Source organism: Melanerpes formicivorus, unplaced genomic scaffold (genome assembly GCF_026170545.1).
Source record: "Melanerpes formicivorus ecotype bairdi unplaced genomic scaffold, bMelFor1.0.p_v2 SCAF_45, whole genome shotgun sequence".
In the NCBI taxonomy this organism is placed as follows: Eukaryota; Metazoa; Chordata; class Aves; order Piciformes; family Picidae; genus Melanerpes; species Melanerpes formicivorus.
The window spans coordinates 2,768,602-2,834,781 of record NW_027142397.1 but is presented as its reverse complement, the minus strand read 5'-3'; the positions used below and the strand labels follow the sequence as shown (position 1 = coordinate 2,834,781).

Here is a 66,180-nt window from a genome sequence, read left to right as displayed (position 1 = left end):
GGGACCCTGGGGAGACACAAAGGGGCAGGATGGCAGAGATGTCCCCAACATGGGCACCCTGGAGACACCATGGTCAAGCCAGAGGATGCCACAATCCAGCCCTGGGCCCTTCTGGGCAGGAGAGTGGCAGAGCCCACACGGGTACCTCTTTGCCAACTGGTCCATCTGGTCCCTGCTCCCCCTGCAAAATCGAATTGGGACAGCTTGAGACAGTGGCTGGCACGGTGCCATCCTCGAGGTCCCTGCTGCACGGGCCCCATGCCACCCCTTGTGCCATGCTGCACTCACCGGTGGTCCCGGGTGGCCTGGGGGTCCTGGCTGCCCTGGCATGCCTGGCAGACCTCTCTCGCCCATGGAGCCACGCTCGCCCTTCAGCCCCTGCAGGGAGGAGGGAGGCAGCCAGGAGCATGGGGGACAGCACAGGGTGGGGATGGTGACCCCAAACCCACTCCCTGTGGCACCCCCCCAGCCCCTGCATCCTGCAGCTGGGGCTGGGATGGGGCAGGGGCTGCACTCACCACTCCAGCCATGCCAGCGGGACCTGGCTGCCCTGGGCTGCCCGGGGGTCCCTGGGGGCAGAGAGAGGGGGGTCAGCTCTGGGGGGGTGGTGGGTGATGCCCCCACTCCCTGGAAGTAGACCCCAAGATGGGCACTGTCCTGCTGTGCCACAGGGCACGAATCCAACTTACAATGAGCCCTGGGGGTCCTTGCCGGCCTTGGGGTCCCATGGGTCCAGGGTCACCCTGAGGGAGGCAGCGTGATGAGGGGGGGGCACACCCAGCCTGGGGCCCCTGTGCCCACCCAGCCACCCACTCACCTCTGCTCCTGGACGCCCTGTGCTGCCTGGGGGCCCAGGCTTGCCACAGTCACCCTAAAAGGAGGAAGGGGCGTCATGGAGACCCTGGCCCAGGACCGAGGTCCTTGGGGCTGGCACCGCCAAGCGTCCCTCAGTGCCAGCACCACTCACCTTGGGGCCTGGCAGACCTGGGTGCCCTGTCTTCCCCTTGAAGCCCTGGAGAGACAGAAGAGCTGGGTGGGGGAGTCCCAGCCCCAGCAACAGAGCAAGGCAGGTGACCCCAAGCCCAGCCTGCGCTGGGCACCCCAGCTTGCAGCACTGGGGGGTGGCACACAGAGTGCTGCCTGCAGGGATGTGCAGCAGGCAGAGGTGGCACAGAAGGCTGTCACTTACCGGAGGCCCCATCATCCCTGGTGGCCCAGGGGGGCCAGGGTCACCCTGGAGAGAAAGAGACAGAGGTTGGGGGTGTCCCGGGAGGGCTGCAGGGTGGCCAGCACCCAGGAGAGCTCCAGAGCCTCACCCGCAGCCCAGGTTTGCCATCCTTGCCATCCAGTCCTTCCAAGCCAGCAGGGCCCTGTGGGGACAAGGTGAGGCTGTCACAGCGTGGTTGGCACCAAGGGGCTCTGATCATTCCCCGAGGGACCTGCTCTGGGCACCCCAGAACCATGGGAGCAGGTCCTGTCCCCTCTGTCCCCAAGGGTGGCATGGGACAGGTCTTACCTGGATGCCTGGAGGTCCGGGGGGTCCAGGGGGCCCTGGCATCCCTGAGGGGCCACGCATGCCCTCACTGCCCTGCAAGAGCCACAGCAGGTTATGGGAGCTGCTGGGGCTGGGCACCCCTCTGCCATCCCTCAGAGCAGGGGCCAAACCCAGCAGGGGCCAAAACCAGCAGCCCAAGGGATGCCACCACCAGCCCAAGGGGTGCCACTACCAGTCCAAGGGGTGCCACCACCAGCCCAAGGGATGCCACTACCAGTCCAAGGGATGCCACCAGCAGCCCAAGGGATGCCACACAGTGCCCCATGGCACTCACCTTCTCAGCTGCAGGTCCTGGTGGCCCAGCTGGACCAACCTTCCCTGGGAAGCCTGGGGGTCCCTGCAGAGGACAGGGGTGTGGAGTGAGTGGGGGGCACTGCCATGGGAGAGCCCAGCCCCACTGTGCCACCACCTCCAGACTGGGGCTGCTGTCCCCCCCCTGCTAGACGCTCCCAGCCCTACCCCTGCCTGGCTGCCCAGCCCCGTGGGCACACAGAGCCAGGGCTGGGCATCAGCTCATGCTGGGGCCCCCCTGCCAGCAGCCCTGCTGGCACATACTCACTGGTGGTCCTGGGAAGCCAGGCTGGCCCTGGAAGCCCTGCAGAGAAAGGAGAGCTGAGCCGGACCCCAAGAGCCTCACCCTGCCCCGTGGGGGTGTCCCAGGGCTCCCCCCGGCCCCTCACTCACCTGCTCCCCTTTCTCTCCAGCATTGCCTGGGAGCCCTCGTTCCCCCCTGGGTCCCTGCAGAGAGAGGGGGTGAGGTGGGTGGGGAGCACCCCACTGCACCCCTGGCCATCAGGACCACCCTCCCCTGCCTCCCACAGCCCCCCCAGGAGCCCGAGTGGGGAACCTACCGCTGGTCCCGTGGGGCCGGGGAGCCCGTCCAGGCCGGGGGGGCCCTGTGGAGGGATGAACAGAGTCAGGAGGATGTGGCTGGAAGGAGCCCAGCGCCAGTCCCCGTGGCGGGGGGGCACCTGGCATGGCCCCCAGCCCAGCCTCAGGGACTCACCAGCTCCCCTTTCTCCCCAGGGGGGCCCACGTAGCCTCGCTCACCTTTGATGCCCTGGGGGAGGAAGGAAGGAAGGAGATGAAGGTCCTGAGCAGGAGAGGGGACAGGCAGGGATGTGCTGGGCATGGCCAGGACATGGGGCATGGAGGGGAGGTGGGGGACAGATGGGGCATGAAGAGGGCACCAGTGGGTGGGGCATCTGATGGGCGATGGAAGGGGCACCATGAATGCATGGGGCAGGGATGTGACACTTGGTGCCCACTGGTGCCCTGGCAGTGAGGAGCAGGGAGGGATGTGGGGACACAGGAGGTGGCTGGGGGCTGGCACATGCTGCCCAGCTCCCCACAGTACTCACGGGGAGGCCAGGGGGCCCTGTGGCACCGGGGTAGCCAGGCTGCCCGGGAGGGCCCTGTGCAGGAGGAGAGTGGTGCTGAGCCACCTGCAATGCCCAGCCAGGTGCCCAGAGCCCCCAGGGCACCGGTGTCTCCCCTGTCCCCTCCTCCCACGCCACTCACCGGCTCCCCTTTGGCTCCAGCGAGCCCAGCAGGACCACGATCCCCCTGCAGGCCCTTCGGAGGGAGAAGAGAGGAGTTGCAGGAGGTCTCTTGCAGCCCCTGCCCAGGGCTGTGCCCGCCTGGCAGAGCCTGGAGGCTCAAGGATCCAGGCACGGCCCATGGGATCTGTCACCTCTGCCAGCCCGCACTGCCCAACGCCTCTGGGCACCGAGGAGGGTGCCCTTGGCATCCAGCTGGGCTCCCTGCACCCACGGTGCCAGCCTCATGCACTGGGTTCAGTGCCCAGGAGTGGCTGGGTACACTTACACCGACACAGGTCACTGCTGCCCGTGCCCTCTGTGCCATGGGAAGCTCAGCACTGGGGCTGCTCAGCTCTTGGCACCCCAGCCACTGCCCAGGGCACGCTTCAGACCCTGGCTCCAGCCTAGTGCCCACCCCCCACCCCACCCCCCCCGCCTCCCCCCCCTCCCAGGGCACATCGGGCACGGGTGACACAGCCAGGAGCCCCCAGGCTCTGTGCCCCAGCAGCACCGGGGGGGGTTAGTGGTGGGCACGTGGTGCCAAGGAGGTGGAGGCTGGACAGGACACACTGGCACACCGCAGAGCGACGACCACAGAGCCCCAGAGAGCCCCAGACAGACCGTGGTGTTATGGTGACATTAGAGGACGAGGGGACAGGAGCAGGACACGGCTGGCACGGGCAGGATCCTGCAAGAGCCATTGGCACAGCCCTGTCACCACCTGGTGCTAGGAGCTGGCACGGGTGGGAGCAGGAGGATGGAGATGGAGATGAAGACGGAGATGGAGATGAAGATGCAGATGGTGGTGGAGTCTGGCTGAGCCCAGCCGAGCCAAGGAGCGGGGAAGGAGCTGCCCAGGCAGCACGATCTGCACAGGAGGACCCTCCCAGCCCCCATAAGTGCCCCTGGCACCACCCAGGGCACCCAGCCTGGCAGCTGTGACGAGCTGCGGGCACAGAGCCAGGCAGCAGCTCCCTGGCACGCCAAGAGCAGTCGAGTTGAGCCAGCCTGGTGGTTGTGGCTGTCCCTGGCACACTTGAATCCCCTGGCAGTGAAGGACTCCAGGCTGGGGCACTGGGCACAGCGAGTGCCAGCTCCCCGAGCTCAGGAGGATCATTCCCGACCTGCAGCCCCCCAGCTGTGCCCAGCCCACTCTGCGTGGTGCTGGAGGAGGTGGAAATGGGAGGATGAAGATGGGGTGGAGGTGATGGAGTGGAGCAGCTGGGCTGCGGCTGCTGCTGGTGGGGGGGCACAGGGGCAGGGGGCAGAGCCAAACCAAGCGGCAGCGACAGAGGGCACAGAGCGGAGCCGCGCTGGGTCCTTACGGGCAGTCCGGGCGCGCCGGGCGTTCCAGGAAAGCCTGGAGGGCCCTGAGGGGAGAAACAGGGAGGTCACAGCCTGGCAGCGGCACCCGGGAGCCTGGGCTGAGCCCTCGGAGTGCCGCAGAGCAGCCTGGCACAGCTGGCATCCCGCTCTGTCTCCGGGCCGGCAGCGCCTTCACCTCCATCTCCAGCCTTGCCGTGGCACAGCCGTGCCGTGCCGCTCCTCCTCCTCCTCACCACGGCCCTGGCGCTCTGCCCATCACCTCGGCCTCGGGGCAGGGCGCCAGGTCCCCTTGGCAGCTTGCGGGGGGGGGGGGGCGAGGGGACACGGAGCCCCCCCGGACCATAACGTGATGCCCACGCAGCCTGGCAGCCCCCCAGCCCGGGCAGGGGTACTTACGATGGGCCCGGGTGGCCCTGGGGGTCCTCGCAGTCCAGGTGAGCCCTGGGCAGAGATGGGTTTGGGGTCACCATGGTGGGGGACAAGGAGCTGGTGCCAGTCCAGCTCTGAGGGGCACCGAGGGACCTGGCACAGCCCCCAGGAAGGGCTGGCAGGGGGAGGGATGGGCAGGAGGCACAGGGACAGGGAGGGCACCCACCTGCTCGCCTCTCTCACCAGGGATGCCCGGAGCCCCTGGCAGCCCAGGGTCGCCTGCACAGCCTGGGTCAGGGCTGTCACCCTGTGGGCAATGGGCACACGTCAGGACCCGGTGCCAGCTCTGCCCCCACAGCGCTGCCAAGCCCTGCCAAGCGCTCCCCTGCACTGAAGCAGCCTCTGCTGCCCCGAGCCCCTCTTGCTCCCTCAGTGGGGGTAGGGTGCTGGGTGCTGCCCAGCAGGGACCATGCCTGCAGCACCCTGGGCACCAGGGAGCCACAGCTGGGTGGCAGCTCGGGCCCAGGGGCAGGGAGAGGGTGCCAGGGTGGCACAGTTCACTCACCCGAGCCTCCTCCTCTCTTGGGAACTGGGCAAAGCACTGGAAGAAAACCCAGGAGTCAGGTGGCAGCTGTGCCCGGGAGCCTGCTTGCCCAGAGCGTGCCCAGAGCGTGCCCAGAGCGTGCCCAGCCCAGCCAGTGCCTTGTTTTGCACGAGTGCCACACAAGCTGATGCCACAGGAGCTTCATCTCTGCACTTCCCCCCAGGACCCACCAAGCCCAGAGGGCTCTGGGCACCAGGATGCCCTCCCAGGGGTGGGCAAATACTCACCCGGGCACAGTTCTCGCTGCCAGGGGCTCCTGGCATGCCCCCATCCCCCTTCTCCCCCTTGACACCGCTGGGTGCCTCAAAGGCTGCCTGCAGCTGGGCACAGTCCCCACAGAGGGTCTGGGAAGAAAGAGGGAGTCAGGGGCGCCCGGGGGGGCTCGGGGTCCCCTGGGCACGACCCGTGGCAGGAAGGTGCCAGGCTGTGCCCACACTCTCACCTTCAGCACCTCGATGTTCCTCTCAGCCATGGCTGCCAGCGGCCCCTGGAGGGGATGCAGGAGGGGAGGGGACAGTGAGTGGGCAGGGGGCAGCAGGTTGGGTGGCCACGGGGCTGTGTGCCACTCCCATGGGCACGCTGCTACCCACCAAGTCTCCAGCTGGTCCAGGCAGTCCTGGCAAACCATTGTGCCCTGGCATCCCCTGCAGCCAAGGAGGATGAGAAGACTTCAGCCCCACAGCAGCAGCTGGGCAGGACTGGTGCCCCCTTGCCCACTGCCCAGCTCCCACCACTCACCTGTCGGCCCGGGGCACCGGGGGGACCTGGGGGGCCGGGGGCTCCGGGGGGACCCTGCAACACCCCAACAGACAGATGGAGAGAGGTCGGGGTGGGGGGTGGGGGTGCTGGGGGGGTACAGTGCAATGCAGGCAGCACCCACCTGTGGACCCGGTTGTGGCTGCCAGGTGATGCCAGTCCACAGTCCTGGGGCTCCCTGGGGATCAGAGAAGGGGGAGAGGGGTCAGAGGGGAGGGGAGAAGAGGAGCTGGGGGGGTACTGGTGGGCACTGGTGGTGCTTACTGGCATGCCAGCATAGGTGGGGTCCTGGCGGGGGCCAGCCGGGCAGGCACACTCCCCAGGGTCTCCCTGCAGAGAGAAGGGGGCAGGGCAGGGAGGGTGGCACGAGGGTGGCACGGGGGTACAGCCCAACCCAGACCCCCACTCACCTTCTCCCCCTGGGCACCCTTCTCCCCCTGCGAGGAGGAAAAGCAAAGGTGGGCACCGGCAGAGGGCACTCAGCTGCCCAGCCCGTGCCCCCTGCCCGCGGCTGGGTGAGTGCAGGCGGGCACAGCTTGGCACCCACAGCTTTCCCTGTACCTACCGGCTGCCCGCTGGACCCGGGCGTCCCGGGAAGGCCCTGCTGCCCTGCGGGGCCCTGAGAGGAAGAGGAGGGTGAGGAAGCTCAGCTCTGGGCTCGGCTCACGGCACAGCAGGGGCCGGGAGAGGGTGGAGGTGCCCATCCCGGCGGGCAGGACTCACCGGGGGCCCTGTGGCACTGGCTCCTGGCGGCCCGGGGGGTCCTGTGGCACCTTTGGGTCCCGGAGATCCCTGCAGAGGAAGGACAGCAGGAGTGGGGGGGCAGGGGGGGCAGGGAGGGCTGGGGGATGCTGCCTTACCTTGGCACCTTTCTCTGCTGCCATCCCTGGGGGGCCCTGGCGTCCGGGAGGGCCCTGGGGACAGAGGGGACATTAGCTCCCCCCGGCAGCCCCAGTGTCCCCCCCCCGCCCAGCGTGCCACGGTGACAGCAGTGCCCCCAGGGTGGCCTGGGCAGGACCCTGCTGCCACCCCCCACACTGGGGTCAGGGGCACGATGCCAGGAAGGGGGAGGCTGCCCCATGGCCCTGGGCTGGGCAGCCCAAAGTGGGTGACTTACAGGTGGCCCTGGTGGTCCCCTGCTCCCGGGCTCCCCCTGGCAACAACAGAGTCTGTGAGAGCTGGCAGAGCCACCTGGCACAGCCCAGCATGGCACAGAGCAGCCTGGCATGGCATGGGACAGCCTGGCATGGCACAGCACTGGTGCCCCACACACCCACCTGTGGCCCTGGCTGGCCAATCCCCTGCAGTCCTGGCTCACCCTGAGGAGACAGAGGGGCAGTGAGTGGCCCCAGTGCCCACCCCGTGCCCGGCCCCCTGCAGCCCCACTCACCTGCAGCCCCTTCAGTCCAGGGGGGCCCTGAACCCCGGGCAGTCCTGGCTTCCCCTGCAAGACAGCAGCGTCAGCGCTGTGCCCTCAGCTGGGCACCGGCGGCACTGCGGGCGGGGGGCACTCACGGGTCTGCCCGGCTGGCCGATGCCCGGGGGGCCCTGGTCCCCTTTGGCCCCAGGCGCTCCTGGGATGCCAACCACGGCTGAGACGTCCCCATGAGGAGCAGGACTGGGCACACAGGCATCTCCCTGCAGAGGAGGGGGCACAGGAAAGGAGGGCAGGGTGGGTGAGGAGAGGGTGAGGGGAAGGTGGGGAAGGGGTGAGGGGTGGGTGAGGGGTGGGTGAGGGGAGGGTGAGGAAGGGGTGAGGGGTGGGTGAGGAAGGGGTGAGGGGTGGGTGAGGGGAGGGCGAGGGGAGGGTGAGGGTTGTGGGGAGGGGGTGGGTGACACCAGGGTGACAGGACCTGGGGCCCCACACCAGCGTGGGGGTCTCACCTTCTCTCCTTTGGGACCAGCTGGCCCCCTGATGCCAGGCTCACCCGAGAGCCCTGGGGCACCAGCCATGCCCGGGGTGCCCGGATCCCCAGGGCTGCCTGCATCCCCCTGGCAAAGAGAGGGGACAAGGCTGGCACGGGGCAGGGGGGGCACACAGCACCCCCACCGCCCGGGGTGGGGTTGCAGCCCCCTCTGCCACCCCCAGCCCCTCTCACCTTCTGTCCCTTCTGGCCAGCGGCACCAGGTCTGCCCTGGAGGAACAGAGGCAGGGCTCAGGCCAAAGCACCCCCAAAAAGGGGCACCCCTGAGCGGGGGGCAGCGGGGGGGCACTCACCACTTTGCCCGGGGGGCCACTCAGGCCTCTCTCCCCCGGGGGTCCTGGCACAGCCAGCACTGTCGCTGCCCCTTCGAGTGCCTGTGGCACAGGAGGGCACTGCCCACACGACTCCCCCTGCAGAGAGGACATCCTGGTGGCACTGGGCAGCGGGGCACAGGGGGTGCCCTCCCCATGCAGTGAGCTGCACAGGGCTCAGCCTGGGGTGGGGGGAGGTAGTTGATGGATGGGGCAGGGAGTGGGGTCCGGGGGGGTCCCCAGGGCAGGGCTCACCTTCTCTCCTTTGAGCCCCTGCACCCCTGGGTCACCTTTGGCTCCTGGCAGTCCCTGCACCAAGAAGTTGTGGCAGAGGTGACCCTGCAGCCCCCAGCCCCTGCACCCCTGGGCTCCCAGCACCCCCTCTGGGCTCCCAGCACCACCCCCGAGCCCTTGTACCCCCACCCCGAGCCCCCACACTCACCGGTCTGCCCATGGGTCCTTCCTGGCCACCATCCCCCTGCAAGACACCATGGGCATGGGCATGGGCATGGGCAAGGCATGGGCATGGGCAGGCCCCAGAAGCAGCTGAGGCTGCTCTAACCCCATGGGGCAATGGGGCCATGGCTGCTCCCTTTGGGGGGTGCAGAAAAGAGGGGATGGGCATGGGGGGGGATGGGCGCGGGGTGGGGGGGTTCACTCACCTTCTCCCCCTTGATGCCAGCCAGCCTGGGCAGCTCTGCTTCACCCTGCTGAACCCCACCGTGGTCACACACCCAGCAGCCACACGGCCCGGGGGGTGGCCAGGGTGCCCCTCTGGCGTGGGGGCTGGGGGTAGGGGGGGCTCAGCCCCACAGACTCACCAGCGGCAGCGGAGCTGGGTCGCCCCCCAGCCCCTCGCTGGGTGCCCGCAGCAGCGCCGCCAGGGCGCGGGCATCGCAGGACAGGCAGGAGTCCCCCTGCCAGGGCAAGGTGAGGGCACAGCTCAGGGAGGGGGGCACAGGGGCTGCCCACCAAGAGGGTGGGGGACACGGAGGGGCAGACACCTACCTTCTCCCCTTTCAGCCCCTGGATGCCAGGATCTCCCTGGGAAGGAAGCGCAGGACGTGGGCTGGGTGCTGCCAGCAGGGGCCGGAGGGTGCTTGGCATCCCCGGCAGGGGCCGGAGGGTGCTTGGCATCCCCAGCTCAGCCCCGAGGCACCTACCCTGTCCCCTTTGGGTCCCGCGGGGCCAGGTCTGTCCTGGGGAGGGGGATACACAGAGGCAGCGTTAGGGGCGCCGAGACAAGCCCCCGCCCTGCCCCCCTCCCCGCCAGCCGCCGGGCTCCGACTCACCGAGACCCCGTCCTTGCCAGGCGGTCCGGGCTCCCCCCTGGCTCCCGGCTTGCCGGGCAGCCCGATGGCACCCAGGCTCCCCTCAGAGAGCGTGGGGCACGCCTCACACGGCTCACCCTGCCCATGGGGACAGCGAGACACAGTCCCGGGGCTGGGGGTCCTCAGGGTGGTCCCTGAGACGCCCTGAGCAGCCCCGAGCCCAGGGGATGGGCACCGCGGAGGAGCTGTGCCGGCAAGGGCTGCCGTGCCCGCGGCCATGCCACGGTGAGGCATGGCACAGCCCTTCACCGGGCCAGCCTGCCGCTGCACCCACCTTGTCTCCTTTTGGCCCCAGCATGCCAGGGGGGCCCTGTGGGAAGAAGAGGAGGAATGAAGCAGCTTCGGGGAGGCTTGAGGCCAAGGTTTGCCCTGGCAGTGCCACCCTAGGACCTTCCAGCTCCTGCCACCGACCATGGCATGGAAGGGTGCCAGTCCCAGATGATGTCAGCAGCTCCCCCAACCCCCTCTCCATGCCTGAGCCGGGATCCCAGCGCGGCTCCAGCCAAGGAGCCACGCTCAGGGTACTCACAGGTGTGCCAGGCGATCCGCCAGGTCCTGGCGCTCCTGAGCTGCCCTGCAGCCAGAGATGGCAGAGCCTGAGCCCAGCCCAGCCACAGCCCTCTGCCCACCCCCAGCACTTCTGTGCCCCCCAGCCAAGCCCTGGACCACCCAGTTCGGGCTTGCCCCCAAGCCAGCACCAATTCAGCCCCCGTGGGTCCAGTTCCAGTCGGGCATCCCTGGCACAACCCACTGCAGGCCAGGGGGTGGCACAGACCCCTTTGCCCCCAACTCACCTTTTCCCCCTTTGGACCTGGGGGGCCACCAGGGTCACCCTGCAAGGAGGAGAGGACAGTGTCAGCCCTGCCCAAGTGCCTTGTCTGGCCATAGCCACTGCCTGGCCAGCCAGGGATGCCAGCTGGGCACAGCACCAGGGCACAGCACCAGGGCACAGGGCTCCTCACCGGCTTCCCTGGAAAGCCAATGCCTGGAGCTCCTGGCTTCCCTGGGGGTCCTGGCTCACCAGCCAGCCCCTCAGGACCCACCAGGCCAGGGTCACCCTGCAAGGCAAAAGTGGCTGTCAGTTGGCACTGCCATCGGGTACCCCGGCCCCCATTCACCCCCTAGTGCCCCCCCACCTACCTTCTGGCCCTTGGGGCCCACCACACAGATCTCTCCAGGCCGGCCCTGCCAGGAGGGAGCAGAGTGTGAAGGGTCCATACCATGCACCCCAGCCCCTGCTGCCCAGAGGGTGCCCTAGGGGATGCCCAGGTGCCACCTGGCACTACTCACGTCACGGCCCGGGCGCCCTGGCTTGCCCTGCAGTCCTCCATCGCCCTTCTCACCCTTCTGGCCCTGTGGAACAGGTGAGTGCCACCCACCTCACCTGCCATGCTTCTCAGGTTGGCACTGGCAGGTCCTGGCACCTCTGCTGCCATCCTGGGAGCCGTGAGGCAGTTGTCCCCACTGGGATGCCAGGACCCACAGGTGGGCTGGACTTACCTTCTGCCCATCGGTGCCAGCTGCTCCTGGGAGACCCTGGTGGGTGGGAACAGCAGGGGAAAGTGGGTGCCCATGGGTGTGCCTGAGCAGGTGCCCATGGGTGAACTCATGTAGGAGCCCATGAGTGAGCTTGTTCAGGTGCCCATGGGTGTGCCTGAGCAGGTGCCCATGGGTGGGCTCATGCCAGTGCCCATGGGTGTGCCTGAGCAGGTGCCCATGGGTGGGCTCATGCCAGTGCCCATGGGTGGGCTCATGCAGAGCTCCTGCCCTGCTCACACCACTACACCTTTCAGCCCCCACCCTCACCAGGAACTCTCTCCTCAGGGCCCAGCCCAGGGTACCCACAGGATGAGGGCACCACTGGGTGCCCCCTGGCACATCACTCACCACTTCTCCACGCTGCCCCTTCTCACCCCTCGGCCCCTCGGCGCACTGGGGAGGAAGAGGAGGGAGTGAGGTGAGCAGCAGAGGCAGGGTGGGGGCGACAGGGAGGGCTGGGGAGGGGTCTCACCTCTATGGGACCGCCAGGGTGGGATCTCACACAGTCAGCTCCCTGCAGAAGGGGCAGACAGCTCAGGGGCTCTGCCCACGCTGGGCATGGTCAGGGGTGGGGGTCCATGGGGGGCAGCAGGACCCCCAAGTACTGGGGAGGCCCAGAGGGAGCAGCCCCAGGGCAGGGGAGGACAGGGCACACTCACACGTTGGCCTTTCTCCCCCTTGCCACCCGCGGTGCCAGGCAGCCCACGCTCCCCCTTGCTGCCCTGCGGGAGAGGGGAGGTGACAAGGTGGGGCCACGGGTGCCCCCCGTGCCCATGTGCGTGCCCACAGCCCCCAGGCAAGGGTGCCCTGGGCACAGCTGAGGGGCTGCATGGCCACAGCCCTGCTGCAGCCGGGCTCTGTGTGTCCCTGGGGGGCAGCAAACCTACCTTTGGGCCCGGGGGGCCGAGTGTGACCTGTGGAGAGAGGAGCAAGGTGACCCCCAGCCCCTGCCAGGGGACCCTGCCAGGCAGCGGCAGCAGAGAGCTCCATCCTCATCCTCCCAACAGCCTGAACCCAAGGGCCACCCCGGGAGCTCCATGGGGCACGTGGGGTCCCAAACACCCTCACCCCCCCCTGCCCTCAGCCCCCTGCCTCCAGCCAGAGGCTGCCCTGGGAACAGGGCCACATCTGGAGGGGCTCAGGGACCTTCTTTGCAGCCAGATGTTAGTGGGACCCAGGCCAGGAGGAGCTGCAGGTCCTGGGGGGCTGAGGGTGATGGCAAAGCCGTGGGGGGCACCCCCCTCCCCCCCCCAGCTGGCACCTTGGTGGCTTTTGCCATCCCAAGCTCACAGCTCAGCCTCCCCAGCCCCTCCCAGCCCCACACCCCAGTGCTGCCCAGGGGCACACTCACGTTGGCTGAGGGCATCTGTGCTGAGCAGGGTGGGCACTGCAAGAGAGAGGGTTGGCAGCCTGCACCAGCTGCAGCACTGCCCCTGGCACCCACAACCCCACAGCCACTGCCCCGCTCCCCTGGGCACCCCAAACCCATGGGGCTTGCCCAGCAGCACATCTCCCACCAGCCCTGGGGTGCCCGTGTGGGCACAGGGGGATGCCCAGGGTGGAGGAAGGGAAAGCCAGGAGAGGGTTTGCCCCTGGGCATGTCCTTGGGCAGCTGAGGAGAGCACTGGCCTGGCACCCAGCTGCCCCTGTGGCTTTGTGGCTTGACCACAGCTCCTCCAGGCCAAAGCAGTTCTGCTCCAGCACGTTCCCATGGGACTGAAGCCAGATGAGGCTACCCCAACCCCATGCCCAGCTGCTGGTGCCAGCAGGGCTGAGTACAGCTCCCACCCCGGGGTCCCATCTCCTTGCCCCACACCTCACCCCCTCCCTGGATGTCCCCAGCTGCCTGGGGGGACCCTGTCACCCTGCACAGAGGTGACGTGGAGCAGAGGGTGGGAAGAAGCCCCCCCCAGCCCCCTAGCCAGGCTGCCGGAACCTGTGGGCAGCCAGGGATGCCCAGCAGGATGCCAGCAGGGTGGGGCCAGAGCCCCGCAGGGCTGGGACAGGGGATGCTCCGGAGACGCTTCCCAGCTGCTGGCAGCGCTCCGGCGCCGCTGGGAGGGAACAAAGAGGCTCTTGGCCGCGGCTGGGACGGCTCCAGCGGCAGCCGGGGCTGCGGTGGGGCCTCGGCTCCTGCTCGGGGGAGCAGGGCAGCAGCTTCCGTGGGCGTCCCTGCGGCAGCAGCTTCCGGAGTGCAGCAGGGACAGACCCAGCCCGGGGGGCAGCAGGGGCTCCCAGCACAGCCCTGGCGCCGGTGGGGTGCCAGGCCCGGGGCAGCTGGGCTCCTTCCCCACCTCCTCTCACCTTCTCCCCGCGGTCTCCCTTCAGGCCAGGCCCCCCTGACTTCTTCACTGGTTCCTGTGGAGAGAAGAGCACCCATGGGTGCCAGCTGCCTGTGCACCTCTGGGTTAGCTCTCCTGCTTGTGAGCCCATGGGTGCCACCCCTCCATGCACCCTGGGTTGTCCTGCCTTGGGCACCCATGGGTGAACCAGCCCCAAGCTCAGCCCCGAGCTGGTGCAGATGGGCAGTGGGGTTGCAGGAGCCATCCCCTCCCTCAGTCCTCAGCATCTGGCTGTGCCCAGCTCCCCTCCCTGCCCTTGCTCCCAGCCTGGCACGATGGAAAATGCGAGGCAGAACCTCTCCAGGGGCTGAGGCAAGGTGGCTGCTGGCTTGGCAGCGCCAGGAGCCCATCACAGGGGCCAAGGGCTGCCCACCCCGCGGAGCTGGGAGCATCCTCCTCCAGGAAGGAGACCTTTGGCAGGTCGAGGACCTGTGCCATGCTGCCAGAGGGATGTTGGAGGGGTGCTGGCACTCACCGTGCCCAGGGGCTCCTCCAGGCAGAAGCAGCGAGTGTAGACCCTGCCCTCGGGCTGCGGGGAGATCTCGATGAGGTTGCTGCTCTGCATCAGCTCCGCCTGCCGCCGGGTCTTGGGTGCCTCACTGAGGCACTGCTGGCAGAGAGGGGAGAGAGGCACTGGGGGGGCTGCCTGGGGGCAGCTGGGAGCCCCAGCCCTGCCTGAGCACCCAGGGGTCATTCAGGAGGGATGAATCCTGCACCGTGCCCCACGCTGGCCGTGGGGACAGGCATGGGGAATCCTGGAGCTGCCTGCTTGGAAAAGACCTTTAAGCTCATCAGGTGCTCAGTGAGTAGCTGTGGCACTCTGGACAGGGTCCAGTGGTCCCTGTGGCACTCTAGGACAGGGTCTAGTGGTCACTGTGGCACTCTGGACAGGGTCCAGTGGTCCTTGTGGCACTCTAGGACAGGGTCCAGTGGTCCCTGTGGCACTCTAGGACAGGGTCCAGTGGTCCTTGTGGCACTCTAGGACAGGGTCCAGTGGTCACTGTGGCACTCTGGACAGGGTCCAGTGGCCATGGAGGTGTTGGATGGAGGGTTGTGCTTGATGATCTTTTTCAGCCTTAATGATTCTGTGATTCTGTGACCATGGAGTCCAATCACAACCTAGCATCTCCCTGTGCCCAGCTCATAGACCATGGCCCTCAGCTCCTCTTCCAAAGAGCTTTTGAGCCCTTCCAGGGATGGGGACTGCACCACCTCCCTGGGCAGCCTGTGCCAGTGCCTGGTGACCCTTTGGGTGAAGAAACTTTTCCTGGTACCCAACCCAAACCTCTCCTGCAAAAGGTTCCATTTGGATATCTAAAGAGACCTCCCAGGGCTGCCAGAGACCTGCCCTCTATCCCCAGCCACCACGGCGACCCACAACAGAGCTGTCCTCACTGTGCCTCAGTTTCCCCTCTGGGGAAGGCCCTGACTGTGCAGGGGAATGCCAGGACCCGGGGTAGGGATCTGGGGGGGACTCACCCCACTGGTTGAGATCTCACAGCACCCTTCTTGCCTGGCCAGCTCGGCGTCGCAGTAGATCTGAGCTTGCTGGAGGTCAAACTGCAGCAGGGACAGGGCAGAGGGTCAGGGATGGGCAGGGACAGCTCCTGCTCCACGGAAAGGGACAGGTTCTGCTGCACAGCAGGGACAGGTCCTGCACCACGGAAAGGGACAGGTCCTGCGCTGCAGGAAGGGGACAGGTCCTGCTGCCCAGCAGGGACAGCTCCTGCACCACAGGAAGGGGACAGGTCCTGCTGCACAGCAGGGACAGGTCCTGCACCACAGGAAGGGGACAGGTCCTGCTGCCCAGCAGGGACAGGTCCTGCTCCACGGAAAGGGACAGGTCCTGCTGCACAGCAGGGACAGGTCCTGCACCACAGGAAGGGGACAGGTCCTGCTGCCCAGCAGGGACAGGTCCTGCTCCACGGAAAGGGACAGGTCCTGCTGCACAGCAGGGACAGGTCCTGCTCTGCAGGAAGGGGACAGCTCCTGCACCACAGGAAGGGGTCAGGTCCTGCTGCCCAGCAGGGACAGGTCCTGCTCTGCAGGAAGGGGACAGGTCCTGCTGCCCAGCAGGGACAGCTCCTGCTCTGCAGGAAGGGGACAGGTCCTGCTGCCCAGCAGGGACAGGTCCTGCACCACAGGAAGGGGACAGATCCCCACCCCGCTGGGGCACTCACCCTGACCGGTGTGCCACGCACGGCATCCAGCCCCAGGAAGGTGTTGCCCTCCGGGACCAGCGCCCTCCGAGGTGCCAAGGGCTTGGAGAAGATGGAGGCACAGTCGAGGTGGATGGAGATGGCGTGGCTCTGCAGGGCCACCACCACCTTGTGCCACCGCCCGTCGAAGAGGGACGCCACAGCCTTGCCCGCGAACAGGGCGCTGACGAAGCCGGTGCCCAGCGCCCGGGCCTGGAACTCCAGGCTCTTCTCAGGGCCGTGCACAGCCAGGGAGAGCTGGGCAGAGAGGGGACAGCACCGTGCTTGGGGCCAGCTCGTGGCTGTGCCCTCGCTGCCGGTGCAGCCCCCCCGCCCGGGAGGGTACCTGGGGGTAGCCTTGTCGGTCGGTGACCTGGAAGAGATACCACTGCTCCCCGGTGCTGTTCTTCTTCAGCAGCAAGGTGAAGATGAGGGTGAAGGCAGGGGGCAGCCCGTGGGGAAACACCTGCCTGTGGGGACAGGCATCAGGAGCAGCCAGACCCTGCTCCTGCAGCTCCTCCACCACGGCTGGCAGCTGCAGTGGCCCCAGCGCCCCACCCGCATGGCACCCCCTGGCAGCATCATTCCAACAGCCCCCACGGGACCTGCTGGGGTCTGTCCCACCGCAGATGCCAGCAGGGGGGGATCCGACCTGGAGCTGGAGCTGTTCCTGTCTCAGCTGGACACAGGCTGTGCCTGCAGCACTTATGGCCCAGGTGCTGAGTGTGAGGCAGAGGGCAGAGACATTCTACCCATCCTGGCACAGCTTGGGGAGCTCACCCCAAAAGCTCAGCCCCACATCCCTCCTGGGGATCCATCCTTGGCCAGCTGGATGCACACTTGGTGGAGGGGACCAAGCCCAGCCTGCCCCAGCCACCTCCAACCACTGTCCATCACCTCCAGCTCACACCCTTGGCCCTCATCACCACAGCATCCCTGGGCAGCTGGGAAATGCATCCCTGACCCCACAGGCTCCTTGGGATGGATGTTCCTATCCCACCCACTTCCCACCAGCAGCCTGGTGCCCCTCACCCGGTGGGAAGCATGGCAGCTGGGCTGTTCCCCAGTGGGACTGTGCCCAGCTCACCCACACTCAGCCTCTGGAAAGATTTGCTGCAGGCTCTGCTCTGCTCCCAGCCTCAGCTCCACCACAACAGAGAATTTCCAAGCCACTGCTCTGGAGCTGGACCAAGGCATGGAGAGCTGGCCAGACCCAGTGGTCCCCTCTGCTCTCCAAGGGGCACAGGGTTGCTCATCCTTGCTGGGCACCGAGGAGCAGAGCTGGGTTGGAGGGGCACCCATGGGTGCCCATCTGGTGCTTGTGACCTGGCTGCCAGGACCAACCCCATGCTGAGCATGCCCCAGGGCTGGCTTTGGGCTGCTACAGGCACCCAGCCAAGAGCAACACCAGCCTGGGGCATCTGCCATCTCAGAGCCATCTAAGGACTTGGCTGCCCAGGTCAGGAGCCAAGGCTGGGGCTCTGTCGCCATCCGGAGAGCCCCATGCCCAGTGCAGCTGTGTGCCAGCCCCAGAGCAAGGTGGGGACACAGCAGGGCCGGTGCAAACCACAGCAGCTTCCTCCAGGAACAGCTCCTGAGAGCATGGACCTGCTCCCACCTTGCCACGCTGCAGCATCCCTGCCAGCTCCTGCCCCTTGGGCACAGCCGGGCAGGACGTGCTGGAGACAGCGTGGCCGAGGGCTGGTCTCTGTGTGCCTCCTCCAGCAGAACCCCAGAGCCTCAGCAACCCCAGCAGTGCCTGCTTGGAGCTGTGCAGCATTTTGAGCTTGTCTAGACCCTGGTGAGCTCCTGCCAAGCTGAGGCCAGCAGCCAGAGCGGCCACAGAGCGGCCACAGAGCAGCCACAGAGCCGCGGTTGCGCAAGGGCTGGCCAGGACCCAGCCGAGCTGCTGCAGCTCATCCTTCACTTTCTAGGAGGAAGGTGGTTGGGGCAGCCCCAGCAGCACCTCTGTGGCCCCAGGGGTGACAGGGATCTGCCTGGCTCTCTCCAGTGTGAGTTCAACCACAGAGCCATGGAGCTGTTGAGGTTGGAAGAGACCTTTGAGATCACCAAGCCCAACCTCTCGCCTGGAGCTCACAGCCCCAGCGCTGCTGCTCAGCCACCACCACTGAAACACAGCCCTCAGCACCACAGCCAGTACCTGAAGGGGGCTACAGGAGAGGGACTTTTGGTAAGGACCTGTGGTGACAGGACAAGGGGCAACGGTTTGAAACTAGAGCAGGGGAGATTTGAGTTGGACATTAGGAAGAAGTTCTTTCCCAAGAGGGTGGTGAGGCACTGGAATGGGTTGCCCAGAGGAGTTGTGGATGCCTCATTCCTGGAAGTGTTTAAGGCCAGGCTGGATGAGGCCTTGAGCAACCTGGGCTGGTGGGAGGTGTCCCTGCCCATGGGAGGTGTCCCTGCCCGTGGCAGGGGGGTTGGGACTGGATGAGCTCTAAGGTCCCTTCCAGCTCAAGCCATTCTATGAACCTATCCACCTGGCTTTCAAACACCCCCAGGGATGGTGACTCCACCACCTCCCTGGGCAGCCTCTTCCAGTGCCTGACCACCCTCTCTGGGGAGAAATGTTGTCCTAATGCCCAGCCCAACCCTCCCCTGGCACAACTTGAGGCCATTCCCTCTCGTCCTGCCACTTGTTGCATGTGAGAAGAGACAAAAGGGCAAAGCCTTCTCTGTTAAACACCATGGGGATGGTGTCCAGCAGTGCTTTGGCCCCCAAAGGCCACCCCATGAGCTACCCACACTCACTGAGTGGGCTGGACCAGGGGCACAGCACCCAGCCTCAGCACCACTGGTCCCCTTGGGTTGCGGATTTTCTTAACGGAGGAGATCTGCAGCAGGTCGAAACGTTTGATCAGGTTAAACCCTGCAGGACAGAGCAGAGGAGGTAAGACCCAGCCTGGCATGGGGCTGATGATCTCCAGGCAGGGCACAGAGACCACCTCTGGGGACTTGGGGCTGCATGGGGACCCCCTCTTTCCTCACCTGTGATGTTCTCATACTTGTCCCCAACCAGATCTTCATCCCAGAGCTGTGGGCATGGCTCCCCTGCAAGGCAAATCAGCACCGGGGTGTCCCCAAGGCCATGGGGTGACTGCACAAGCAGGGTTGGACCATGCAGAGCCCCTCAAGCCCTGGGGTGCTGTCTGGAGCTCGTCCCAGCCTCCCTGGCACACTGAGCTGGGCTGGCAGCTGTGGGGCAGCAAGCTCCAGCAGCCCCTGCTCCTTTCCTTGCCAAGAGCCCACCAGGAGAGAGGAAGTTTGGAAGGGAGCAGCGGTGAGCTCAGAGCTGGCCCCAGCCACCTCCAGCAGCGAGGTCACCAGGTGAGAAATGCTTTTCCCATGTGCTGCCTGCTTTGCCTCAAAACAGCCCCGTGGCTGGAAGCAGCAGCAGGAGACTCGGATGGGTGCCACGGACACCCAAGGCGAGGAGGTGAGCCCCAGGGCTGCCTGCTGGCCTTCCTCTCCCAGCCTGGGAGCATCCTCAGGTCTGGTGGTGCTCAGAGACAAGTGTGAGGGCCCAGCCAAGGGCCGGTGAGAGGCTGAGGCACAGGAAATGCCGTGTCAAGTGTCAAGCTGTGCTCCCGGGGATGCTCTTTGGCACCACAACGATCTGTGATTGCTCCAGCAGCATCAATCCACCTCCTCCAGATGTTGGGAAGTGTGAGATCAAGGAGCAAAGAAGGGGGCATGGAAAGAGGAATTTGTTTTGTCTCCATGCACGCCAGCCCTGGAGCAGGGGTGACCCTGGATGGTTCACTCACCTCTTCCCCAGCCCATTCCTGGGGGGCAGCTCACTGCCCACCGCTGCCCAGCTCTACCCAGGAGCCCAGTCCCAGCAGGATGCTTCTCCCCCAGGATGACCACTCGCTCACACAGGGCCAGCAGCAGCACAGGGAGGGGTTCCTCATCCCCAGGACCCTCAGCAGCAGTGGTGGCTGAGGTTCTGGAACCATCCCCCGGGCACAAGTGGGCGCCCTCCCAGCAGGGCAGGGGGTGGACAGTGAGGTACAAATCATCCCTGGGCACAATCTGCTTTGAAGCCTTTCCCACCCCCCACTGCCCACCACCCTAAGGAAAATCCTCTCCCCCCCCAGCCCCCACTTCCCTAATGAAGGGTCAGGAGCCTGGAGGCTGTGCCGTGAAGAGCAGTGGGCATCGGTGCCCACTGTGGGGTCCCACGCACACGGGCAAAGATGAGTAGCCCCTGGGCCCCCCCTCGGCAGGAGCCGTCGCTCCAGCCCCCTGAAGACTGATGCAACCACGGCTTGGCTGCCAGCAGCTCCTCCCCACCAGCCGCCTCCAGCTCCCCCTGAGCTGCGGCCAGCTCCGTGCTGGGACCCACACGCAGCAGCCCCACAGCCACGGGAGACCTCCGCAGGGACCCCCATGGCTCAGTCAGCACCCCCGTGTCCCCAGCTGCCTGGGGGCAGCCCCAAGCTCTCCACCATGGCCAAACCTCTTCTCACCTCGCAGACAGAAGCCAAAACCCTCCTCAGGAGCTCTGAGCATCCTTGGCACCGCCCGGAGCGGTCCTGGCTCCCCCACGGAGCAGCCTCCGCTCCCACCCAGCTCCTGGACGGTGCCACCATCGCTGCCAGCTGGCAGCAAGCATCCGGCGGCCGGAGCAAGGCCAAGCCCCCTGGCTCCGTGAGCACAGCCCGGATGCGGGGCTGGGCTCCTGCGGGGGTGTCCCCGGGCTGGCTCCCCGCGGCCGGGCTCGCTCGGCTCTCCCTGGCCCCCTGCCTGCACGGGATGCTGAGCAAAGCCCCAGAGCCAGGATGGGCAGAACTCAGCAGCAAGATGATGTCCACAGCCACTGCTCTGGCCACCAGCATGCCCCTGCGTGTGGTCCTGGCAAGGTGGGGACGGAGCACGGCTCAGTGTCCCCTGGTCACCTCTGCCCTGTGATCTCTGGGTCTAACTTTGCCCTTCCCTGCCCAGGGACAAGCAAGGAGGGGGCTGCTGCCATGCAGACCCCCAAGCTCTCACTCCCGGTGTCCCTTACCTTCTGCTGCTGGCAGCTTCTTCCCCTCGCAGGCACTGAGGAGCCCCCCAAGTATGAGGGCCCAGAGACCTCTCATGGTGCCCACAGCAGCAGCCTGGGGCCAACACGGCTGCCTGCAAGGGAGAGAGGTCAGGCAGCAGTGGGGCAGACACTGGTGGGCACTGGTCCATGCTGGGACCCTGCCAGCAAAGCCACCGGCATAGAGCTGATGCTCAGCCATGGGTTGGGGTCAGTGTGGTCCCCATCCACTGTTGGATCCCCCCTCTGCTCCACACCCACCCCAAGCACACAGGCAAGCCCCAGCATCCCATCACTGATGGGTTCAGTCCATCCCCAGCACCCAGATTTACTCTGAACCTCCAGAAAGGCAGAGGCTGGGGTGCCCCAGAGCAGAACTGGGGGTGTCCTGCACAGAACCCCCACGAGAGGGTCTCACTCCCTCCTGTTTGACCCCCCCTAGCACTATATGGAGTCCCGGGGTGGCCCAGGCCCTGCAGGGTACCCTGACCTGGCCTCCCCCCTGCCTGTTTCCTGCCACGAAGCAAGGCAGGGCCACAGGCAGGAGCCAGGCATGGTGACAGCGCCGGCAAGCTCCTGTCTGGCATCCCTGCAACCTCCAGCCCCATGCTCCACATCTGGGGACCCCAGTGACCAGCAGCCCTGCCTCTGTCCTGCCAGCCCTTGGAACTTTTGTCTCCCCCAGCCCTTCCCTGCCTGCACCCCAGCTTCTCTGTCCTGAACCTCCCAGTTCCCCTGGCCATGCCCCCAGCACACACCTTGCTCACCCTGTACCCACTCTGCCCCCTCTTCACTCACCCTGCTCCCACCCATGTATCCACACAGCTCTACCTGCACCCATCCTGCTCCCCCCACACCCACTTCTGCCCCCTCTTTATTCACCTCTTCTTCCCCTGCATCCACTCTGCCCTCCCTTCACCAACTTCTGCTCCCCCTGCACCCACCCTGCTCCCCCTACACTCACTTTTGTTCTCCCTGCACCCAACTTTGCTCTTCCTGCACCCACCCTGCTCACCCTCTACCCACTTCTGTTGCCCCTGCACCCATTTCTTCTTCCCCTGCACCCATCTTGCTCCACTCTGCCCTCTCTTCACTCTCCTTGCTACCACCCCTGTGCCCACCCTGCTTTCCCTGCACCCACTTCAGCCCCCTCTTCATCGTCCCCTGCCTCCCCTGTTTCCACCCCTTCCCGCCCGCTTCCCTCCTTCCCTACCCCGCTCCCTTCGCACCGGAGGGTCCCCGCGGCTCCGGGACGCCGTTCCCGTCCCTCCCGCCCCCGGGGGCGGTGATTAATGACGACGAATTCCGGGGAATCCCCCACCCCAGCCCCCTCCCCTGCCCTGTCCCGCAGTCTCTGCCCCGCTCCCGGGACTCACTTATTCGGTGCCCGGTGGGGCTCGGGGCTGCCCGGGGCGGGCCGGGGCTGGGTCCTGTCGGTTCGGGGCGGTGGGAGAGCTGCGGGACACCGGCAGCTCCTCCGCACCGCCTCCGCCGTCTTCCCCGCCTCCCTCCGGGGGGGGAGCCCGAGCCGCCCCCCGGCTGCTGCCCGCCCTCTGCCTCTCCCCAGCCCGGGGTGGGGGCCAAGCCGAGCCCCAGTTTCACCTCCTGGCCCTCCTCCTGCTCTTCCTCCTCTTTCTCCCCCACACCGGGCACCCTCCCACCCTGCTTTCCACCTTCGCTCCACCTCCCCGCTCGGGGCTGGACCCTTCTGGGCAGAAGGGTGGAGTGAAAGGGGACACCCCAAGCCCCGGGATGGGGGGACCCCCATCCCTTTGTCACCATCCCTGCAGAGCAGCTCTTTCTCCTCCCAGGGACCAGAGGCGACCCCCGGGGCTGGAACTGGTGGTGGCATCACAGGTCAGAATGGCCACCAGAAGTGTCCTGCCAGGGATGCTCCTTCACTGGCGTGGCACTGGGAGGTGGCAGCAGCCCCGGGCAGACCCCACGGCAGCAGGGCAGCCAGAGCCCACCACGGAGCAGGAAAGGAGCAGGCTGTGGAACAAGCAGGCAGGGAACTGGCAAATAACTGGCAAGGGGGCAGGCAGGGAATAGGAAGGGAGCAGGCAGGGAACAGTCATGGGAGCAGGTAAGGAACAGGCAGGCAACAGGCAGGGGAGCAGGCAGGGAATAGGAAGGGATCAGGCAAGGAACAGTCATGGAAGCAGGCAAGGAATAGATGTAGGGAACAGGCAAATAACAGGCAGGGAGAAGGCAAGGAACAGGCAGGGAGCAGGCAGGGAATAGACATGGAGCAAGCAGGGAAGGAACCAAGGAGCAGGCAAGGAACAGGCAGGGAACAGGCAGCGATCTGGGGGCTGCGGTTTGGCTCCGGGAGGGACGCAGAGCAGCGGCGGATGTCCCCCAGCTGCCCATCCCTGCATCCCCTCTCTCCGAGGGATGCCCGGCACGGCCCCGCCGAGTCCCTGCTCAGCCTCTTTCCTCCCAAATTGTGACGGATCTGTTTCCTCTGGAGCTCCCCAGGCGGGTGCCGGGGACGTGCGTGTCTCAGTAACTGCGCTCTAATTAACAACTGATATTTATTCAGCCCGCAGTAAACAAGCTGCGGCGGGCAGGGCGAGCGGCTCCGCGCTGCCATTTATTCACCCAACGGCCCCCGAGATGCAGTGAGGGAGCACTCGAGTCTCCTGCGAGTCTCCTGCGAGCCGCCTGCTCGAGTAATTAAGGGTAATTAAAGCAAGTGGCTACGAAACGCAACGAAGCTTTCGTAATTCCTCTTTGTCGGGGCAATTCCTCACCCACCCCGAGCTGTTCCTCATGGCCACCCCGGCAGCACTGAACCCTGGGCATGAGTGGGGTTTGAGCATCTTATGGGCAGGTGGGAAGCTGCCTTCGCCCCCCAGCACTAGGAATAGCCCCATAAACCTAGGTCCACAATCCAGCATAGCCCCACAGCGTAGCCCCATAGCTCATTCTGGACCCACAGCCCAGCCTGGCCCCACAGCATGGCTCCATAACCCAGCCTGGCCCCACAGCATGGCTCCATAACCCAGCCTGGCCCCACAAGCCACCCTGCAGCAGAGCTGGGATGAAAGGAGGCCTCATCCCTGCCTCATCCCTGCTCCACCCCTTCCATGGCTTGTGGGGCTGAGTCATGGAGCTGTGCCTGATTCTGGGGGCCAGAACAGGTCCAACCCACCCATGAGATGCACCAGGACCAGCAGCCCCCACGGCCCTCAACCAGCTGTGAATCAATTTTGGGGGGGGGGTTGCTCCCACCCCTCCTGTAGCTCTTCCCCTGCCTTCATTTCCTTCCTTTGCCCCCCCGGGTAGGTTGTCCCCAGTCCAGTGGCACGAAAGGACCTCGGGAGCAGCGGGATGGCCACGGTGTGGCTCCTGCTTCCCCCTTGCTTTGCCAGTGCCTGGGATCACCGCCTGCAGGGAAAGGAGGCTGGATCCTGCTCCCTCAACCCTCTGCTGAGCGGGGGGAGCAGCTTGTCTCCAGCCCGTTCCGGCATCCCCTGGAGCGCTGCCAAGCTGGGGGATGGAAAACAGGATCCTGCCCACCGACCCAGCACGGAAAAAAGTGGAGGCAAGTCGAGCTTCCAAGAAACTGCCACGGCGGCTGCCAAGAAACACGAGCCGGAGCAGAGCCCAGCAAGTCTTTTTCGGGGCTGGAGGCAATTCTGCTTCCAGCCTCCAGCGTCAGGCTGCGTTACCGCAGGGCTCCCCCCGCCTCCTACCCCCAGCTCAGTCCTTTCCCCCTCCAGTACCATCCCACTGCTGGAGGCTGAGGGTTAGGGCAACGCCAGCCAGACCCCACCAGCGTGACCAGCACCCAGGAGGGAATTCCTGTGGGGAGGATTTTGGTGCCTCAGCATTTATTTCTACCTCGATTCGGGCACAAATCCCCCGGTTCCAGCTCAGCCCCAGCGCCGCCAGCACAGACTCCCCCTCCCTCCCCCCAGAATCACCCCACTGCTGCGGGGTGAGGGTTAGGGCAACGCCAGCCAGACCCCACCAGCATGACCAGCACGCTGGAGGGAATTCCTGTGGGGAGGATTTTGGTGCCTCAGCATTTATTTCTACCCCAATTTGGGCACAGCCACCCCCCTCAGTTCCAGCCTTCACCAGGAAGGAGAAGCCTGCAGGGATTCTTTCCAGCCCGTCGGGGCCCCGTTTGTTCCCGCGCTGTTAAAGCAGCGCTTTTGCCTCTTTGGGGAGGAAATAACTTCTCCAAAGAGTGAAAGGAGAAGGGGGCTGAGCAGCCAGGAGGTTGAGCAGCCAAGGGGCTGAGCTCACTGTCTTCCCCCCTCCTCCCCCCCATCCTCTCCCCGCCACTGCCGTGGACTGCGCAGCCTCAGAGCTGCATCTCCATCATTTCCTCCCCCCCAAACCCAACATTTTTTGGCACGGAGTAGGGGTGCAGCTTGGCTCAGATGGAAGCTGCAGATGGAAAACGGCTCCAGACTTCTCCAACCTTCTCAGACCCTCCCTCTATCCGTCCTCCTCCCCCAGTCACTGTGCTGGGACCTGCAGAATTGGGGGCTGGCTCCCTGCCCCCCACCTCCCTCTGCTGGGACACACCACAAGCCTGTGCCTCTCTCGGCCGGGCTCCGTTCCCTCCCCGCATATGGCGGCTCCATGAGTAATAAAAGCTGCTAATTGCCAACAGATGCCCCAGGAAACCCTGACGCTGCCTCTCACGGCTGCCTTTGGCTGGGAAGGGAGAGGAGGGGAGCTGGAGCTAGCCTCAGGCACCCCCCCGAAGCGTGGGGCGGGGGGATCCCAGTGAGTGGCAGCTCCCAGCAGCTGGAGCAGAGGAATGCATTTGCTGTCAGCAGCAAAATGGCAGTGGGCAAACACCTCTGGGGAAGGACTGGTGCCCTCCGACCCACAGCACCACCCACCTCACACTCTCCATGGGGCTGGGAAGCCACAGATGAGCCCCACTGCAGCCCTTTGCCAAGCTGGGCTCTGCCACCCACCCACAGCCCTGTCCCCCCACAGTGTGGGCAGCCAAAGACCTGGCTCCTTCCCTGGGTCACAGCTCCAACATCTGTTGCACAACTGCAGCTGGCACCGGCCCAGTGCTGGCAAACCTGGGGCAGGAGGAGGCCTGGGGCCTCCTGTCCTCATTTACTGCTTTGTTTGAGGTTGCTTTAATGGGAGGGGGAAATATTTTGCCCCTTTCTCTCACCCCCTTCCTGCTGCAGCCCCCAGTTTGCTTCTCCCTGCACCCCAAGCCTGAACTAATGCTGCAGCAGAGCAAAGAGAAGCTGCCCAGGTCTGGCAGTGCCCCTGACCCCCAGCACCCAGGGGACGTGGGGTGCTTGGGGCTCTACAGACAAGAAGCAAACCAACTGGGCAGCACCCTTTGCCCAGGAGGTCTGGACAGTGCTGGCATCCCTGGAGAGCAGGGGGGCACTGCCAGCCCTACAGATCCCACCAGCTTCATCCCTGTGGGAAAGCTGCCTGCCCAAAATGGGAGTGCTGGAGGGAGCTGTCTGCTCACCCCCAGCTGTGCCCTCACCAAAGTGAGCCCTTGAGGAAGCTTCTGGTGGCTTGTCCCAGTGAGAAGTGGCAGCCATGAACAACCAGGGTGGGTTTCCCACCAGCACAGCAGCCACACAACCCTCCCCATGCCATGGTGGGAGGGTTTTGGTGCCAGGGTCCAGCCAAGCCCCCTGGGCACCTGCCCCATGCTGTGGATCAGCACTCAGCATGGATCTCATCAGTCCCTGAGGTGCTGAGAGCCACCAGGCAGAGATGTCACAGACTGCATCTGGTAGGAAGGGACCCTCGAAGGTCATCTTGCCCACCCCCCCTGCAGTCAGCAGGGACCACCTCCAGCTAGAGCAGGCTGCTCAGAGCCCCATCAAGTTTGACCTCTCCAGGGGTGAGGTCTCCACCACCTCTCTTGCCAACCTGTTCCAGGGCTCCACCACCCTCATTGGCAAGAAATTCCTCCTAACCTCCTCTCCTCCAGTGCTATCCCTGTTCTCCCAACACAGCTCCTGCTCCAGCACGAACCTGGTGGCCACAGCCACTGGCCTCACCATCCTGGAGGCGCCCACAGGGGTGCCACGGGCAGTGCACCCCCTGCCATGCCCAGCTGCAGCGGTGCCAGTGCCGGGGACGCTCGGGCAGCGCGGAGGACCCCACGTTCTGTGCCTCTCCAGCTTGCATGGTAATTGCCTTTGGAAGTTACTAATTTGCTCATAGATTAATTACCATGTAATTTACTGCTCTTGGCTCCCGTGATAAGACTCCCTCATTTGCATGGCAGCCCACGGGCACCGGCTCAGCCCTGGGCAGCAAGGATCCCGCAGGGCTCCAAGCACGGCCAGAGATGGAGCAGGGAGGGGACACACAGAAACATTCCGGTTGGAAAGGACCCTCAGGACCACCGAGCCCAACCATTAACCCTGCTCCACAGAGCTCACCCCTAAACCATGTCCCCCAGGCACCACATCCAAACCACCTTTAAACGCCTCCAAGGGCTGGTGGCTCCACCACCTCCCTGGGCAGCACATCCCAACGGCAGGAATAACTTCTTCCAGATGTCCACTCTAAACCTACCCAGGGCGGGGGGGAAGCAAACAAGCTGGAGGGTCTCCAACAGGTGACAGCCACCCCCTCCTCCCTAAGCAGACCCCCTCCACCCCAGCACCAAGCAGGAAGCCGCAGCCCCACGGCACCACAGAGAGTGAACTTTTATTTCCAACAACGACAGCACCTGCCCCGTGGGGTGGGGACGGTGAGGAGGGCTGGGAAGGGGTTGGCCGAGAGGCCCCTTGGGGTTGGGGTTGGTTGGGTCGTTTGGTTGTTGTTTTTTTGGGGGGTGGGAGGGGAGAGAGAGCAGGGGGGCGAGGGCAGCCCAGCCCCGGGGGGCAGCCGCTCGCGTGCACACGGTGCACGGCGTGAAGAAACATCCCGGTAGAAAAGAAAGAAAATCTGGTGGCCTCCACGGCCGGTCCTGCCCCGGGGGAGGGTGCAGGCGTGGTCGGTGGGTGGGCGAGGAGGTGGGGGTGAGGATGAGGAGGGTGGTGGTGGGGGTGCACGTGTCCCCTCCACACCCGCATCCGGAGGGTGCCAGGGAGGAGAAACCGCGCGGGGTGGGGAGCATGGACCATCCCGTGGGGATGGCTCTGTCTGGCCAGGTAGGGACCCCTCCCCACGCTGCTCCCAGCCCGGCCACCGAGAGGATGAGGGCGGAGCAGACCCAGCGCGGAGGCTTCGCCCTGCGGCGGGGCGAGGGCGGCGGGCGCGGGGCTCACACCTCCGTCTGGAAGTCGCCGTCGGCCGCATCCAGGGCGGTGCAGGGGCTCTCCCAGTCTGCGCAGCGCAGCTCCAGCCGGTCCCGGTGGGCACTGGGGAGGGCGCCCAGCGTCATGGCCTTGAACGTGCTCCACGGCTTGGGTGGTGCGGCCGGAGCCTGCTGCTGCTGCTGCTGCTCCTCGGGGTTGGCCATGTCCTGCCAGGTGAGAGGCAGCTGTGGCTGCGCTGCCTGGTGGCACCCACTGGGAACCAGCCCACACATCTCCAACCATCCAGGGTTCACAGAGCCATAGAATGGTTTGGGTTGGAAGGGATCTTAAAGGTCATTCAGTTCCAACCCCTCTGCTGTGGGCAGGGACACCTCCCACCAGCCCAGGTTGCTCAAAGCCTCATCCAACCTGGCCTTGAACACCTCCAGGGAGGCATCCATGGTTCTAGTGTCTCACCACCCTCACTGGAAAGAATTTCTTCTTAATCTCCAGTCTAAATCTCCCCTCCTCACACTCAGCCTGGAGAAGACTGAGAGGGGATCTGATCAATATTTACAAATATCTGAAGGGTGGCTGTCAAGAAGGGGCCAGGATCGTATCAGTGTTGTCCTGTCATAGGACAAGGGGCAATGGATGCAACATAGAGCACAGCAAGTTCACAGATTGACAGATGGCATCAGGCTGGAAGGGGACCCTCAAAGGTTACCTTGTCCAGCACCCCCTGCAGTCAGCAGGGACACCAACTAGATCAGGCTGCCCAGGGACACTAAGTTTCTCCAGGAACCTCAACCACACCCCTGGGCAACCTCTTCAAGTGTCTCACCACCCTCACTGTGCAGAACTTCCTCCTGATGTCCACCCTAAATCTGCCCTGCTCCACTTTCAAACCGTTGCCTCTTGCCCTATCACCACAAATCCTTCTAAACAGTCCCTCCCCATCCTTCCTGTAGCCTCCTTCAGGTACTGAAATGCAGCTCTAAGGTGTCCCCAGAGCCTTCTCTTCTCCAGGCTGAACAGCCCCACCTCAGCCTGGGCTAGACCAGCCCCTGGGGCACTTACACTGGCCGTGTTCTTCTCCCCACCGCCCGACGAGACGCTCCACCGCTTTTCTCGCTGCGGATGAGAACCAGCACTGAGCCCCAGCACCGCCTCAGGCATCCAGGATCTACCTCCCCCCCGCCCCATCCTTCCTGGGATGCCCTCCTAGTCCATGCAAGGGGAGGTGAAGGATCACAGAGGAACAGATCAGAGCAGGATGGGACACCCCCCGAACCAGGACCTCACCTTGGAGGAGCCGGCAGCCGGGGCCCGGTACCGGTCCAGCGTGTGGAACTTCTGGTTGAGCTCGTGGTAGAGCTCGGAGTGACGCTTCCGTGTGTGCATCACCTTCTGCGGGAGGAGAGCGGAGCCCGCGGCCATTGGCACCCAGAACGGCTCTGCACCCCCTGGCACACACCCACCCCATCTCCCCCCTCGCCCCCTGCCTTCCCAGGGCACCCCCCAGACCTGGGGGAAAAGCGTGCCGGGGAGCAGCAGAACCAGCACCCAACTCGGCGCTTGAGTTTTAATCCCAGCTCGGTTACAGCTGCGCTGGCAGGGAGCTGAAGGGAGCTGGGGATGAGGTGGTTCAGTCACCAGATGGCACCCAACACTGTGATGGGCACTCGTGATAACCAGTGCCGTGGCAGGGCTTACCTCAAAGTCCAGGTCAGAGTATCGCAACCTCTTCCTCTGGCAGGGGACAGGCAGGGACCAGAGCAGGGGGAGGAGATGGAGAAGAAAAGGGAAAGGTCTTTGGAGGTCCAGGATGCAGCAGGGAGCAGGGGCAGCAGGGAGGGTGAAGCTCATGCCAGCCTCAGGCTGTGCCACTTGCAGGGGACAGAGCCCAGCTGCAGACACAGGGTGCCCAGCTGAGCTGCTGGGGTCCAGCAAAGGGTAGAACACTTGGCACCGACTGTGGGGGCACCTCATGCAGCCCTGCACATGCACACATGCTCCTGCATGCTCCTGCATAGCCACCCAGCTCCACCAGTGCGCTTCCCTGTCCCCTGTCACCAGCACAGGCTCCCACTCACCTCCAGGGACCCCACTTTCATGGCAGAGCCGGGCACCGTGCGGGGCATGGTGCGGCTGCGCTCCGACAGCTCCGAGGCCAGGATCTGCCTCACCGTGGGGTGCTGCTTGAACTGCAGGCCGTAGGGAGCCTTCATGGTGGCATAGGGCTGGCTCAGGCTGACATTGACGTGATCCATGGCCACGAAGCCAGGGTAGGCATCGCCCTCGGCAGCTGGGCGCCCCGTCCCGCCGGGCATCCCCTCCTCGGCGCCGGGAGCCAGGGTGGCTTCTTCCCTGGGGAAGGGCTTGAGGCTGCCGGTGCGGCGAGGCAGCATCATGTAGTCGCTCTCCCCGGGGGGGCTCGGGGGCCCGGACCCAGCCGTACTCCAGGGGCCTCAGGCTGCTCTCCGTGCACAGGTAGACAGGACCCGGAGCCTCCATGCCCAGCGGCTGCGCCGGCGGCTCGCCCAAACCTGCCACCACGTTGGGGGTCATCTTGGGCACCTGCACCAGGATGCTGGAGGGAGGGATGTTCCCTGGCAGGCTGGAGAAACCCAGACCGCCTTCTGAGGTGGTGTTGAGCTTGGGGTCTTCGTCCCCATCCAGGGAGATGCGGGACAAGGTGCCCGTGATGGTGGCAGGGTTGCAGGTGTTCACCTCCTTGAACAGCACTGTGGGCGGGGAGAGAGCTCAGGGCTGGCCCCGGCGGTCCGGTCCCGTGGGAGGGCCGCACCGATCCGCTGCGCCGGTGGCACAGCTGTCCCTCCCCGGGGGGAACACGGTGACATCCCTGTCCCCTGTGCGGGGAGCAGGGGAGACCTCACCTGTCTGACACGCCAGGTCAACGTCCTTTTCAAAATCTGTCTATAAAAACACAGAAAGAGGGGGAAGAGAGAGAGAGACAGAGAGACAGAGAGAGGAGAGGAGAGAGAAAGAGAGGGGGGAGGGAGAGAGAGGGAAATGAATGCACCTTGGCCAGAATGGGGAGCAGTGGGATGCGCCAGGGCCGCCCTGCCCCAGCCCTGCCCCAGCCCTGCTCCAGCCCTGCCCCAGCCCTGCCCCGCGGTGCCCCAGCTCTGTCCCAGTCCTGCCCCAGCCCTGCCCCGCGGTGCCCCAGCCCTGCCCCAGCCCTGCCCCACGGTGCCCCAGCCCTGCCCCAGCCCTGCCCCGCGGTGCCCCAGCCCTGCCCCAGCCCTGCCCCAGCCCTGCCCCGCGGTGCCCGCGCCGGCGCTGCCGCACTCACCAGGATCTGCACCTGGCCGTTCTTGCAGGAGTCGGGCGAGTTCTCATTCTCCTCGCTCCTGCACCCCCCCATCTGACACTTCACCACGTCCTGGACCTGCGGGGACAGAGCTGGTCACATTATCCCCCCCTGAGGGCAGGCCAGGGGACGTCTTCCCACCCCGGCACCCTGCTGGGGCCACCCCACCTCTCGGCGCAGGAAGCCGTGGACGGTGATGATGACGAAGCCCTGGACGGAGTTGAAGACGGCGAAGAGGACCTGGAAGAGGATGGAGCGCCGGTCGGTCATGGCGAGCACGGCCGACATCCAGGTCAGCGCCAGCAGGGGCAGGACCACGCAGGAGCTCCACAGCGATGCCCTGGGGCAGGGAGAGAGGGGCCGGGGTCAGCCCGTGGTGCCAGGGTTGCCCGGTGACAGCCCCTCCCCCGAGCATCGCCCCTCACCCCACAAGCGATGCCACGGCTGACTGTAGACACGCAGGGTGGCACGGAGACCCCAGCCAGGCCCCCTGCTCTCCCTTCCCCTCCTCCTCAGTGTCCCCAGGCTGGCACTGGCTGGGTGCTCAGGGCACTGCCTGCCTTAGGGTGAGGGGACCCATGGGCTCCTCCTGTTCCCTTAGTCTAAGTCGTTGGCATTGCCAAGGTGGCCCAGGCAGGGTACAGCCATGTGTGTCCCTGCCCCCCACACGGGCAGTGGGGGTGCTGGGGGGGGACACAGGGTCACTGTCGCTCTCCCACAGCCACAAGAAGAGCAGAAAAGGGATTTCTTTCTTTTTTTAATGGTGACTCTTGGGGCTGCTTCCATTGTAACTAAGCCCTTGGGAGCAGGGACCTCGGTGTGTGGTCATAGCCCAGCCCAGCCAGAGGGCTCAGGTGCCAGGAAGAGGATTCTGGAGGCACCCCCACGGCCAAGATTGGCTCGTGCCCCTCAGCATGGTGCTTCTCACGCCCTCCCCTCTCCCAACACCCCCCCGCCAAGGAAGAGGAACTGAGCCCCCTCAACGCCCCGACCCCAGTGATGAAGTGACCCGCAGGAAGCCGTGCCATGCAGACAGGATGGCCATGGTGGGGGGCACGCACCCCCACCCTGAGCACACAGCCTTCACCCTCGAGACCCCCAGCCCGGATCCTGTTCCCCTTCCCCGGGGGCAACGCCCAGAGCCCTCCCTCCCCATCCCCCATTGGTTCCAAGGCTGTGCTCGGGGCGGGGGGGTGGCGCAGCGGGCACTAACATGGCACTGCTGGCGGTGGCGGAGGTCATGGCCGCGCTGGACACCACGCCGCACTTGGTGCATTTCAGCAGCAGGTTGCCACAGGGAGGGGGCTTGGAGCTAAGCAGCCCAACGACCCCCCCAGGGTGCCCCGCGGCCAGGACCGGGCCACGCGGGGGTGCGGGCGAGGGGGAGCAAGGCAGTGGGATGCAGGGGGGGAGATGGTAAAGGCGGGGGGGGGGGGGAATCGGACAGATGGATGGATGGATGGATGGATGGATGGATGGATGGATGGATGGATGGATGGATGGACAGACAGACACAGGCAAAAAGCAGATGGGAGAAGGAAGAGAAAGAGAAATAAAGAGCAGGGTTAGTCGGGGGGGCAGCAGTTGTTAATGATGAGCCAAATGGCGGCGGGATGGGGCGGGCAGGGCTCAGCCCCCTCCTCTGGCAGTAGGCACGGGGGGAGGAGGGCGTCCGCAGCGCGCCGTTTCTCCCTTCCACGGGGGAAGGTGTGGGGGTAACTGCTCCCCCCTCCCCCTCCCAGTCCTCCACCGAGGGGCTGTGGTTGCCCAAGGCTTGGCCCTTGTGCCCACTGGTGAGATGAGGTCTGCCCCGCTCCTCAGCCCGCTCCCGGGGGAGAACCCATGCCGTGCCCCACAGCAGGGCAGGGTGCTGCGTGCCAGCCCCAGGGACAGCCCCGCAGGGCACAGGGCACTTACCCAGCTCGCTGCTTTTTGGACTTATCTGAAATGCCGTCGCGGGACATGAGCTTGTTGAACACGATGATGCCAACCAGCATGTTCACCTTGGGCGAGAGCGGGGCCGCCGTTAGGGCCGGGCAGGGAGCCCTCCATCAGCCAGGACTGGCAGGAGCTGCCACCCACCAGGGTGGATTCTGGGGGGGGCTCCAAGGCTCGGGGTCAGCTCACCAGCACGATGACTGCAGCGGGTCCCACGAAGGCATAGAGCAAACCGCCCTCCAGTGAGAGCCAGCAGCTGCAGGGGACCGCGGGGTGTCAAGGGCCGGTGGAGAAGGGACATCCCCTGCCCCCAGGCCCTGCTGCCAACCCAGAGTGGTCCCCGTGCCCAGCCCTGTGCCCCACCCCCACGCCCACGTACTAGCTGGCCGTCCCGTAGCCTTTGGTCCGTGTGAAGCCGACGGAGACTGCGACCACGAGGGCTGGCAAGCCTGGAGCGGGGAGACAAGGCTGGAGCTGCAGGGTGGTGGCATCACCGTGCCCCTCCCAGCATCACCTCTGTGCCAGCCCCCACGGCTGGAAGGCAGGGGTGAAGCCATTCTGGTCTGGCTGGTCAGAGGGTGGTGCCAGACTGAAGTCACCTCCACTGTGCCTCAGTTTCCCCTACTAGGGGGTGCCAGGAAGGCGCACAGGGTGGGATCATAGGATGGTTTGGGTTGGAGAAAACCTTTAAGATCACTGAGCCAAACCCTTCTCTCACTCTCCCAAGCTTGGTGCTAAACCATGGCACCCCAGCACCACATCTCTGCCTCTTTGAAACACCTCCAGGGATGGGCATCCAGCCAACCCCCCCCCCCCCCCCCCCCCCCCCGGGCAGCCTGTGCCAGGCTTTGAGAACCCTTTCAGCCAAGAAGTTTCTTCTGATGTCCAACCTAAACCTCTCCTGGTGCAACCTCTTGCCCTGTCACTTGTTACTTGACAGGAGAGGGTCCCTACCCTCCAGCCCACCCCAGGAGCAGCCATGCCAGGCTCTTACCCCATCCCAAGCACAGGAATCTCTTCCTGACCAGGCGTGTCCGGATCCGGCCGATCACCGCCAGGTAGGACTGCCAGGCCTCCGTCAGCACCCAGCAGAAGGATGAGAGGAAGAAGAAGTGGAGGAAGGCAGCTGTCATGGTGCACACACCCTGCAGGGACACGGGCACGTCACCAGGAGGCAGGATGGGCGCCCAGCTGGCACCGTGGTGGTTAAACTCCCACGCCTGGGCAAGGTTTGTGCCTGAGCCACCGGCACAAAGATTTAATCCCCAGAGCGACTTAATCCAAACCCAATCTGCCGCTGCGAGGCGGCAGGGACCGGGCAGCCGGCCGGGAAGAGAGGGCTTGGACCTTGCCCTGGCCCCTGTGCCCACCCTGTGAGGGTGGCACGCTGCTGGCACCCACCTTGCTGAGCATCTGGGACTGACCCACCAGGATGAGGATGTTGGAGGCCAGGATGGAGAAGCAGAAGTTGAGGAGGATGATGGAGCGCTCTGACTTGATGAACCTGTGGGCAGGAGCAGAGTGGGGTCGGGCTGCCAGCCTGTCCCACATCCCTCTTCCGTGTCCCCTGCATGCTCCTGGGCCAGGGACGGTGCCAGGCAGCCTGGGCACTTTTCCCACCAGTCCTTCTCTTCCCACCGCAAAGCATTTAATTACATCAACGCTGAGCTTTGCTTGCACTGTGCCCCCCCTTGCTGCCCCCTCCCCACATGGTGCCACTCCCCGGGTGCCCCCCAGGTCTCCAGCTGTCCCCGGGTCACCTCCAGAAGGCAGCGTAGATCACCAGGAGGGTCAGCAGAGCCATGCAGGAGACGGCACAGCCGATCATCAGCGGCACCGAGGGGGTGCCCGAGGGGTCCATGGCCTGGGAGGGGACGAGGGGGAGTGGCTGAGCCTGGCCCTCCATGGCTGCTCCCTGCCAGCCCCCACACTGGGCCCCTCCACCCTCCTGCCCAGCTGGGGACCCCCTGGGCACAGGAGGGGGTCAGTGACAGCAGTGGTGCAGCCAAAGCGCCTTCCTGGGGACCCGTGCCCATCTCCATGCCAACAAGGGATGCAGGCAGAATAGCAATGGGGTGGGGGGATGCCTGGGCTGCCCCCTCCCCTCCTTACACACAGCAGTGCCCCACATCAACCCCTATCAACCACAGCAACCCTGCCCCCACCCAGGCCCACCCCTCAGGGTGCCAGGAAGTCCCTTGGGTGCTGGGGGGCCACCACCCTCAGCCCCCTCCAGTGCCCACCCCACCCTGTCGAGTTGCCCACAGTCAATGCAGTCCCTGCCCATCCCCATCCTCCCCCAGGACCCCCACCTTGGGCAGGCTCCACAGCCCCAGGGATCACCTCCCTGCTACCCATGAGCCATGTCCCCAGCAGGCTTGGCCCTGTCCCCTACCAGGTCTCTGGGCAGCTGGGCGAGGACGGCGAAGGTGGCGAGCTGGCGGCACTGGCATTTGGTGTGCGCTGGGAGGGTCTCCAGGGTTTGGCAGCTCTCCGTGTCCCAGTTTCCCAAGCCAGCATCCCTGATTAATGGGACCAGAGCGAGGGAGAGCAGTTTGAAATGCTCAGACCCAGAGGGCAGCCCCTTCCAGCCTCTCCCCAGTTAACCCATTGCTGGCCCCTGTCTGGGGCGGGGGGAGGCAGATGCTGGGGAGGAAGGATGTGAGCACTGCCAGGTTAATCCCCAGAGCCCTTGGTGGGGGTGAAACCAGCCCTGCCCCAGTTCCCGCTGCCTGCCCCAGTGCTGATCCTCTCCGGGAACGGAGCAAAACACGAAGGATGATTTTTAATCAGCCCACCTAGGTTTGGGGGGGAGGAGGGGGTGGGCAAAGCGCAGAGGGAGGGGCCCAGGCACAGAGGGAGGAGTGAAGTGTTGTGGGGGGGTCTGAGACAGTGCTGAAGCAGGTGGCAGCAGTCCCAGAAGGCCCCTGGCACACACATCCCCCCTGGCACCCCTATCCCACTCCCCCAGCAAGAGCCATGGCTTCCACAGCTGCCCCAAAGTCAGACCTGCCTGGCAGTGGCTGTCGTCCTCCTGCCCCCCGAGGAGAGACCTGAGAGGCAGTGCCCTGTGGTGACACCAGCCGTGGGACTGGGGACAAAGCACCACTCCCAGCAGGGCAGGGAAGGTGGGAACTGAGTCTGTGGGACAGCCGAGGATGCAGCTCCCCTGGGGCTAGGCTGAGACCTGCCACACTCATCACAACCCCTGAACCGCAACCAGTGACCCTCAGGTGCAGAGCACCCACGGGCACCTGGGCTGGGCTGGGGTGGGGAGGGTGCAGCAGTGTCGGTGTCCCCCCCCTCCCCTCCGTGCCCTACTTTTCCCTAGCTCATGCCAGAGCGCCGGGCACTGCGCTAACAAATCGCATCTGGCAGGCTGGCAGCACCGTGCCCGCCTCACGCGGAGGAGCCACATCGACTCCGTGGCACCGCGGCTCCCCCATGGTCAGAGGCACCCTTCAGCCACGGGAAGGGACTAGCCCTGCTCCTCATCCCTCCCACCAGCATCCCAACGACCCCCAGGGCACTGGGACAGCCCCATCGCTGCCCAGAGAGGGCACTGCCAGGCTGTGCCTGTCCCCTTGTCCCCTCACTCACGTCCTCGAGTAGTCCCAGGTGACACACTGCGGGTGGGAGGTGCCCTGTGGACAGAGGGACGAGGTTAGTGTGTCACCCCCTGCCCTGCTCCCACCCCCAGGAGGGTGTCTGGGCCATGGGGACCTGCCCAGTTACCCCAGCACTGGTGTGTCCCCACCAGGGCGCTTGTGGGCACCAGCTGGGAGCTGCTGGCTCTTGTTCAGCTCCCGGTGCCTGCGGGCAAAGGGGTCAGCAGGAGCCACGTGGCACCAAGAGGTGACATGGTGACACAGTGACATGGTGGGGGGACACTCACATGCGTAGTGTGGGCAAAGGGGCCGGTGGCACCCAGGTGGGACTGAGAGGTGACATGGTGACAGTGATAGAGTGACAAAGTGGTGGCACAAGAGGGGGCTGCTCACGTTGATGATGTGGGAGAGCTCCACCAGGACCAGGGGCTCGGCAGGCTTGGTCGGGGGGCGCACCGTCACCATCAGCACCTTGGAGGTGACAGCCAGGGGAGTCCTGCAGGGAGGGTCGGCAGCTGGTCAGAGGGCCGGGCAGCTGGCACGGGGGGCAGAGGGCAGCCCCACTCACCTGGGCGGGGGCAGGATCAGCCCCAGCGTGCGGTACAGCACGGCCCCGATGACGAAGTGGGAGGAGTCCTCTGCCTCTGCGGGGACAGGGGGAAGGGGCAGCAGGGCCGTGAGCCAGAGCACGCGTGGGGGGCAGATCTGGTCCCCAACACCCCTGAGGGCACAGGGACCCCACCCCTGACGCAGGCATGGCACACACGGGCGGGCACACACCTGGGCTGGCAGGAGGCCGGATGTGCACACTCGCACTGCCAGATGTGCACACACAAGCTCCCACTCCCAGACGTGCACACCCATGCACGCTCCCAGATGTGCACACACTGCCAGCTGTGCCCACACTGCCAGCTGTGCCCACACACGCGTTCCCCCTCCCAGCTGTGCCCAGCCCAGCCTCACCGGCCGAGGCGAGGCTCAGCACCTCCCTGGGGATGAAGAGTTTGTCCTCGGAGCTCCTGGCCCAGTCCTTCATGCCCCGCCGCCCCTTCATGGGGAAGTTGATGTCGCTGGAGACGGCGGAGACAGGCTCCCTCTGGATGCTGATCACTGCCAGGGCAGAGCAGGCATCACCGGCTGGTCCCCGTGCCCGCCACAGCCCCGTGCCCACCCCGCCGCTCACCCAGGTTGTCGGTGACGATGAGGGAGCTCTGGAAGGCCTTCAGCGCGTTCCCCACCAGATGGATGAAGTCCTCCACCACCTTCATCAGGTGCACGGAGCCCGGCGAGACCTGCGGGCGAGGGAGCAGCTCTGCAGCTGTCGGGATGCGTCCCCGCGGTTGGGGACGTCCCGGCCGCCCCCTAACCCACCCAGGGCTCACGCCCTGTGCCGCTCACCTGTTGGGCATCCTCCCACTTGTCCCGGTTCTCCGCGTCCACCATGTAGCTCACCACCTGGAAGAAGCGCTGCGGGGACAGGGCTTAGCGGGGGCTGGGCTCCGGGGACCGACCGCAGCCGCCGCCTCCCCTGGAAGCGTCCCTCGCCGTCCCCCAGCCCCCGCCCGCTACCTGCACGTCCTCGGAGGACGGGGTGTAGGTGGCCCTCTTGAAGGTGTCGGTGACGTTGCGCAGGATCTCCACCGAGAAGAGCAGGTCCCCGCTGTAGTAGGTCTTGCGGGCCATGAGCTCCAGGAGGCTCCTCACCACCTGTGACATGCCCTCTCCTGCCAGCAGCCGCTGCCCCTTGGCCAGGTGCTCCCGCAGCTTGGACAGGGTGGGGACAGCAGTGTCACTCAGCCACCCCCTCCCCAGCACTGCTCCCTGGCCCCAGCTCCTTCACCATGCCCCAGGAGCAGGGCAGTGGGGACAATGCAAAGCTAATTGTATTAATTAGGGACATGGGAGTCTGGGGGAAGTCTTTAGGGAAGCAGTGGGAGAAGAGGGTCCCAGGGGGGTCCTTCCCATCCCAGCCATTTCTCTAGGACACAGGAGCAGAGCTCAGACCAAGGTGTCCCCAACCCCAGCTCCAGGATGGGGTCCCCTTTCCCATCCCTGCCCAGGGAGCTCTTCCCCCCTTTCCCCATGTGGTAGCCAGCTGGTGACGGGGGGCAGCTGCTGGTTTTCCCAGCCCGGGGATGTGGCAGATCCCCAGAACTGGGGAGGGGAGGGCAGGGGGAGGGGTCCACGCCAGAGCGGGCACCTACTGAGAGATGCAAGTATCGGTACTCGTGGGAGATGCAGCGGGCAAAGCTGGGCACACCCCAGTAGGCAACTCCGTGGGGGCTCAGCAGGCACCGGCGGCTGGCAGACCCTGTGCCAGAGAAGCCAGTTCAGCATTGGCAGGAGAACCACCTCCCAGCACCCCAGTGCCACCCAGCACCCCAGTGCCACCCACCACCCCCTGCCCTGTGCCAGAGAATCCAGTTCAATGATGGCACAAGAACCTCCCAGCACTCCAGTGCCACCCACCACCCCCTGCCCTGCTCCAGGGCATGGTGGGGCTTCGGGGTGCTGTCTGCATGCCCCTCACCCGTGGCATTGGGGGGGCATTTGTTGTAGATGATCTCCCCAGCAGCTGTCTTCTTCCAGGTCATCAGCATGACGTACTCATCCTTGCACATCTCGTGGTAGGCTGGTGGGTGGGGGTGAGAAGAGGGGGGTGAGACACAGCCTGGACGCAGGGTGATGGGCACCAGAGGGTGTGGGGGTGCCCCATACCTGGGCACTTCTTCTCGTTGCAGGTCTTCACCTCCTCGCCGGTGCCCTCGCAGGGGTAGCCCTGCATGCCGGTGCCCTCGCACATGCGGAAGCGCCGCTGCCAGCCGGTGTCGCAGGTCTTGGAGCAGAGGCTCCAGTGGTTCCAGGGACCCCACTTGCTGTCGGCTGTGGGATGGGGACACCGTGGGATGCCCACCTTGGCAGGGTGAGCTGCACCCGGCGGGGCAGGGTTGGGTTGCTCCCCGCGTCGCAGGCGGCGAGCCCCAAGGGGTACGGAATCCACAGAGCCATGACCGAAATCTCACTCAGACGAGACCAGTGCCCCCCGGCCAGCCAGCTGGCCACTGCCCACCGGCAGCCCAAGGACACCCTTGGATGCATGGCTGCTGTGACAGCCACGGCACAGCCATCACCTCCCTCCACACCTGTAACCAGCACAGCACGTGGGGTAGAAGGAGCAGACGAGGACGGGGTTGAAGGACGGGATGAGGATGATGTTGAAGGACAGGATGAGGACGGGGTCTGACTACCCCCGTGCCCACTGTGCCCCCACGTCCTTTGGCCTGACTACCCCCGTGCCCACTGTGCCCCCAGTGCCAGCCCCAGCCCCACAAGCTGCTCCTTGTGCAGTCACGAAAGATCACACTCACGAGAGATCACACACCCGAAGCGCGCCAGGACCTGCAGCCACCAGGTCCCTTCAGTGTAACACAGGGGTGAGGCCACCAGGGTGAGGGCACAGGAGTGAGGGCACAGGACAAATCCCTGCCTCCTCCAACTGCAACGTCCCCGGCAGGAGCAACCAACACAAGCTGGGCGGCTGCTGATCCCTGGCACCACCCCGGGTGGCTCCTGCTCCCCCGGTAACCCGCAGCGGATGGGGCTGCCAAGCACCCTGGGCGTCACCGGCGGTGACACCGCAGCGGCTGTACGTCTGGGCCGGGTGCCAGCGTGCCACACACCGACGTGTCGTGCCAGCGGCACCTGTGGCCTCCCCATTTTCCCTTCGTCTCCCCCCTTTGCCCCCCCTCCCAACCCCATCGCGCGGGTCCTTACTGGGACAGGAGGGGTTGGAGCAGTCCCGGGCGTCGGCGTGAGCCCCGCGGCACTCGGCCCAGCCCTGGGCTGAGACGCTGCACTTGCGCGTCCGCTGCTGGGTGCCGTTGGCGCAGGTGACGGAGCAGCGGCTCCAGGGGCCCCACTCCAGCCACTGCCCTTCCACTGCGGGGACAAGCGAGAGGGGAGTCAGCCCCGCACCGACCGGCGGCCCCTCGGCCGCCCGGCCACAGCTCCCTGCCACCCCCGGCGGCTGCTCCGTGCAACGGGTCCAGCCCTAGGGATCTGACGGCTGATGCCGTGCCAGCCTCAACAGAGGGCATCGAGTCCCGACCTGGACAAAAGGGACTGTCGGCACCACTGTCACCTGAGAGGATGCTCCTACAGCCTGGCTGCACTGCAACATCCTGCCCCGTGGCAGGGCACAGCCCTGAGACTTCAGCGGATTTGCCAAATCCCTGCCAAAACCAGCACACCTGGCATTGCTTCCCAACAAAGCCAGCAGACCTGGCATCAATCTCTGCCAAACCCATCAGCCCTGGCACCACTCTCCACCAGAGCCAGCAGCACTGCATGGCATCGCTTTCCACCAAAACCAGCAGCCCTGGCACTGTTCTCCATCAAACCCAGCAGCCTTGGCATTGCCCTCACCAAGCCTAGCAGGCCTGATATCACTCCATGCCAAAACCAGCAGCCCTGGCATCACTCTCCACCAAACCCTGCAGATCCAGCATTCCTCCCAGCAAACCTCAGCCAGGACAGGAGGGGAAGGAGCTGCTGTGAGCTCCAGTAGCATCTCCACGGGGCTGCCGTGGGTGGCATGGCTCTGCCAGAGCTGCTGCAGAGAGGGGTCTTATGTCCCTGCTGCTCCCAGACCACTGCCAGCCTCTCCCCATGGGTATGCCAGCCCCGACACAACCATTGCCACAGCCATCCCTGGCACACAGGAGGAAGGGACGGCGATGTGCTGCCACCCATGCACAGACAGACCCTGCAGTGAACCCCTGCAGCCAGCTCCCCAGTGTCCCACGACGTCCCTGTGCCACCCTGGCACCAGCGCTGTGCTCACTGGGGACAATCAGCCCCAGAAGGTGGGGAGGGAAGGAGCTGGCTCCTCTCTGGTCCCCAGGTTGGTCACCCTTGCCCATGGCAATGGCTCAGGTCCCCCACCAAGGCCAACAGAGCTGACTGGTTTTCAGAGAAACCCAGAGCTGATCTGGGTTTCCAGCAGGGACAGGAGGGTGCACCCCATGCCACAGCACCCATGGGCCGGCCCAGGTCCCCATGGCGGTGCCACCCATCCCTCAGAGCGCCACAGCCCCGCGCCAGGAGCGTGGTTCTGGCTCTCGGCCAGCGCCGTCTCCTGGCATTGCCAAGGGGAAGGAGGAGCAGGGGAGAGGGAAGTACTGACCCGGGCAGCTCGCGATATTGCAGGGCTTGACCTGCAGCTCGGGGCCCTCGCAGGCTTTCCCTCCGCGCCGCGGGGCCACGCACCGCCGCGTCCTGGTCCTGGCCCCTCGCCCGCAGGTCACCGAGCACAGGCTCCACGGGGACCACTCCTCCCACGCGCCGTGAGCTGCAACACAGCACAGCACCCATCGCTGCACCTCCCGGCCCCGCGGGGCCCCAGCCTCATCCTCCTCCTCCTGGCACTGAGGGGTCCTGGTCATCGCAGACCTCTCGTGTCCCCGGGGCACCATGGCAGAGCAGGGCATGCTCCCTTGCTCCCCTTCGTGTCTCACCAACACTGCCTGTCCCAGCATGGCACCTGGGCATGAACTCCAAGGCTTTGGTGCTGCTGCTGCTCCCTGTCCTGCTCCAGCCTCCCCGTTGGGGGTCCCGGTACCAGCGGCGCATGCCCACGCACAGCCCAGCTCACCCCAGCCTATGCCAACACACCAGGCACGGCCACTCCTCACCCACATCACACCCACAGCGGCTCAACTCACACAAGAAGGCAACAGGCACCTGTGGGGCACACAAGCATCCCAAAGGATGCTCCTGCCATGCCCCTGGAGCCCCTGGTACAGAGGGCACACACAAGTTTTGGGGGTGCAAACTGCCCCCAGAACATCCCAGGCTTAGACACAGCACCCAGCTGCCTCTGCAGCACTCCAAAGCCCCTCCACTGATCCCCAGTGTCCCAGGGGAGATGAACAGACACCAGCAAGGACAAACAACTCAGTGCATGACACAGAGACCACCCCCAGCATCCTGCCTGCCCACTCCTGCCTGTGACCAGCCTCGAAGTACAGAGCAGCTTGGTCCCTTCCTGCCCTACATGAACAGGGACTCCACACCACCACAACAGACCAGGCAGCTGCCTAGCTCCAAGTCCCCAGTACAGCTTCCAGCCCTCCCTTTTCCCCCAGTACAAAACCTTGGAGACACACTGGAGACACCTTGAGTTTGCTGGGAAGGAGGATGGAGATGGGCTGCCAGCTGAGCTGCTCCCAAGGCAGATCCCCCCAGCAGCACCAGTGGTGGGGCATGGGGCACAGGGACACCCATTCCAGATGCCCCACACTGGTTTCACAGAATCCCAGGCCGGTTTGGGTGGGAAGGAACCTCCAAAGCTCACCCAGTCCAACCCCCCTGCAGTCAGCAGGGACATCCCCAACCACAGCAGGTTGCTCAGAGCCCCCAACAACCTGACCTGGAATGGTGCCAGGGATGGGGCATCTCCCACCTCTCCAGGCAACCTGGGCCAGGCTCTCACCACCCTCAGTGTCAAACATTTCTTCCTTCTTTCCAGTTTGCATCTCCCTCTTTTAGTTCAAACCATCACCCCTTGTCCTGCCACAGCAGGCCCTGCTTAAAAGTCTGTCCCCAGCTTTTTTATTGGCCCCTTTTAGTCCTGAAAGGCCACCAAGAAAGGTCTCCTCGGAGCCTTCTCTTCTCCAGATTGACCAACCCAAAGCTTGAAGCTCCCCACAGAGCTGGGACAGCCAGAAGGGTGAGCTTGAGGGTGGTGAGACACTGGAACAGGTTGCCCAGGGAAGCTGTGGATGCCGCCTCCCTGGAGGTGTTCAGAGGTGTTCGAGGCCAGGTTGGAGGAGGATGAGCAACCTGGGCTGGTGCGAGGTGTCCCTGCCCATGGCAGGGGGCTTGGACTTCGATCTTTAGATGATCTTTAAGATCCCTTCCAACCCAACCCAAGCCATTCTATGGATCAGTGACGGAGGGATGCCAAAGGAGGCTCAGAGCAGCCCAACACAGGACGGACAACACTTCTTTTTCCACGACAGAGAACCCTCAGTCACGCAGGTGCCCACTGTCCCCATCCCCCCAGCCGCTCGGCTGGCAGCCAGCCCCGCTGCTGTCCCGCTGTGCCCCCGTACCTGGGCAGGTGGCAGTGTTGTTGCAGGTGCGTGTCTCCCGGAGCAGTCCGCTGCACAGCGTCCCGTAGGGCGAGGAGACGCAGGAGCGAGTCCGCACCTGCGAGCCCTGACCGCACGTCAGGGAGCAGACGCTCCACTGCGACCACTCCTCCGCTGCAGGGTCCCCTGCGAGACATACGGCCCCTGAGAGGAGGGGACTGCCCGGCAGGAGTGGGACAGGGAAGGTCCCGAGAGTGGAGACCCCTCCCCAAAGCGGCCAGGCAGCACCTGGGAGCGCAGAGATGAGGACAAGGAGCTGCGGTGACAATGCGATGATGCTGAGGGTGGAAGTGGGGGGAAAGACTCCATGCTATGCTGCACAGTGCATGGAGAAGGGGCTGGGGTGCAGGATCACACCTGGCACAGGGATAGAATCCAGTCCAGGGTGGGATGGAGAAGCTTCCATGAGTGGAGACCCTGCAGAGGGATGGGAAAGCAGCTGGGCAGCACCCAGGAGGGCAGAGATGAGGACAAGCTGCTGTGGTGACACTGAGATGACATTGAGGACACAAACAGGGTGAAGGACCCCACGCTGCCCTCCAGCCCCCGGACATGGAGAAGGGTTTGGGATGCAGAATCACACCTGGCACAGGGCTGGCATCCAACCCTGGGAGGAAAGAGGAAGGTTCCAAGAGGGGAGACCCTGCAGAGGGATGGGAAAGCAGCCAGGCAGCACCCGGGAGGGCAGAGATGAGGACAAGCTGCTGTGGTGACACTGAGATGACACTGAGGACACAAACAGGGTGAAGGACCCCATGCTGCCCTCCAACCCCAGGACATGGAGAGGGATCAGGGTGCAGGATCTCACCCGGCACAGGGCTGGCATCCAGCCCAGGCGGTGTGGGCAGCGCGGGCAGCCCAGCACAGCTCCCTCTCCCCACCCAGGCCCAGCATTGACATTTACAACAACCCAGCTCTTATTAAGCTTGATGATGTCTCTGAAGCTATTGGACAGGCCAGAAGCAGAGGCCATCAGTTTAAATTAAAGAGGAGCACACGAAGGAGGGCTCCAAAGAGGACGATTTGTCCTGGAGTCAGGCAGGACACAGACTCTGGAGCAAGCTTCTCACCGAGGTGACAACACCCCACGGGCACACAGGGACCCCAGGGCTGGATCAGTCACTTCTGGGGTCACCTCACGCTCTGCCTAGCAGCTCCTCGTGGGGCAGGACCCACTGTGAGTCCCCAGGAGGAGATCTGAATGCCAGGCACAGGGAGCAGAGCTCCTCTCCCAGCACTGGGACTCATCCATCTCTCGCTCGCCTCTGAGCCCTCCGACCATAAATCAGGGGTGGTGGGGAAGAGAGGAGGGGGGGGAGAGCAGCAGCTCAAATTACCCAGATGGATTTGCCAAATAAATACATTTGAAGGAAACAATTAATGGATTTTTTTTCTTCTCCTTCTCTTTTTTTTGCTTTACAGCCCTCAGAGGAAGGTGTAAAGGAAAAAATGTATAAATGGAGCAAATTAAAGTCGGGCCACGGGCAGGAAGGAAAAAGGAATCACTCTGTCTCCATCAGCCCTGCCCAAAGGAAGGCTCCTCAGCCCCAGAGCCACCAGCCTGCTGTGCCTGTCCCCGTGCCAAGGCAGTGCTGGTACCTGTCTGAGCCATGTAGACCCCTGGCTCATCTGCAGAGCGTGGCCACTGCGTTTTCACCTTCTGGTTCTCCTCCACCCCATTGCCTAGAAGAGAGAAGGGCTGTGGTTAGGCTGGGAATGGGGACAGGGGCGGAGTTCACAGGATCATAGGATGTTAGGGGTTGGAAGGGGTTCAGAGTCTCAGGCTGTGCCAGGGGAGGTGCAGGCTGGATGATAGGGAAAAGTTCTTCACAGAAGAAAGAGAGATTGGGCACTGGGATCTGCTGCCCAGGGAGGTGGTGGAGTCACCACCACTGGAGGTGTTTAGGCAGAGCCTGGATGGGGTGCTTGGTGCCATGGTTGAGTTGATCAGATGGTGCTGGGTGTTAGGTTGGACTCAATGATCTCAAAGGTCTTTTCCAACCTGGTTAATTCTATTCTATTCTATTCTATTCTATTCTATTCTATTCTATTCTATTCTATTCTATTCTATTCTATTCTATTCCATTCCATTCCATTCCATTCCATTCCATTCCATTCCATTCCATTCCATCACAGATCATAGAGTCCAACCCCCTGCCACAGCAGGGCCATAGAATCCAGCACAGGTCACACAGGAGCACATCCAGATGGGGCTTGAAAGCATCCAGAGCAGGAGACTCCACAACCTCTCTGGGCAGCCTGCTCCAGGGCTCTGTGAGCCTCACAGTGAAGAAGTTCCTCCTCATGTAGAGGTGGAACCTCCTGTGCTGCAGTTTCCATCCATTGCCCCTTGTCCTATCCCAGGGTGCAGCTGAGCAGAGCCTGTCCCCTCCCTCCTGACCCCCAGCCCTCAGATATCTGTAAACATTTATTAACCCCCCTCTCAGTCTTCTCCAGGCTGAACAGCCCCAGGGCTCTCAGCCTCCCCTCCCCAGGCAGTGCTGCAGTCCCTTCAGCGTCCCTGTAGCCCTCCCTTGGGCTCTCTCCAGCAGATCCCTGTCCCTCTTGAACTGGAGAGCCCACTGGAGGTCAAGAGCCATTGCAGGAGGGCTGCAGGAATGCCCTCACTGGCATCCCCAACGGCTGGAGATGGTTGAGGGTGGCTGAGAACACTCACAGAGCCCCCAAAGGCATCACAGCTCCCCCAGGGGAGCAGCTGGAGCTGCTCAGGGGCTGCAGCTGGAGCACAGCCCAGGCTGCCACGGCCCTGGTGCAGCTGGGTGCCCATGCCCAGCGCTGTGCTGGGCAGAGGTGCTCTCCTGTCCCCAGCTAACAGCTTGCTGCAGTGAGGTGGCACAAATTTATGGCTCTGCTCACCAAAAATAACAAGAGATCCATCAAGGGCACTTGGCGTGAAATTAACTGGCATGTGGAGGGCCTGGAGGGAGGTGTGGCTGTGGGCACAGCCCGGGGGGGGGGGCACCTTCCCTGGCCTCCCATACTCCTCTCTGGGCACCACCAGTGCCACCCTGGGCACTCAGCTCCCCAGAAACACCATGGGCACCTCTGTGCCGTGCCAGCCAGGACAGCAACCAGGAATGGCACCGTGCTAAGCTGCCCTGGCAGTGCCAGCCAAGCACAGTGATGGCCCCAAGGAACAGAGGAGAGGTGACTTGAGGACACTTGGCATTGGAAGGGGAGTGCCCAGCCCTGCCTCAGGCATGCTGCAGCTCCCATTGAAGCCACAGAGGTGGTGCACAAGCCTCGGGCAGGGCCTGCTGCCCACGCTGGCACTTGGTGCCATGAACCAGACCTGAATTTTCCAGCTTGTGCCTTCAACCTGGCATAACCCCTGCCCAGGAGTGTGCCCTGCCTGGGCTCCTCATGGTTTAGCTGTCAGGAGGTGTTAGGTACCAGGTGACAGGTTGGGACTTGATGATCTCTGAGGTCTCTTCCAACCTGGTTGATTCTACGATTCTATCACCCTCAGCTCCTCTCCACGGGCAGTGGAGGGGGACAGGGGCACCAAGGGGCTGCCCTGGGGTGGGGTCTGTCCAGCCATGGCACCGAGCTCCCCCTGGGGTCACCCTGGCTGGCACGAGCAGCGTGGCAGAATTACAGACGGCACGGCGAGCGCCTGGGGGGAGCCATAAATCCTGAGGATCTATGAGGCTGCTCTCCAGGGCTGTGTTCAACAGAGACACCAAATTCAATTTCCTGCAGAGAGCACTAAATCCCCACCTGTCACCCTGGGGCAGCCATGCCCAGCACTGCCACCCACGCCTGCTCCAGGGCACCCCCAGCACCCCCACTCCCCACCCGGGCTGCTGGGCTGCCAGGGCAGAAGGATGCTTCTGGGAACCACAGAAGGCACTGGGATGGAAGAGACCTCTCTGGGAAGCCCAGGATGTCCCCCAAGGCCAGCTGTGGCCCCTTGAGCCATGGCTCTCTCCCACCATCACCTCCCTGGGGGCTAAAAGGTAATGAGTTTGGGGCAAGGAGAGAGGGAGCCCGTGGCAGTGCCAGGGGATTGCCTGGGGAGGTGTCTCCTAGCCATGGGATTGCCTGGGGAGGAATCATCTAGCCATGGGATTGCCTGGGGTGGTGTCTCCTAGCCAGGGGATTGCCTGGGGAGGTATCTCCTAGCCATGGGATTGCCTGGGGTGGTGTCTCCTAGCCATGGGATTGCCTGGGGAGGAATCATCTAGCCAGGGGATTGCCTGGGGTGGTGTCTCCCAGCCAGGGGATTGCCTGGGGAGGTGTCTCCCAGCCATGGGATTCAGGAGTTATCTCCTAAACCAAGGGCAAATGTAGCCCAGAGCTGGAGCTGCTCAGCCCCACAGCTGCAGATGGTTACCCCCTGCAAAGACCCTCCCCAGTGTCGCCCCACAAAGCCCCAGCCCCCCCCCCCCACACCACCGCAGGGCCTTCCCCCCGTGTGGACTCCACCCCGCACCGCACCGGGGCTGCGTCTTCCCGACCACGTCCACCCCCCCCACCCCCAGGCGTGGGGACAAGGGCAGGGAGCGGGGACACCGTCACGGGTGGGAGCAGGGAGGCCCTGGGGAGCTGCTGGGCCGGTGCCAGCCCCTGCGTGGCTGCGGCGGAGGAGGAGAGCCGCTGAGATCAGCGCTGGGTGCCCGCCAAGCCTCGGCTCACAGGCGCCATTCAGCCCCCCAGCCCTGCCTGCCACCCTGAAAGCCACCATTCTCCACCCTGAGGGGTGCTGGGGGGAGGCCAGGTGGGAGCCCAGGATCCCCCCCTGCCTGCCCTTGTTGCCATGGAGGCAGCTCTGTGCTCCAGCCCCATGGCACGGCACTGGCAGCGCGGGAAATGGCCCAGGGCGGGGGGATGGCAGCGGGGGGGCTGCACTGGCACGGGGGCTGCACTGCTATGGGGGCTGCACCTTCCCCTCCTGACTCCAGCACTGCAATAACATGGACCCCCCTGGGTGCTTCCAGGTTTTAATGGAATGTCAAATGCAATTTGGGGAAGGAAGGAGCAGGAGCTTGTGCTCTGCCTGCTGCAGCTGGTTGTGCCCGAGTGTGCCAGCTCTGCAGGGGCACTCCCCCCACTCCTCGCCCCTCCAGCATCCTCCCTTTGAGCCATGCTTGGCAAAGCAGCCATGGGATGACAGAACACACACACCCCCTAAGAATCATCACAGAATTGCTTTGGTTAGAAAAGATTCAGAGGATGGGTTGGGTTGGATGACCTTAAAGATCATCCAGTTCCAACCCCCCCTGCCACGGGCAGGGCACCTCTCACCAGCCCAGGCTGCTCCAGGCCTCATCCAGCCTGGCCCTGAACACCTCCAGGGAGGGGATATCCACAGCCTCCCTGGGCAGCCTGTTCCAGGGTCTCCCCACCCTCACTGTCAAGAATTTCTTCCTGCTCTGCAGTCTAAACCTGACCTCCAATCTCTAAGATCACCGAGGCCAACCATCAGCCTAAGGCCACCATGGCCATTAAACCATGTCCCCAAGAGCTAGAAGCAAGGTGATAGAGCATCCTGCAACCCCCAGCACCCACTGCCCCCCAGCAACCCCAGCACAGGATGAGTGCCAGCCCCTGCAGCACCCCTGCCCAGAGAGGTTGTGGTGTCCTCTCTCTGGAGACTCTCAAGCCCCATCTGGATGTGTTCCTGGGTGACCTGCCCTGGGTGATCCTGCTTTGGCCAGGGGGTTTGGACTCAAGGATCTTCTGGAGGTCACTTCCAACCCTTAGATTTTGTGATCCTGTGGTTCCATGACCTTGGGCATGGCAGCTGAACCTGGCACCGAGCTCTTCATCATCAACGTGGAGTTGCAATTAAAGAGGATTGGGGAGAGGGGGAGGAGGAGTGGGGGGAAGGGGGGGGAAAAAAAACACCTAAAATAATCAAATCAAATCAGCTCAAGCAGCTCCCCTCAGGCTGAGGAGATTTGTATCCCTGCAGCTGTAACAGACCAGGGGATTTACTCGGGGGATCTGCCCATAATGACATTTAGCTCCTGGAAGGAAGGCTAAAGCCCAATGAAATTATCCCGACACCCACAGCCCATCAGCACCACCTAATCTGCCAGAGAAAGCCTCTCACGCAGCTCAGAGGGGGATTGCTCCTCACCCAGGCCTGGCAGATGGGGGGGGGGGGGGAATAAACATCTGGCCACATGTGCCCACAAAGCCCTGCATCCCCTCGCTGGGCCCCACGGAGATGCCTCAGGGGTGAAGGGGTTGCCTGGGGAGGTGCCTCCTATCCACGGGATTGCCTGGGGAGGTATCTCCTAGCCATGGGATTGCTTGGGAAGGTATCTCCTAGCCATGGGGAGGTATCTCCTAGCCAGGGAATTGCCTGGGGTGGTATCTCCTAGCCATGGGGACTGCCTGGGGAGGTATCTCCTAGCCATGGGGACTGCCTGGGGAGGTATCTCCTAGCCATGGGGACTGCCTGGGGAGGTATCTCCTAGCCATGGGATTGCTTGGGAAGGTATCTCCTAGCCATGGGGACTGCCTGGGGAGGTGTCTCCCAGCCTGAGGAGGTAACTCCTAGCCAGGGGATTGCCTGGGGAGGTATCTCCTAGCTAGGGGACTGCCTGGGGAGGTGTCTCCCAGACATGGGATTGCCTGGGGAGGTATCTCCTAGCCATGGGGAGGTATCTCCTAGCCAGGGAATTGCCTGGGGTGGTATCTCCTAGCCATGGGGACTGCCTGGGGAGGTATCTCCTAGCCATGGGGAGGTATCTCCTAGCCAGGGAATTGCCTGGGGAGGTATCTCCTAGCCATGGGGAGGTATCTCCTAGCCATGGGGAGGTATCTCCTAGCCAGGGAATTGCCTGGGGAGTTGTCTCCCAGCCTGAGGAGGTAATTCCTAGCCAGGGGACTGCCTGGGAAGTTGTCTCCCAGCCAGGGGCAGCCCAACCCTCATGCCCAGGGTGCAGGCTGCTTTCTCTTCTCTCAGGGCTCCTGGGATGCCACACGGAGCAAATGGCTCCCTTCCGCCTGGTTACCAGCGCGGCCGTGCCCGTGCTGTGCCAGCCTGCCTGGAATACCAAGTGCCCAGGCTGCAGCAGTCAAGGGTAATTTGCCACAGGAAAGGGTCATTTTACCTGCAAATTGTTTCCCACGTCTCCACCAATGCAGAGTGACAAGGCTCCAGCTCCTGCCTCTTGCCCAGAGCAGCAGCCCTGTGCCAGGGAGCGAGGCCTCGGGGCCGTGGGGGCTGTGCCAGGGCAGCCGTGGCAAACAGCCAGGGCGGGCACAGTGGGAGCGATGCTAACAGAGCCTGAGCTCAGCTCCACTCAGCAAGGGCACTGCTCAGGAGAGGTGTGCCCAGAGCTGGAGTATGCAAAGGATTTGCCCTTGGTGTGGCTTCCCAGCTCCATCCACAGTACCCAGTTTGTGCCCTTCTGTCCCACAGGCAGGATTCATCCTTTGCACAGCCTCCCTGCACAGCACCCAGTTTCTGCCCTTGTGCCCTGGGGGAGTATGAATGAGCAGGTTTCATCCCTTGCACAGCCTCCCTGCTCCATGCACAGCACTCAATTTACACCTTTCTTCTCCAGGGAGCAAGCATGGGCAGGATTCATCCATGCCACTGCCTCCCTTCTCCATGCACAGCACCTGGGTTGTGCTCTCCTGCCCTGGGAAGCACGAATGAGCAGGATCCATACATGGCTCCCTCCTCCATGCACAGCTCCCTTGGGAAGCACCCAGAAGAGCAGGGGGAGGGTCTACCTCTGGGACTCCCCCCGGCCTCCCCCACACTCACCGTGTGGGACCTCGGGCAGGTCCAAGTCGTTGGCATTCGCGGAATGCAGGTCGGGCGGGCAGCAGTCGGCGGGCGGCGGGGCTGGCGTGCGGGCACCGTGCCGGGTGGCGTTGCGGCGGGGTGCGGGGGGGCTCTCCGCCTGGCAGCTGCAGCCAGCGTGGGTGAAACCACAGCGCCGGGCCCCGGGAGCCTGCAGGCACTCCTCCAGCCAGCGGCACAGCACGCTGCAGGTGAACTGGCTGGAGTTGTTGTTGTTGATCAGCAGCACCTCCACGAAACGGAATTCCAGGGCCTGGGGGGCCAGCAGGCGGGGGGCAGCCTCGGGCTCGGCCGCCAAGCAAAGCTGCACGAAGTTCTTGTCGAAGTGGAGGAAGGTGAAGGGTCCGGCACCTTCACACAGCTCCAGCTCGGCTTCCTCCTCCTCCTCCTCCTCCTCCGGTCGCTGGCGGGCAGGGGAGGGGCTGGCAGCCTCGCCGCGGGGGTCGCAGGTGTAGTTGGCCAGGTAGTGGTCGAGCGGCAGCACCATGGGCGAGAAGTGGGTGCAGACCTGCTCCTCCCGGTTGAAGCGGAGGTAGAGAGAGTACTTGGTGGGGTCGGGGTTCTCCAGGGTCCAGGAGCAGCCGGAGGAGATGGTGGGGAAGAGGTCCTTGAGGGAGAAGGAACCGTAGAGGACGCCGGAGGCCAGAGCGGAGCAGGCGCTGGGAGCTGGGTCGAAGCCCCGCGTGAGCCACAGGACAGAAGATATCACAGCCAGTAAGAGGGGACCAGCAGCGGTCATCCTATGGCATTTGCCCTGGGGGACAGGCAGACAGACAGACAGACAGACAGATGCTTACCAGGAGGCACCCCACTGCGGGATCCTCGCCGTGCTGCAGCTGGCACAGTGGGGCCAGCACCCTACACTGAGCCCAGTCAGCATGGAAGCACCACCCCAGCTGATCCATGTCCCCAGCAGGAAGGGGGCAACCATTAGAGCCCCCTGCCCTGCCCCCAGGGTGTGCCAAGGCAGCCCCTTGTCTGGGGTCTGCACCCCATAGCCACCAGAGCAGAGACCCAGCTCCCACCTCACAGCTCTCATCCCCTGCCACAGAGACCCCCTGCCCTGTCCCCCAGGCTGGACCGAGACACCCCCTGAGCTGGGGACAGCACCCCAAAACCACCCCAGCAGAGGCTCAGCTCCCACCCTGCAGATGACACTCCCCCCACCCAGAGACTCCCCCTGCCCTCAGCTCACCGACCAGAGCCAACCAGGCACAACCTGGGCATGGAGCCACCAAGCACAGCTTCTGCCCAGGTGGGGGCTGTAAAGCCCTTCCTAGCTGCTGCTGGTGCCCCAGACACGCTGGGTACAGGCTGGTCGCTCAGCAGAGCAGCCCAGAACCATGTGCTGGGGTACATGGGCACCCCACCAGCACGGTGCTGTCCCCCCCAGCTGCTGTGAGAGCCTGGCACAGGGCATGCAATCATTAAAGTACATCTTGCTCGGGCACCACGCCGGGGCCGCAGCAGCGTCGCCGTGGATGGCTTTTTAATAACTCATTAATGAAATAATGCAGGAGGAGGCCTTGTTAAGTGGGACTGGAGCGTGGCTCTAGGGAGGCTGAGGCCACCTCACACGTGTTGGCACCACTCTGCCAAAGCAGCCTGTGCCAGGGCAGCGGTGGCAAAGGGGTACCCCCCCACATTCCCCCCCAGGGATAAGATCACAGAGTGGGTTGGGTTGGAAGGGACCTTAAAGATCATCCAGTTCCAACCCCCCTGCCCTGGGCAGGGGCACCTCCCACCAGCCCAGCTTGCTCAAAGCCTCATCCAGCCTGACCTTGGAACATCTTCAGGGAGGGGGCAGCCACAGCCTCCCTGGGCAGCCTGTGCCAGTGTCAAAGGGCATCCAGGAGGTGGCTGCAGGTGATGGATGCCAGCCCGGAGGTCGCTTTCCAAAATCCCCCAGCTCCCCACTCCTCTCCATCCCAGCCATGTGAGGGACTCGAGTGCTTGGCACAACACAAGGATGCCCATCTCCATCTCCTGCTTCCAAATCGCCCCTGGCCAAGGCTTCGGTGCTGGGGCATCCCCCTGCTCATCGAGGAAGGAGCCTGAGCTGTGGCTGAGCCTGCGCTGAAGCCACCACGGGCACATTAGAGAGCTAAAAATAACCCAGTTCTCATGCAACAGGCTGGCACCGGCTCCTGCCGCCCTGGCAGCGCGGGGGGCTCGGTGCCGGCAGCTGGCCCCCGCCAGCACCACGCAGGCATGGGCAGAAAGGGGCTGGGATGGAGCAGCCAGACCTGCAGCTGGATCCGGGCAAGACCCTCCCCCCAGTGTAAGCAGGGAAATCTGGGGCAAAAAGAAACCTCCCACTTCCCTGCAGCCACTGCCACCCCGGGAGACCCCGGGGGATTCAACAGGAGCCCCTCCTACCCTTCCCTCTCCCTCCCCTCCCCCCGACCGTGGCAGAAGCAGCAGCAGGGAGCCAAGGGGCAACCAGACTGAGGAGCCCTGTAAGCATCCCCTCCTGATGCTCCTCAAGCACCCAACAAGGACCTCGAGGTCCCCCAAAAAGTCACAGCCCTCTGCTGCTGCAGGAGGGGCAGAGATGGGGAAAGGAGAAGGAGGAGGAGGAAGAGGAGGAGAGGGGGAGGTCAGGCAGGGACGTGCTGCTGCTCTGCAGCGAGCTCCTGGGGCTCCCGCAGCCTGGCAGGGACACAAGATGGTGCTTGCTTCCCTCGCCCGGGTGCAGGGAGGAGGGAGGCTCCAGCAGCACCATCCATCCCCGTCCATCCCACACGGGCCCTGCCCGTGCCCAGCGTGCCTTCCAGGATTCCACCGGGGGAAACGGGCTGCAGGCAAGCCGGGTGGGATGGGCACAAGCAGGCAGCCCGCTGCTGCTCCTCATCTTTTAATCACAACACCACACGAGATCCAAGTTCCCTGGACGGCGGGGAGCTTCCCCCCCACCCCCAAAAAAGCCACCAGGGTTGGGGCAGGTGGGTGCCAGGGGGCCCGGTGCTGTGCCACTGCTGCTGCTGAAGGCCAGGGCTTGTGAGGAGCAGCTCAGCTCTGCTACAGCTCGCTCGGCACCAGCTCTGCTCCCTGCAGCGTTTGCTGTTGCTGCTGCAGTGAAAATATTTCACTGAGCTGCAAGCTGGGCCTGAGAAGATCTTTAACATCTGGGGCACCGAGTCACCCAGCAGGAGCTGCTGAGTGGCACAAGGAGGGGCCAGCCTCACCCCGTACCTGGCACAGCACCCTGCAGTGTCACCATCCTCATGCTCCAGCAAGGCTGAGCCCAGCCTCCCCAGGGTGCCAGGGCACATCCCTGCTGCCCACCACCCCTCCAAACCAGCCTTGGGCCATGCAGAAGAAACCACCTGGCACCAGCCTCTGCATCCTGGCACTGCCAGCAGAGCCTGGGGTGGGGGGGTGGGGGGGTGAGATGCTGGTGGCCCCAGCCACCTTGCTGGGCTGCTATGGGAGTATAGGATGGGGCTGGCACCCAGAGCACGGCTGGCACACTTGCCCACTGCAGGAAACTGCTCCAGCCCCTTCCATTCGCCTTTGTGTGCAGGGAAGGGGGAGGGCTTTTAATTAAGGCTTTTAAAGAGCCACCACCGAGCTGGGAGGCGACACCCCCTCAGCAACTGGAGCGGGATCTCTCTCCATCACTGCCGCTGATCCCCTCTCCATCACTGCCACCATGGCCCTTTCGGCTCCAGCAACGGGCAGGCTCTGGCAAGGGCTCCCCGGTCCCTCCCCAGCAGCTGTGGCACGGTGGGAGGAGGGCACGGCTCCAGGCCAGCCCTGCTCACGCCGCACTCACAGGTTGTTTCCCCGATGATGCTTGGCCTTGAATGGGGATTTCGGCATGGAACTGCTCCAGCTCCATCCTCCCAGCATGGTAGGGACCAGCTTTGGATCATCAGGCTCCTGCTCTGCCATGGACACCTCTCTCTCCAGCCAGGCAAAGCCAGAAACAACCAACCGCCGCCCCCCCCCCCCCCCAAAAAAAGAAAAAGTGCTTAACCAGGCAGCACTAAACCCCCTTGGCATTAATAATGTGAAGAAACGATTAATAGCAGAGTAAAGGAGATTTGGGCTTTGAGGGACACGCTTTTTAACCCACCACTGTGCCTTTAATAGGCTCTGGAAAACGCACAATCCATCAGAATTCCTACCACAAGGATAGCCTGGGACCAGGGTATGAGGGTAAGGAAGGGATGAGGAAGTTCTGAGCGCCGAACCGCCGTGAGAATGGCCTCGCCCCCTCCTGAAAGACAGCGGCGACTGGGCAGGAGCAGGCTGGCCGGCAGCACCGCCAGGCAGCCATCAAACGGGCTTCATCCCGCGGGAACACATCCAGAGGGGATGCTGATGAGCAAAGCACCACGATGAGTGAGCTCTTAAAATCCAGGAGAATCCACAACCCTCCAGCTCCCAGGATCTTCTTTCACGGCTTAAAGGCATCCGGGCAACTTCAAAGCCACCTCTGTCCCTGCTCTGCCCCCCTGGCATGAGGGACCCCAGCAGCACCAACAACCTCTCCAGCAGCTAATGAGCACCGTGGGCACCACCGGAACAGCTTCACAGCCCTCACAATCCTGGCTCCATGCCCAGCATGTGCACGCACATGTGTGTTCACATGTGTGCACACACGGGCACTCAGCAGGGTATCTGTGCCCCTTCCAACTGCTGTGGCACAGCCCCTGGGTGCCCAGCACAGCATTTCCTCCTCTCGAGGCTCCCAGCTCGCCCACCACGCCGTTGTGCCCCTCTCCCACACAGCTTGCCCTCAAAAGCACATCTCCCTGCCAGGCGTGGGCACGGACATGCACACACAGGCACTCGGCAGGGAGCAGGGTACCGGTGCCACTTCCACCTGCCACGGCACATTCCCGCGGTGTCCAGCACCACATTTCTTCCTCTCAACATTCCTACATCCCCCACCACCCTGCACCCCAACTCCCCCTCAACCTCCCCTCAAAACACATCTCCCTGCCAGGCATGGGCACGGACATGTGTGCTCCACGCACACGCGGGCACTCAGCAGGGGAGCTCTGCCACTTCCACCTGCCGCAGCACAATCCCTCGGCGCCCAGCACCACAACTCCTCCTCTTGATGCTGCCACACACCCACCCCTTGCCCTCCTCTTTCCTCCCGCCCCCATTTCCCCCTCCAAACCACATCTCCCTGCCAGGCATGGGCACAGACATGCACATGCAGGCACTCAGCAGGGGATCTCTGCCACTTCCACCTGCCACAGCACAATCCCTCGCTGCCCAGGGCCACGCTTCCTCCTCTCAAGGCTTCCACGTCCCCCACCCTGCGGTCCCCCTCTCTCTCCCTGCCAGCTTCCCCGGCGTGCTGCCACCCCCTTTCCCGAAGCGGGCAGGCTGGCAGCAGCGCCGAGCTGTAATTAATGGTGCTGCTTTGCCAGTCACTGGCTCAGCCTCGCTGGCACTGGCAAGCAGAGGCCTTTTTATTTATTTTACTTAACTGCTGTTGGTAAAACTCCGCTCTAAGAGCAGGGCCGGGAGACAGCAGAGTGAAATCTCCCCTGGGATTAGGGATTACGCTGCCAGGGAACAGTCTGTGCTTCCCCACCCTCTTCCGTGGCTGGGAGGGGGGAGGGTTCCTGGAGGCGAGCCCCCCGACCCACCAGCAGGGCACCTGCAGCTGTGGATGCTCCTGCTGCTCTTCCATGGCTTCCTCTGTGTGGTTTCTGTGTCGCTGGGATGTGGCTCCTTCTCCCTCCATCAGATCCATCCTGCCCTGGCACCGTGCAGCAAAAGGACAGAGGGCCGAGAGCCCCAGGAGGGCTCCAAAGCTGGGTCCAAGGGGCAGGGGTGGCAGCTCACTGCTGATGGGTGTTTCTGTAAGCCACCGTCTCAGCCAGCCCTGGATCCACCCAGGAGCCTCCGAGGTACACCGAGGAGAAGGAGAAACCTGGCTGCATCCCACTCTTGGAGGACATCAGGAAGGAACAGACGGGGCGAGGGCAGGGGGGCACAGGATGGCCCTCACGAGCACCGAGGAGCTACCGAGCTTCTGACTTTTGGCAACCAAGAGGGGTGGCCCAGGGCCAGCCCTGCCCCTGGTAGAGGACAGCTCCGTGGTGGGAAGTGAGTTTGCAGGGCCTCAGTCCAAAATCCCGGGGAGCAGCATCGAGGCATCGCAGCAGCCCAGCCACGAGGGCTGAGTGGGGGCTGGCCCAGGGCTGGTGGCTTGTCCTGCGGTCGGTCTGTCTGTCCAAGTGCCATCCTCCTCTCTTGGAGCCCCCATCCAGCCTGGAGCACAGGGACTGGGCAGCGATGGGAACAGTCCAGGTGAAGAAAACCCAACCTGCCGCGCACAGGAGCTTGGTGCCCTGGCAGGGCTCTTCGCAGCACAGATGCCCACCACAGCCCTCCAGGAAGAGCCTGGCACTGTACCCATCACTGACACGGCAGAAGCGTCATGCAGGGCAGAGGAGCTGCACTGCTGGAGGACCTTGGAGGCATCGAGAAGAGCTGGAGGTAGCCGGGAAGAGCTGGAGGCAGCCGGGAAGAGCAGGCAGCATGTCCCAGCTGGCGCTGGAGCACCTCTGCCACGCAGCTGCCGGTTGGCAAGCAAGCCACCCACGGTGCCAGCTCCGTATCCATTTTCCCTCCAGCACAGACCAAATTTGTAGGATCCTGGCCTCTTGCAGATTCCTTGGATCAAAGCAGGCTCTGGCGACAAGGCTTGATGAGCAGCCGGGCAGACCTCGAAGAGGAGCCGCTGCTAGGCTGGGGGAGCTGGCACTGCCCCATGGCCAACTCCAGCATCCACCAGCCCGCCGGCATCCGTGCCACTGGTAACAAACCCCGCTGGGAAAGGGGGCACTGAGAGTCCCTGATGAGAGCAGCTGGAGAGCAGCCAGGCGATGGTGACAGTGACGACAGCTGTGCCAACCCCGCTCCGCCCCATGGGCACCCAGTGTGAGCCCTGTGAGCCAGATCCCTCCCCATGAGCCCTCCTCGGCTCAGCCACTGCCACCTTCTACGAGGGGGGGAGAGGCTGGTCCCAAATAATCACCCCAAAGGTTATTTGGGACCCACCAAATCAGCACAGTGCCACCAGGGTGCCACCAGCTCCACACGCACCACAGCCAGGAGCCAGAAACCCTGCCCAGACTCCGTGCCACAAACCCAGCCAAAGCAGCACAGCTCGGTGCCAACCCAGTGCTGCCAGCTCCAACCCAGTGCCACCAGCTCCACACGTGCCACAGCCATCAGCCAGAAATCCCAAGCAGATTCTGTGCCACAAACCCAGTCACAGCAGCACAGCTCGGTGCCAACCCAGGGCTACCAGCCCCAACCCGGTGCCACCGGCTCCAGGCGTGCCACAGCCATCGGCCACAAACCCTGAGCGGATTCTCTGCCACCACCCAGCGCAGTCCCCCCGAGGGGGGCACTTCCCCACGTCACCGGCGGCCCTGTCTGCCTGGCACCACGGAGCAGAGGCAGCAGTGCCATGACCTAGAAAAGCAAAGGGTGGTTCACAGGCTGTGCTGTGCCAGCCCCCAGCACTGAGCAGGCGGGCACGGAGCACACGCATCCCCCTATGCCCCCCCTCACGTCCCCCCCCCCCACGCCAGCTCTGGGCTGCAGAGAAACCTCCCCGTGCTGCAACAAGTGACCTGCGTGGGCACATGGGTGGGCACACACGTGGCACAGCTCCCACCATGAACCCCAAGGCTCGCAGGGCCCCCGGGAAGAGAAGCAGCATCCCTGCTGGTCCCCCCCCTCCTCCCAGCCCCCCCAAATCCGGCTACCACCTGCACGCTGCACGTGCCCCGTGCCAGCACCCGCTGGGTGCCCGCGTGTATGCCCCTCGCTGCACACCCATGGGCACCTGGGGATCGCTGGTTGTCGTCCTCCCCACACCCCCCAGCATCTCAGCCCGTGCCACGGCGGGGTCCCTGCAGCCTTCCACACTGGCCCCAGACAAAGCCCCACGCAGGGGAGAGCTGCAGAACCTGCGTGCTGCCAGGGCTCTGCCAACATGCTGCCCACACCTCCCGGTGCGTGCCCATTCCCCGTGGTGATGGCATGGGGCCAGGCAGTGCCGGCGTGGGGTGACCCACTCCCCAAGGCACCCAGGCGTGCCAGGCTAGCGGCACACATGTGCCCACGCCGCGGCTGGCAGCAGTGCCAACGCGCAGCCAGGCGCCCGTGGCCTTGCCGTATGACACACCAGGGTGCCACACATGTGCCCAGCCACACACATGTGCCCACCGACACGCGTCCAGCCCCTTCACCTTCGGGCTACCGGTGCCATCGGGTGGACAGGCAGCACCGGGGGTGGGTAGTGGGGAAACCGGGAGCCCTCGGTGGTAACCGGCAGCTTCGGAGGAGGACCGGGAGCCCTGGTGGGGGGGACAGGCAGCACCGGAGGGGATCAGCATCTAAGAGGGTAACCGACAGCCGCGGAGGAGGACCGGCAGCCCGAGAATATAACCGACAGCCGCGGAGGAGGACCGGCAGGCTGAGAGAAGGTAACCGGCAACCCCGGAGGAGGACCGGCAGGCTGAGAGGGTAACCGGCAGCACTAGAGGGCTAACCGGCAAGCCCCGGGCATGCCCGGTGCTCGCTGCCAGCCCCGGTGCCGAGCCCGCCCCGCCGCCGCAGCCCGGCGCAACTTCCAGGGAGGGCCGGGGCGGCCCCAGGGCTGCCACTGACCGCACCGAGCACCGGGAACCCACCCCCGGTACCGGGACGCGCCTGCAACTCGCCAGCCTCTGTAGCCCCGTTGCCGGGGCAGGAAAGTTGGCCGGGGGTGGCGGAGAGGAAGCAGGGGAGGGAGGTGGCGGGGGAGGGGGGGGGGGGGGTGAAGGGGGGTTGTCAGTGTGAGGCACAGCGGAACCGGGGCTCTGCCAACCGGTAGCACCGGCCGCCGCATCCCGCATCCCCAGCGAGCTGCCGCCCCCGCTGCGCCGTGGAGATGAAGGGGGAGGCGGCGGGGGGGGGAGAGCACCGGAGCTCGGTGCACCGGGAAAGAAGATAAGGAAGGGTCGGAGGGGGAAGGTTTGGGGGTGGGGGGGGGGAAGAAGGGAAATGAGGGGAGGTCGGTGCCCCGGTCCACCGTGGAGGTGTCGGTAAACCGGGAAGGGGTAGGGGGGGTCACCGCCACCGCCGCCCTTACCTGCGCTCCGTCAGCAGCCCGTGTAGCCCCGGCGCGGCGCGGCCATCCCCGAGCGGCGGCGGCGGCGGCAGCGGCAGGAGCGGCGGCGGCAGCAGGAGCGGCGGCGGCGGCGGCAGCAGCTGCCGGTGCCCGGGCGCGCCCCGGGGAGCGCGGAGACGCGCGGGGCCGGGAGCGGGAACGCGGCGCGCCCGGGCCCCGGTGGTAGTGGCGACGGCGGCGGCGGCGGCAGGAGGCGGCGGCGACGGGGGCGCGCACGACTCGGGCACTTGCTGCATGCGCCGGGAACGGGGCGGTGTGACAGCACCGGGCATGGCGGGGAGCCTGCGCGGCGGCGGGGCCGGGGGCGGCGGGGGGCGGGGGGGGGGGGGGGATGAGAGGGGCGTGGGTGTTGGGCTCCTACCCCCCCACCCCTCAGCCTTCGCTGCTGCACGGGGAGAAGGCAGGGGGGGGGAAGGTGACCCCCGGGATGCTGCAGGGATGGACGGGGTTGGACACGAGTGGATGTGGTCTGCACACGCACACGAGTGGGGGCCAAGCAGGGGGGTGTGAAGGTGGGGGGTGCTTGCACACGTGTGAGCAGGGCTTGGTGGTGATTCACGTGTGTGCACAAGTGGGGTGGCCGTGCTGGGGTGGGCAGCGTGGGTGTGCAGGCTGGTGGGGGCTGTGGGGTGCACACTCGTGTGCGTGGCACACCCCAGTGAGTGCCACACACCAGTTCATGGCACATCCCTGCACGTGGCACGTTCCAGTGCATGGCACAACCCAGCACATGGCACACACCAGTGCCTGGCACACCCTGGTGCAGGACCCACATGCTGCTCACTGTGTGCAGGCCATGGCACTGTGTGCTGTCCAGGCATGCAGTGGGGAGGTGTGGGATGCCCCATGGCACGAGTGGGGTGTTGGCAGAGTCCCAGAGTCACGGCTGGGGTTTGGAGGGGTGCTGCAGGGCTGTGGGGTCCCACCTGAAGGCCATGCACAGGCAGGAGAAACTGAAGCATCTTGGTGGCACATGGGGGACCAAGAGCAGCTGGCACACGGGCTCCACTGCACCCCAGATGGTGCCCAGAGCACACGGGGAGCTCTGCCATGGGGTGCACAGGGGGTCACCACCACCAAGCCCAGCAGGACAGCAGAAGCAGGGCTGGGAATGCCACGTGTTCCCAGTGCCCTGCCTGGCCCTCTCCACTGTCCACATCCTGCTGGGTGCTGCATGTGCTCTGCTCAGCCCCAGGAGGGCACAGATCTCCAGGTGGCATCTTGCAGCCTCCATCCAAGGCTGGGTGTGACAGTGGCAGGAGGCACCACTGGGATCACGGTTCGGCACCCTGGGGATCTGCAGCTCCAGTGCCAGCCCTAATCCAGCCTGGCACTGCTGGAAGCTTGGGGTCACATCCACCTGGGTGCAACCAGCTCCTTCCCTCCCTGGTGTTCCCTTTTCCCAGCATTCCCAGGCAGACATGCTCATCCCTCTGGGTCACAGCAGCTTTCCAGGCTCTTCTCTATCCCGGGGAGGAAAGCAGCATCAGCTGAGCCAGAACAGGAGGAGATTTCAGCAGAGGAATCAGGCAGCAGCTGCAGCTCAGCAGAGGGCTGGTCCCGAATCCACAGCGCTCCAGGTCACATTCCCTGCTTCCCGTGGGCTCTGTGCTCCTGCAGCCATAGCTCTGCATGCTTCAGGGGCTTCCAGAACTCCCAACTCATCACTTGGCACTGCTGCCACTGCCCTGTGAGCAAGACAGGGTGCCAGGCAGGATGGGAGCTGGGATGCCAGGTGGGATGGGAGCTGGGATGCCAGTTGGGACAGGAGCTGGGATGGCAAGCAGGATGGGAGCTGGGATGCCAAGTGGGATGGGAGCTGGGATGCCAGCTGGGACAGGAGCTGGGATGCCAGGCAGGATGGGAGCTGGGATACCAGGTGGGACAGGAGCTGAGATGCCAGGTGGGATGTGGTGGAGGATAAGATGTGGGATGCAAGGTGGGAAGGGAGCTGGGATGCGGTGTGGGGTGTGACCTGGGATGAGATTCAGGATGCAATGAGGGGTGCAGTGGAGGACTGGGTGTGGGATGTGATGTCAGATGGGATGTGGGATGCAAGGTGGGATGCAAGGTGGATACAAGGTGGGATGCATCATGGGATGCATGCAGGATGCATTGGGGGAGTCAACGCAGGATGTGATGGAGGATGCAGGGTGGGATGCAGTGAGGGATGCAGTGTGGGGCATGAGGCAGGATGTGGTGCAGGATGCACTGAGGGAGGTGATGAGGGATCTGATGTGGGATGCAGTGGAGGATTCAGTGCAGGATGTGTTGAGGGATGCAGTGTGGGATGCCATGAGAGATGCAACGCAGGATGTGATGCAAGACGTGATACAGGCTGTGATGCATCATATGAGGCAGGATGGGATGGGAGGCAGGATGAGATGTGGGATGTGGTGCAGGTTTCACTGCCTGTGTGTTGCCCACCGGCTCTGCCCTGACCCTGATGCCAGCTGTGGCACAGCCTGGCTTGCACTGCCCTGTCCTGCCAGCCCTCCCTGTTATGAGGCCTGTCCACACTCCATGGTCATGCACATAACCTCCCCCTGTGCCTGCTGCTGCTCTCCCAGCCAGGGAATCGTTTCCACATCCCACCCCCAAGTCCCCCTGCCCCAGGCTCCCTACTGCTGCAGGCAGCATTCCCAAAACTCTGCCCTGCCCCAGGTGGGGCCCTGCTGGCAGCAAGGAGGGGCTGGAGGGCTCTGGTGCTGCAGGAGCTGGAGGCACCCACTGTTTCCAGGACAACTGGGTGCTCTCCATAGCTGCTTGTTGCTGCTGCATCCCTGCAAACCTCCCCCCCAGCCACAGTATGAGCTCCATCATCAGTCATGTCCCCAGCCCAAAGCATGGCAAGAAGGGTGCTGAGTACCCCACCCAGCTTCCCGAGGCCAAGCAGAGCTGGGGAAGGCGCTGGAGACCCCTCCAGCCAAAACAAAGCATCTCCCCAGTGATCCTTGAGAGCCCCCAGAGCCCCCCAGCATCCTCCTCACCCCTATGAACTGGTGGGAAAACGCTGCTCAGGGCTCCCAGTGTCCACAGACTGGGGGGGAAGAGGAGGGGAGGGGGAGAGGGCTGGGGAGCAGCAGAAGCACAGCAGCTGTCAGAGCATCATTAGAGCAGGGCCCATGTGAGTGGAGGTTGTGACACCAGGGCTTTGTTGGCTGGCTGGGAATTAGCCCTGCCCATTAAGGCAATAATTACCCACCAGGTTGTCACAAGGTCCCCGGCGCCACCACGGTCATTATGCAGCAGATAACAGCGTCCAGCAGGATGAGTGTGGGCATCACTGGCACAGGAGCACCAGGCAGGGGCTCTCTGAGCCCCTCCCCACCAACCAGGCACTCAGCATGGTTCTGTTTCCAACCTGGGGCTCTTGTTTCCCCTTCATTTGGCACAGAAATCAGGGATGGGGAGAGTCACCGAGGTGGCAGCTCCTCCGTGCCCAGCCCTGGATGAGGAGTCAGGCAAGAGAGTGAGCCCAGCTCCCTGCTGGGGGGGATGTCACAGAACTCCCTGCTGGGGGGGATGTCACAGAACCCCCTGCTTGGAAAAGGCCTTAAAACCATCGAGTCCAACCACAAGCTCACACCTCCCTGTCCACAACTCTCAGCCTGTGTCCCTCAGCTCATCATCCAAAGGCATTTTAAGCATCTCCAGGGATGGTGACTCCACCATCACCCTGAGGTGGTGGAATGCTGGAACCAACCCCCCCAGCTCCTGTGTGTTTTGATGGGCCCAGGGCTCATCCTCTCCAAGCACGGCAGGGAGCAGCAGCTTTTCAGAAAGGCTTAGCAGGAGGATCTCAGCTGGAACGGCAGGGGTGAGGCAGGAGCAGGAGGCAGCCCCCAAGAAGCCAGCAGCTGCAGCCGCCTGTCTGAACGGCTTCCCGTAAACTTCACCGCCGATCGCTCCAGCGGCGAAACAAAAGCAGCCAGGGAGAGGGAAGTTCGGCTTGGAAGATAATCTGCTGCAACGGGGAGAGGCAGCAGGCACCGGCAGAGGAGCTTGGTGCCCACCACCAACCAGCCTCAGCGCCTCAGGCTGCTGCTTCCCTCTGAGCCAACCTTCACCTGAAGTTTGCTGCTGGGGGTTGCAGGGAGAAAAGCGAGGGAGGAGGAGTGAGGGAAGCCCTTATGATCAGAGAAGCAGAGAATGGGTTGGGTTGGAAAGGATCTTAAAGATCATCCAGTTCCAACCCCCCTGCCACGGGCAGGGACATCTCCCACCAGCCCTGGGTGCTTAAAGCCTCATCCAGCCTGGCCCTGAACACCTCCAGGGAGGGGACATCCCCAGCCTCCCTGGGCAGCCTGTGCCAGTGTCTCCCCACCCTCACCGGCAAGAATTTCTTCCTTATCTCCAGCTTCAACCTGACCTCCTCAAGCTTCACTCTATTCCCTCTCCTCCTGTCGCTACAAGCCCTTGTGATGAGCAGAGGAGGAAGGATGTGAACAAGCTCTGAAATCAATTTCACTTTGTTCTGGCCCGAGGAGCATTGCCATGGTGGCACTGCCAACAGCTGATCCCAAGTGACTCCTGGACTTATGGACATGGACATTGTGCCTGGGAAGATGGCTTTCAGCTCAGCCTCTTCCTTTTGATTTTTCCAGGCACTGAAGGATGGAGCAGGGCTGATCCTGCATCTCCCTGCACCGAGGCAGGGAGGATGTGTGGGCACAGGCAGGGCAGTGTGAAGGATGCATGGCACTGGGCCAGGCACACTGGGAGAAATTTCTGGGAGAAACTGAAAGAAATTGGGAGAGCTTCTGCTAGGGTAGGGTGGAGAGGATGCCTCCTGGACCTGTGGGACTGAGGGATCAGAGGGGACCCCTGTGGGGTGCTCACCTCTGCGTCTCCACGTGGCAGAAAGCAGCTCTGCTACCTCCCAGGGCTTACAGGGATGAATCACAGAACCGTGGAGTGGTTCTGGTTGGAAAAGCCTTCCCAGGGGATCGAGTCAGCCCCACATCACCATGGCCATTGAGCTGTGTCCTGCGGTGCTATGCCCACAGGCTTCCTGAACACCTCCAGGCATGATGACTCCACCACCTCCCTGGGCAGCCTGTGCCAATCCCTGACCACTCCTGCAGGGAAGAAATAGTTCCTCAAGTCCAACATAAACCTCCCCTGGGGCAACTTGAGGCC

The 66,180-nt window shown here is 64.3% G+C and overlaps 2 protein-coding genes across 4 annotated transcripts in view; both read right to left on the bottom strand.

Moving 5' to 3' along the window:
• COL16A1 (collagen type XVI alpha 1 chain) overlaps nt 1-22,408 on the bottom strand; it is a 23,840-nt gene extending 1,432 nt beyond the window's left edge. The window contains exons 1-66 of one of the 3 annotated variants that reach the window (XM_068159282.1): nt 22,221-22,408; nt 20,827-20,939; nt 18,804-18,866; nt 18,567-18,684; nt 16,144-16,267; nt 15,780-16,055; nt 15,079-15,159; nt 14,075-14,209; nt 13,562-13,615; nt 12,609-12,644; nt 12,145-12,171; nt 11,917-11,979; nt 11,730-11,771; nt 11,606-11,650; nt 11,219-11,254; nt 11,009-11,071; nt 10,859-10,903; nt 10,681-10,776; nt 10,513-10,551; nt 10,248-10,292; nt 9,993-10,028; nt 9,680-9,796; nt 9,551-9,586; nt 9,396-9,431; nt 9,209-9,304; nt 9,050-9,097; nt 8,830-8,865; nt 8,643-8,696; nt 8,370-8,486; nt 8,251-8,286; nt 8,036-8,143; nt 7,667-7,789; nt 7,542-7,595; nt 7,429-7,470; nt 7,269-7,304; nt 7,012-7,065; nt 6,875-6,943; nt 6,717-6,770; nt 6,562-6,588; nt 6,416-6,481; nt 6,276-6,329; nt 6,134-6,187; nt 5,986-6,039; nt 5,838-5,882; nt 5,623-5,739; nt 5,357-5,392; nt 5,018-5,098; nt 4,819-4,863; nt 4,422-4,466; nt 3,077-3,130; nt 2,917-2,970; nt 2,562-2,615; nt 2,407-2,451; nt 2,240-2,293; nt 2,115-2,150; nt 1,830-1,892; nt 1,517-1,588; nt 1,317-1,370; nt 1,190-1,234; nt 968-1,012; nt 818-871; nt 690-743; nt 519-569; nt 289-378; nt 146-181; nt 1-6 (exon numbers count right to left, since the gene is read on the bottom strand). The exon at nt 1-6 is cut by the window's left edge and continues 39 nt beyond it. In XM_068159282.1, coding sequence (XP_068015383.1) covers nt 1-6; nt 146-181; nt 289-378; nt 519-569; nt 690-743; nt 818-871; nt 968-1,012; nt 1,190-1,234; nt 1,317-1,370; nt 1,517-1,588; nt 1,830-1,892; nt 2,115-2,150; nt 2,240-2,293; nt 2,407-2,451; nt 2,562-2,615; nt 2,917-2,970; nt 3,077-3,130; nt 4,422-4,466; nt 4,819-4,863; nt 5,018-5,098; nt 5,357-5,392; nt 5,623-5,739; nt 5,838-5,882; nt 5,986-6,039; nt 6,134-6,187; nt 6,276-6,329; nt 6,416-6,481; nt 6,562-6,588; nt 6,717-6,770; nt 6,875-6,943; nt 7,012-7,065; nt 7,269-7,304; nt 7,429-7,470; nt 7,542-7,595; nt 7,667-7,789; nt 8,036-8,143; nt 8,251-8,286; nt 8,370-8,486; nt 8,643-8,696; nt 8,830-8,865; nt 9,050-9,097; nt 9,209-9,304; nt 9,396-9,431; nt 9,551-9,586; nt 9,680-9,796; nt 9,993-10,028; nt 10,248-10,292; nt 10,513-10,551; nt 10,681-10,776; nt 10,859-10,903; nt 11,009-11,071; nt 11,219-11,254; nt 11,606-11,650; nt 11,730-11,771; nt 11,917-11,979; nt 12,145-12,171; nt 12,609-12,644; nt 13,562-13,615; nt 14,075-14,209; nt 15,079-15,159; nt 15,780-16,055; nt 16,144-16,267; nt 18,567-18,684; nt 18,804-18,866; nt 20,827-20,902 — 4,107 coding nt within the window. In that variant the 5' untranslated portion in view covers nt 20,903-20,939; nt 22,221-22,408. Of the gene's footprint in view, nt 7-145; nt 182-288; nt 379-518; nt 570-689; nt 744-817; nt 872-967; nt 1,013-1,189; nt 1,235-1,316; nt 1,371-1,516; nt 1,589-1,829; nt 1,893-2,114; nt 2,151-2,239; nt 2,294-2,406; nt 2,452-2,561; nt 2,616-2,916; nt 2,971-3,076; nt 3,131-4,421; nt 4,467-4,818; nt 4,864-5,017; nt 5,099-5,356; nt 5,393-5,622; nt 5,740-5,837; nt 5,883-5,985; nt 6,040-6,133; nt 6,188-6,275; nt 6,330-6,415; nt 6,482-6,561; nt 6,589-6,716; nt 6,771-6,874; nt 6,944-7,011; nt 7,066-7,268; nt 7,305-7,428; nt 7,471-7,541; nt 7,596-7,666; nt 7,790-8,035; nt 8,144-8,250; nt 8,287-8,369; nt 8,487-8,642; nt 8,697-8,829; nt 8,866-9,049; nt 9,098-9,208; nt 9,305-9,395; nt 9,432-9,550; nt 9,587-9,679; nt 9,797-9,992; nt 10,029-10,247; nt 10,293-10,512; nt 10,552-10,680; nt 10,777-10,858; nt 10,904-11,008; nt 11,072-11,218; nt 11,255-11,605; nt 11,651-11,729; nt 11,772-11,916; nt 11,980-12,144; nt 12,172-12,608; nt 12,645-13,561; nt 13,616-14,074; nt 14,210-15,078; nt 15,160-15,779; nt 16,056-16,143; nt 16,268-18,566; nt 18,685-18,803; nt 18,867-20,826; nt 20,940-21,334; nt 21,403-22,220 lie in introns of those variants that run through there. The other 2 variants (XM_068159281.1, XM_068159283.1) reach the window with 2 other exon arrangements.
• Nucleotides 22,409-27,493: 5,085 nt separating this feature from the next.
• ADGRB2 (adhesion G protein-coupled receptor B2) lies at nt 27,494-57,856 on the bottom strand. Its single transcript, XM_068159280.1, is given in 33 exon segments — nt 27,494-28,279; nt 29,133-29,186; nt 29,358-29,462; nt 29,769-29,804; nt 30,149-30,496; nt 30,498-30,799; nt 30,953-30,992; nt 31,372-31,467; nt 31,558-31,729; nt 32,603-32,701; nt 33,307-33,392; nt 33,517-33,583; nt 33,707-33,776; nt 34,322-34,472; nt 34,729-34,831; nt 35,088-35,191; nt 35,723-35,849; nt 36,928-36,971; nt 37,329-37,431; nt 37,504-37,579; nt 37,899-38,045; nt 38,119-38,227; nt 38,334-38,402; nt 38,505-38,699; nt 39,140-39,246; nt 39,466-39,567; nt 39,654-39,818; nt 40,710-40,874; nt 42,121-42,285; nt 44,051-44,215; nt 45,689-45,772; nt 51,840-52,632; nt 57,505-57,856. Coding segments are annotated over 33 exon segments (4,746 nt in total). The 5' UTR covers nt 57,601-57,856; the 3' UTR covers nt 27,494-28,078.
• Between the last annotated feature and the right edge of the window lie 8,324 nt (nt 57,857-66,180).